General features: G+C 40.4%; 1 protein-coding gene and 2 long non-coding RNA genes across 4 annotated transcripts; 2 read left to right on the top strand and 1 right to left on the bottom strand.

Annotated features, from left to right (window-relative positions):
• Positions 1-16,431: 16,431 nt before the first annotated feature.
• LOC116790081 lies at positions 16,432-19,509 on the bottom strand. Its single transcript, XR_004358251.1, has 3 exons — positions 19,278-19,509; positions 17,643-17,741; positions 16,432-16,515 (listed from the first exon to the last, which is right to left on the bottom strand). It is a non-coding gene; the product is annotated as an uncharacterized LOC116790081 (long non-coding RNA).
• FAM160B1 (family with sequence similarity 160 member B1) lies at positions 19,149-52,928 on the top strand. Of its 2 annotated transcripts, XM_032694705.1 has the most exons (18): positions 19,149-19,398; positions 26,923-27,001; positions 28,921-29,090; positions 31,223-31,327; positions 31,671-31,793; positions 32,870-32,908; positions 34,690-34,974; positions 35,818-36,014; positions 37,213-37,327; positions 37,433-37,509; positions 37,608-37,800; positions 39,017-39,186; positions 39,996-40,139; positions 41,858-41,948; positions 43,666-43,809; positions 47,410-47,550; positions 48,577-48,680; positions 48,771-52,928. In XM_032694705.1, the coding sequence occupies exons 1-18, from the start codon at positions 19,354-19,356 to the stop codon at positions 48,874-48,876; spliced, it is 2,328 nt and encodes a 775-aa protein (XP_032550596.1). In that variant the 5' UTR covers positions 19,149-19,353; the 3' UTR covers positions 48,877-52,928. The 2 variants fall into 2 exon arrangements, with proteins under 2 accessions (XP_032550596.1, XP_032550597.1); XM_032694706.1 differs by lacking the exon at positions 32,870-32,908.
• On the top strand, positions 22,052-26,074 carry LOC116790082. Its single transcript, XR_004358252.1, has 3 exons — positions 22,052-22,304; positions 23,975-23,981; positions 26,064-26,074. It is a non-coding gene; the product is annotated as an uncharacterized LOC116790082 (long non-coding RNA).
• Positions 52,929-72,089: the final 19,161 nt, after the last annotated feature.

Here is a 72,089-nt window from a genome sequence, read left to right as displayed (position 1 = left end):
AGGACTAATTTTCATTAATCACAAAGGCTAAACAGCCAGATGAAGCTTTGTTGAGGGGACTGGGGGGGGAAAGATAAGACAAAGCACCAAAACTTAAAAAGGAGCAGCTTAAAAGAGATACTGCTGTTTAACTCAGGTACCTCTGTAAAATATTCTTTTTCCTGAATGAAACAAAAGCTCTGCTTGGCCTAAAGATTCGGGTGCAGCTACTGACTCTCATGTACAGACAAGTACTGCTTGCAGTGATGATCCAGGTACTGATTCTGAGCTACTTAAGCCATTAAATCAAGGTTCAAGCTCTAAAATGAGTAACTACTGAAAAAAACATAAGTCCTTACATATATTTGGAAGAACTGAAGAGAAAGTACAGACAGGATTAAATAACAGTATGAAATCAGCACAAATGAAATTCAGGGCAAAAGCTGGGAAGAGAAAAAGCATCAGAGCCAGTTCCAAAGCCTGCACTGCATAGGTATTCCGAGTGGGAAACAGCTGTGTCGGCATGACTGCTCACACAGCCCTGCCTCAGGTAGTGCTGCAGAGCAGCAAACCCTGCCAAGAACGCATTCCTTTGGGCTATGGAGCGTTGTACCAAGGAAAATGGTGAAAATCACTGGGACTGGAAGCACTGAAGCTACAATAATTAACTACTCTAAACACGCCAAAATTCTCCACTTCTAAAATTAAGGAGATGTCCAGGCAGCTCACACTGCCCCACTCTCCAGGTCACTCAGCCTGACAGCATTAAGTGATAGCCACAAACCAGTCATATCACAAATTAGGGACATTATTAAATGCCTGAAAGAAATACCTCTGGCAATAAGCAGAAAAACACAGCACCAGATTTCAGAAAGGATACAGCAGACAATATTGTCACCTCTAAAGTGGCTGGTTCCTTTAGATATGAGCCACATTACTGTGAAAATCACAGACCATAATAAACTGTTGAACAGAAGCTCCCAGCAGCAAGTTTTTAAACCAGTCAGCACAGACCTCAATCAAAAATCATGGTAACAGCAGCCATGTCTACAGCTATCTGAGGAGGATGAGAAAATTTGGAAAAGTAAAGGTTATTAACAGTAGGAACTCAAGATTTAGTATGTAAATTTCTCATTGAAAAATCCATGATTTCTTCACACAGAAGTTCACATTTGTGAGAGAGATCAGCCAATCAATGAGCATGAAGAAAGAACTGTTACCAGAGCAAAACATAATGAGCTGAAATTTATCATCTGCTGCTAGAAATCTATTATCAACTTGTGTAAGAACAAATGAGGAGCCTGAGAAGAGGTCCAGAAGGCAGAAATTCCCCTGTTCTGACCTGGCTCTCAGACTCAGGGAAAAGGAAAAAAAATGTCATCCCAGTTCTTGTTTCACCTGTAAAGTGAGGACAAAACCTCCCTCACACAGCGATTATGGTGGTTTATTTGGCTGAAATAAGAAGCATTTGATCTACATTTGTTAAAAAAATCAAATAGGGAAAAACAAGGATTGTAGTATAAAATAAATTCTTAAGCTAAACAACTCTACTACTTTGACTATTGAGCAGGCTAAAAAATGCAACTACCTTCTTTACAATAACCACATGTGCAGCATCAGAGTGGCAGAGTACAACCTGTAAGTATTAGACAGCAATAATATTTCTTTAACACTGGCTTCTGCCAGTGATTTTTGTTATGAAAAAGAACACACCACTGTTGATAAACCTCCTATTTCACATGCCTTCATTTTCCTGAAGTAGTTGCCTACTGGACTAAATACAGCTCACGATACTTTTTTTTAACATTTAAGAAAAAAAATTAGCAAAGATCTTTGTATTTGACCACATTAAACACTCCTATTTGTGCCTGCTTGCTCTAGCCTAACTGAAGATTATAATAGTTAAAAATAGCCATTTTCCATTAACTTAGACCTTCACGATAACAAGTCGTTTTGACAGTTTTTAAGCAGTGTGAGATAACATGCACAAGTAGGTCACAGTTATCCTTGGCTTTAGAAAAATGTCTTTCATCCAGGGAATTTACGGCTCTTTGCAAACAAGCCCTTAGGTAAGCAACAATCTATAAGGCTTACTCCAACACCCAAATTCACTCATGTATGAGTCCTAATAGCAACTACTTAACTACAGCTGAAAGTAGAATATGAAGTCTTTTGCAAACTGCAAAAGTGAAAAGCCTGACTGAAGTCAACAGCAGATCTCCACTGATCCCCACAGGCTGCAGAGCAGGATGTGAGAGTGCCCTGGGAAGGACTCCAACTTGATAAGGAAAAGTCATTTTTCAAAGTTTGTTTCAGCTCTCAGTTCAGTCTCCACATTTCTAAAATGATTATTTGTTCAAGCTTCTGAGAATACTCATCTGTGCTGCTTCATCTGGCATTTGGTCAACACATCTGCTTGAACCGTACTATAAGGAAAGCGGCAGAAGGATGCTAGAGACCTTACATTTACATAACAGCAAGAGCTGAGGGACAGGTGTGAAGTACTGCAACAACCTAGTCTGTGAAGAGTGGAAGGAAAAAAAGGGAAAATTTCAGAAAACTCATCTTAAGGCACAGGTGAGCAGGTCCTCACAGCAGGCCCTCTGAAAAAGTTAGCTACCATTATTTCCATTGTACAAGTAGGGGAGCATAAAACATTTATTCAGAGTTCCATTTAAGGCAAAATTACATGAATTTGTGTTATTAGTTATACTTTATGTATTGACTTATAATCTGTCATAATGTCAGTGACTATATGAGCAGTTTTGGTCAAATAACACCAGGGAACTAGAGCAGGAGAGTTGAAAGGAACAGTCCAAAAGGGTACTGCTGGATTTCAGGAGTTTTTTCTGTCATCTGGTGCAGTCAGTTCACTCAGTTCAGGCACATGCTGCCTCCTGGAGCAAAAGAGATGAATAGTGATCTGCACAGATTGAACACCAATAATACTGTGATTCTTTTACTGTCTCTTGAATATCTTCTGCAGTTTAGTAAGAAAAATGGCCCAGGTGAATGTTTAACTCTTTTGCTATTCTAGCTATGCTTGGTATATAATCAACAAGCAGACAGTTTCAAAGTGTCTGATGCATTCAGAATAATAATCACCTTTCGGGCAGCTAACACCACATAAAATATTAACAATCAATATTTGCTGAGCTTGCAGACCATAATGATACAGTGTTTTTAATGAGACCGCATATGCATGAGGTAATCTGCCTTCATGAAGCAAAGGGCTTCTATCTGGCAGTTGAACAAAGCCCTAATCCCTTAAAGACTCACTTCTTACTTGAGCTACATTCTCATGAGTAACCTCATTAAGACTCATCATACCACTTAAGTGTATAAAAATAAGTTCATATGTAATATTTTAATAGCAGTAGTGTTTCGAACTATTTATAGTAACAATGGTCTATAGTGTTTTACACAAAAATTGGTCAGCACTGAATAAATCTATCTACCTCCACAAACTCACATATTTTCAAACTAAATCAATTTGTTAAAATTTAAAATGAGATATCAATAGAAATTAAAATCTTAATCTCTTTCATGAATCTTATTCACTACATCCCTAAAGTCCTATAGGCTGTCTCTCTCTCTCCAATTAATTACTCTGAAAAAACTAGATGGCACAGGAGAGACTGAGAAAGAATTCACTCTTCTTCTCCAGGCAGCTCTCCAGCAGAATCAAGCAGGCATCAAACATCATGTGTTGTGCAGATGAACAGCAAAGAGGGACAGTGGGGGGAGGAAAGGGGAATATGGTCAGTGGAAATTTTCCCTGGCTTCCCATTCTGTACAGTTCAGTTTTAGAGAGCCATCTGCAAAGCTGAAATTATAAAGTTTTTATGTCGCTTTCTCAAATCCAGGTACCCTTCTGATGACAACAAATCTAATCCATGTCATAAAGCTTTGCTGGGTTTTCCCCACAGGTACTAATGCAGCTTTAGCACAGCACTGATACTCATATACTTAATGTTCTTCCAGAAATGGATTCTTTGGAGACCAATACAGTCCATTTCTTCCTAAAGCAAGAAATCTACTGTTCCATGAAGAATTATGCTGCTCTAACACCATTTATTATTTATATCTAAAATGGGTGTGATGCTTTAGGAACATGGTCATAACCACAAAATGCCGACAACCTTTTAGCAGTCACAGGATATCTTCTATGTGCACGCAGCTCCTTTGGATGTCAACAGGAATCCAAGCAGGTGAAAGAGCTGGTCCATGCAGAGCAGTATTTAACACACGAAGATGCAGAAAAGTCAAGGGACGCACAAATAAGATGCCTCCTTACATTCAGGGTTTTGTTAATATGTAATATGTAATTTTTATAAAATATTTTTTCAATTCAGAGATAACCAGGGAGTGTTTTCACTTGTCATGATTGTGAAGATAATTTTCTCTCTTCAGGAGATGCTTGCAAGTATTTCTGCTTTGTTATGACAATATTCAGAAAATGCTTAACTTTATGTTTCCAGTCCTTTAATTTGTACTAACTATAATAAAAAAACTTAAAGCATCAATCTTTCCACCACACCTGCATCAGTTTCTCATACTGGAAGCAGAACTTTGGGACAAGATGGGATCTGCAGTCAATGAGGCTATCTGTTCATTTCCAGCCCAGAATGAGCAAACACAGAGCCAGAGCCTACACATGAACGCATGCAAAGGACAAAGGCTGTTCAAGTTTAGGCCATTATTAAACCAAATACAAATCTGAAGTAAAACTCAAAACGTTAATTTCAAGCCAGATGCAAATGTCCATCAGAGGTACAATCTGACGATTGGATTTACCACCACACCCTACAAGGAGCACTTGCGTTACCAATGACAGGACAAGCCACATGCCTCACCGTGCTCATCAGACCCCCAGTACCAATCCATTTCCATTCCCTGAGCAGCAACTATGGCCGAGGTCTGACCCTACGCCCACCTTCAGCACCATGTTCGTTTCTCTGCATGCATGTATACGCTCCCACCTTCGTTTAACGCGCACGGAGCCGCCGCACCTTCCCGCACTCCCACTGCCGCCCCCCGGGCACTGGGAAAGGCTGAGCGGGATCCCCCGCCTGGCCAGGCAGGTGCGGCGGGTGCCCGGCCCCGGAGGATGCTCTGCGGCGCTCAGCCCCGCTGCTGCCCGCGCCGGAGCCCCCTGCATGGCCCAGCTGCAAAACAGCACCGGGCGGGCGACGGTCGGGGGGGGCACATCCCCTGGCCCCCCTGCCCCGAAATCGCCGGCGCATCCTCGGGGTGCGGGCACCGCAGCGCGGCCGGGCACCAAGGTCAGCGTGGCTCCGGCCGCCCGCAGGGACGCGGCGCTGCCCCGGCGCGGCGGAGACCCACCTCTGGCAGACATGGCTCAGGCTCGGCAGCCGCGGAGCTGCTCCTGCTGCTCCTGCTGCTGCGGCGGCGGCGGCGACAACGCTCGGCCCGCACCGCCCTGCGCCCTCCGCGCCGCGGGGCCGATGCGGGGGGCGGCGGCCGATGCTGGGCCGGGCCGGGGCGGGCGGGTCCGCTCCGTCCCTGCCCTGTCCTTTCCTGCCCTGCCCGCCGCGGTGCGGGGCGGCGCCGAGGCGTCCCCGCGGGGCGGGAGCGCGCCTGTGTGCGCGGGTGTGTGCGGGTGTGTGCGTGCGAGTGTGTGTGTGCCGGTGCCGGTGCCGGCGCGGAGCGGGGCGGCTGCGGGGCGGGGCAGCGCCAGTGGAGACACCGCGGCCGCAGCCGCTCCTGGACGCGGTGCCTGCGCGGGGAGCGGCCCCGGCGGCGCTCGGGTGCGGCGGTGTCACCGCACGGACGGCGTGCGGGGCGCGGTGCCGCACATGGGGACAGTCGCACCGGCGGCAAAAGCCACGGACGCCGGGGAAAGCAGTGAGGCGGATCTCCAGCTCCTTGGAGCGCTGGATGGGCGGGTCTGCTCCCAGAGCCACAGCGCCTTGCGAAAGCAGCTGTGCGCGTTCGGGATCTGGCGCCGAAATCTGTGGCACAACTTGAAGTTCACCCACCGAACAGCAAAGATACATCTGCATATCTGTATGCAAATTGTATATAAACGTAGAATTTCTTGCATTCTTGTCTAGCAAAGCAGTCTTGGCGTTACCACACAGGAAAGAGCACCCGGCTTCCTCCTGGCACCTTAATAAAAGTAGCAAGCGACTGACTGCAACGCACCAGAAGAACAAGATCGGTATCTGGTGGACACCCCTCCCCATGGTGGCCCAGCCTCCAGCCTAATAAAGCCAAATAATCCCAAGCCACACTAAAAAGAAAACCCCTACGCCACTAGATTATTAGATGCTGGCAAGAGTTAAGGAAAGCAACGATCTAGTTTATCAAGAATGACAGGTTAGAAGACCACATCAGAATAGTGCAATTAAAACACTACAGCAGACTTTTATCAATTTCAGAATGGGCAACTATGAACTAAGAAACAGAAAACACAATCTGTGATGTTCAGTGAGAAGCTAACATGCAAACTAAATGACAGGAGAGACTGAATCACACTCCTCCACTTTGCTCTACCATACACTGTACATCTTCATTCTAGCAAAGAAGCCTACACAATTTCTCCATCAAAAAAACCCAACAATTACCAAATCATCATATCTAAGAGAAGTGGTGAAGATTACATCAGTGTGTCCACAGAGCAGGAATGGGTGCTAGTAACAGATGTGCCACATGTTCCCACTGCTGTTTGCAGGTGCAGCCCAGCCAGTGTATCGGCTCTGTCAGATCAACCCTCTGGCACTGCTGCTACACTAATCACCTTCCCTATCACACCGAGTAGGGAGTGCATATGTGTAAGCAAGTATGGAAGCAGCAGCAGGATGGACAGCACTCACATACCTTCTTATTGGGTGATACATGCACAGAAAATGAATCGGCACATCTGTTTGTCTGAATTTGTGCTCATGCTCACACATGGCAAAGACTTTTAGTTATATCCAGCTCTATTTGCCATGGATTACCCCAGTGTCCCCCCAACACTTCAATCATATTCCTTATGTCATTGTTTTCTTGCCCCTTACAAATGTTTCTAAATCCTGCAGCGGGAATAAAATAAATCTGAAGTTGTTCTTCTCCTCCCAAACTCCTATGGCATTATCCTTAGTTGGTGAACTGACATCCACTTGAAAAACAGTTCCTTTCCCAGTCTTCTTTTCTGAAATCATTGAAGTTTTCCACTTGCAAACAACTCAAATTTTCCTTCTGGTCCAAAAGAGCCAAGGTTTTCCTCAATGTAGTGTGACAGGATTTTGTATTTTCAATTGAGTCATTTCCTGTGCACTTCCTTCAGTGAGTTTCTGACTAGCACTATGACAGGTTCTCCTGTGTGGTACTTAATAGATGGCTTTAAAAAGAAGGTTCAGGAACATGCAGAAATTAGCTTTTTAATGAAGAACTTCCTTTCTTTATAGTGCTAGGAAGCAGGAAGAGAAAAGCATTTGTAACTTGGGTTTCTGTGGAACACAAAGAGTTTAATCCATTCATTGTGTAAACTCTCTATGGCAGAGAAGTTCAACAGACATTTTGGTCAGAGAATTCTAAAATGGATAAGATACAGCACTCATTTATTAAAAAGAGCTTTTTAGCTGGATTTCTGGAGCAATTAAGGCTGATAGTGTTTTATTTTCCTGTCTGTCCCCTCCATCAAGTCCCCTCCAAGAATTTTCAGGTTTGGATGTAGGGAATTTCAATTCAAGTTGACTAAAAGGTATAATTCAGAACGAGTTCTACATCCTTACAAGTTTTGTAGCAATTAGCACTTACAAAGAGAAATTAAAACGAAGAAGAAAAGCTGCAGTGGGAACAGTTACCAGTTCTGGAGGCCACATCTTCATTAGCCACAAGTACCCATCAGGCAATCTGCATGTGGGCAGCTGAATCAGCTCCTGTAGTTGCTGTTTGAGATCCTGTAAATATCTAGGGAATGTGGAAGGAAGCTGAAGAGGGTGGAAAGGGAAGGTACAGACAAGAAATGAGAAACCATTATTACTATTTTACAGATGAAGACCTCAGATAGATAGGAGATGTTGAGTCAGAGAAGGCTTGCTCACACACTCTCCTATGCACTCCTTCTCTTCTTACTCCAACTGCTGTGCTCCTGATTCCCTCACTGCAGCACTGGTCTGATCCTCACAGAACTACTTTAGCTCATTAATTAGCAAAGAGTTGCTCACTTTCTGTATCCAAATTCACTACATTCACTCTCTGAACCAAAGGCTGAGACAAACCCTAGGACATGACAGAAGGCAAGTGCAGAACCACACAGCCAGGAAGGGTGAGCGGGAACCATTAGAGGGAACAGAAATGGTCCTTTTTAGCAGCAGCAAGCCGTTGAGCTGTTTGATTGAACCATTTCCTGACTACTCTAGAAGTCCATTAGGGAGCAGTGATTGACATTGTTTTATTTCAGGCCTGAGGCTTCTGAATTAGTCAGCTGGGAAGTAGGATCCTACTTCCTGCATTCTCCTATTGACTGTGCAGACAGCCAAGGCTTCTAACTCACAGTGTGAAAAGATCCATTATGATCAACATTTTTTAAAGGTATTCAGGCTTTAAGAGATCCAAACAGGCACCTCATGATTTTTTAGAGATGTCCAAATATTAATATATTTTACCAAGCAATCATGGCTAGGCTTCGTGAACGAAGATCTGGGAACCAAGCAATAGGTGTTTTCAAATCCCCTATTGGTATTCTCAGATTTCTAAGTGCCCTTGAGGAGCTAAGTATATTGTCCAAGGTCACAGAGAAAATCTATGTCAAAGCAAAGAATAGAACCTGCATCTTCAAAGAAAAGTATCCTAAATAGTGGACTGTATTCTCTGTACAGCATACCTTGCTGTCCCTTAGCCATTGTGTGAATATATAAAAGAAAGTTTTCCTTTCATCACTTTTGAACCAGTTTGTCACATTTAAAGTAGGATAGTAGTTTTAAAAATAATTAAGGTCTAATCAGTTGTATGTAAATGTGTTTTTTTCCCCTGAAAATCAGTGGAGGATGACTTAGCATGGACAAAAAAAGCAGGTAAAAGTCAATATTACATCTTTGTCTGATGCAGATAACTCATCAGTCAGAATACACCAATCTTTGCACAATGGAGGGTGTTTCCTCTTGTAAGACATTGTGAGAAAAGTTTTTCGGAACAAAGACAAATTCTTACAGAAGTAGGCTTTATTAAACAACTTCTATAGGCAAGGCAAATGGCAAGGATGGCCAGGATTGGCCTGAATTATCTGTTTAACTTATTTTGCTGAACTGATATTGGAATGCTGAAGAATGATGGAAACCAGAGGAATTTTCTACAAATTTTTGCAACATGTTTCACTATAACTCCACTGGCTCATTTCTTAGGGAAATCAGACCTGTAGCAGTCATACTAGAAAGAAACAAAATCTACAGCGTTACTAAGCCTGATAATTTAATCAGAATTTTAATAAGCTCAGAATAAATCACTCTCTGTGACATGAATGACAAGAAAGCAAGACAGTTCTCTTACTTTCAATGTAAGACTCTTACTGGAATCTGCAATTATTCAGTAATGGGCAGCATATTCACATAAATACATGGCCTTTCACTGATTGCAATGAGCTTCCAGGGCAGTTCCCACTAATCTCTTTTGAGAAATGTTCCCATTTATATATTTCAAAGGAGAACTGAGCCTCAAATTACTCACACCAAATATTAATAGAAATCTTCACTGAAGTTTTTTTCCCCAAATATCCCACTTACATATATAAAGAGACTTAACCATCATAAGAAAAAGAGGAAACAAAATCAAAAAGATAGAAAATTCCCGAGTAAAACAAATCCTGAAGTCATCTTCCTTGTTTCTTCTTTTTCCTTTGTCTTAATCCTCTGCATGTTATTCAGCTCTTCATATTGTCTGTGATATATGCACTTTAATGGCAAAAATTATAATATTGAACCTCTGTTATCCCAAGTCAGTACAGACTACTGGACTTGAATAACCCAAAAACTTCTACACAGATTATGTAAGATCATGCCATCACATAAATGATATAGGTTTTATACAACCAAGAAATATTGGCAATCCTAGAAAACTAAGGAAAAGCCCGCAGATAAGCCTATTTATATATACTCTAGATTGCTTTTCCATCAAAATGACTACTGTGCCTGCGGGAACTTAGGACAGAAAGGCCAAAATGACAATTCACTTCTGAGAGTCAAGTCTGGAAAGATCATCACTGGGCAGCTTACTGCTGAAGAAGTTCAACATCACCTCTATGTGTTTATCCTTATCAGGAAGACCCCAAGAAAGAGTTCAGAGTCAGAAACTTAATCAGGTTTTGAATCAGGTTCTCACAGGTTCACACATGAAACATGTACTGCAAGTAAGAGCTGTGAATAGAAGTCTATGGGATTTTGATGAGATGCATCCTAGAATCCTGAGGGAATTGCCTGATGCAGTTCCCAAGCCACTCTCCATGATATTTGAAAACTCAAGTGAAGTCCCTGGTGACTGGAAAAAGGAAAACATCACTCCTATTTTTAAAAAGGGTGGAAAGTAGGACTCTGGGAACTACCGACCCATCAGCCTCACCTCTGTGCCCAGGAAGACCATGGAACAGATTATCCTAGAAGCTATGGTAAGGCACATGGAGAACAGGGAGGTGATTGGAGACAGGCAGCAGGGCTTCACCAAGGGCAGGTCCTGCCTGACCAACCTTCTACAATGGAGTAACTGCATCAGTGGTTGCCTCAGAAGATTTAGAGACAACCCCATAAACTGCCTTTGTTGGTTATTATACATTATAGTTTTTAGATCTGCATCAAGTAAGGGCATTAATTCACTGTTTGCCCTACTTTACTGTTTACCCTAAAGAATTTGCTGTGGCAAAATTGGTTAAATGTGCAAGTGTTTTTACATAGAGTAACTTTTACACCACATAAAATGTGGCAGGCACTAGCTTGGTCAAAGTTCACTTTAGCAAAGATCTTAATGAACAGCATCGCAAGAATAGCAAAGAATATTCTGAATAAACTAGAGCCAAAATCTCTCAGCGCTCCTACACATGGGAAAAGTTTTGGGAATGAGAAGCGAAAATTCACCTGCAGTTGTAATTACAATGAGCCAAACTCTGAGAAGAGTATAAACTACATTCTACTGTGAACAGCCAGGCTTGTGTGGGGTTACAAGTCTGGAGTCAAAAAAATTAATTATCTAAATAGTTGTGAAAGTTCATCAGTGTGTAATTTGGTATCTGATCGTAAGAGATACTTATGTTTCTCCCTGTACTCCTGGAATTCACACATTGCTGAGGCTGTCTTAATTTCTCAATGCTACTTTCTTTATACATATTTTCTGTTCTGAATACTGTGTTGCAGGGCCCTCTGGCTGAAGTACAGAACTGGACAGGCTTCCCTTCAGAGCATTTCAAGATCATTCCTTAATTAGCTGGTAGATGCAATTTGATTTGAGAGACACAAAGTACTGGCTCTTTTTCAGGAGCCGTATGCCTTGTTCCTTTTCATAATAAGTCAAGATACCAAGCCCTGGCACCCCACCTGCCACTGATCAGTTTTATAGCTCAGGCACATGTCTGCATGTAAACACAATCTCTTACACAAAATCTCCTGGAAATTGTGATGGCTGTTTCACAAGGACTTAGGACACACTTGGGAAAGAACATGGGCCAACCAGCCAAAGGAGCAGTCTTATGACTGTAACAGTAACAGTAACTGGTAACAATAACCTGAATCCTGAAAGATTCCTGAAGAGATTTGGAAAAAGAGAAAAGCACTTTTCTTCTATTAGTCTTGCCCAGTACATGCAGGTACACAAATTCTGGGTATTTTCTCTCTCTTGCCTTTTAACCAATAAATTTATCTGTTGTACGTGCAAGATATTCAAAACTGAGCTTTCTTATGTAATATTTTTCTTTCGGTATGATTTTAAAAAAATAGTACCAGGTGGTTTAATTTAGCCATGCAATTTTTTTTTAAATCCACTTTTGAATCTGTTTGAGCTTAGGGCTGATGCTAATTCTCCACAACATTCAGTTGTTTATTCCCCAGCAAGTCATGCTGATAGAGATGCCAGCAGATGACTGAATTCCCAAGTTGAGCACATCGCTGGAGTAAAACACGGGGTCGGGCTGCCCTCTGTGGGCCGGGACTGGGCTCTGGGAAGAGTTGTTTTGCAACAGCTCATGGAGACCGATTGTCAGTCCAAGATTTCTACATCTGAACACAGAATTTTGACTTATGCTGTACATGCAATGCCAGCATCACAACTGGGTCTCTGCTGCTGAAGAGGAAGCAGGAAATGCAGACTGCTGCAGACTGCAGTGCCTGATGCAACAGTCAGGCTAATCACAGCTCAATATACAGCACCTGGGAATTCCTGAGAGACCCAGACACTGGGGGTAACAGCTCCTGAACATAAAACCAGAGAAACTAAATCGCTGGAAATACTTCACTTGGCACATGAGCTGCCAGGCAGGAATCAAGTACAGCATATTACAGCACTACTCCAAGATCTAATCAGGAACAGGTTCCATTATATTAGGCATATTACAAACACAGGTCTGCTTACTTCAGCATTGCACAACATGAGGACTTAGTGTCAAACTAGTCCAAATCAGCCTGAGGCGAAAGAACAGGGATGAGCAACAGAAATATTCCTGCATGACACTGGGTCTACTGCAGATTTCATTTTCTTTGCTCAATCAGTAGTGCCTCCAGCTCAGTACCTTAAAGGCTTTATCCAAGTACAGACACTTGCTCCTACAGGGCTGATGACTCAGAAAAAATTACAAAGGATCAAGCTGTACATACTTTTTCTGGAAATGCAGTTTGGCTCAGAGTATAGCTTCTGAACACGAAATTCTATGAAAAAGCGGAGAGGTAGAGGTGGCTCCCTCTACCCTCACCTGCAGGTAAAATAATGCAATGGAGATGTACATGGTCACTCTCACCTCTGTGGAAACCACATGAGAATTCAATTAGTTGTCAAGAAGGGCCAGTCTCTGAATACAAGACTCTTCCTAAATTCATTGGGGTTTAGTTGTTGCAAAGATGCAAATATCATGTGGCATGTGACAGCCACAGGGGGACGTCAATGTCTTTATAAACTCAAACCAGTCCCGTAGCTTCAAATAACATAATTTGAGAACCAAGCAGGACAAGTGAACTGCTAATGATGGGCTGTCATGTGTAGCAACCAAAGCTCTTACAAACCAAGTAATACACAGCAGTTAAGCCCAGAGGCAATATTACTAGTTGGCATACTAGTTCATTCTACACGGGATACACGGGGTTATTTTTTTACCTAAAAACATTCTATGAGGAAATCTCTCTCAGTCCTGCTGCTTTGTGTCCCAGAGGTTAAGCCGGGTCAGCTGCGCTCTCTGCTGGTGAGAGCTGGAACTCTCGGGATTCAGTGGCCACCTTCCCGATAAACAACAGATTGGAGAACATCGCTGGAATTTTGTCACTCAGCTTTATGGGTAGTGAACGCTGGAGAGCGTTGTGACACTAGTATTTGGGCCCTTCTAGATAACTGTGCTATCAATAATTTAAAATTAATCATGAAGCCACTATCGAGTGCCTTGCAACATAAATATTTTACACACTTGCTTCAAAATTAAGACATTTTACAATGCTAAAATTTCACATCAGACTCCATAACAGATTTCAATTATGCCTCAGGACAGAGATATGTGAATTGAAACTCTAACAAAATCTTACTTTTAATTGTGGACTAATGAGAGAGAGAACTCTGCTGAAAGCTTCTATACTTGCATGGTACTAGTGTGCCTGAATTAATTTGCATAACTCATACAGACTATCAAGATCAGCTTTTGCTTATGATTAAACAGATTATCTGATGACATTTTAGGGATCAACAGATTATAGCCCTTAATCTAAAGATGTAAGTAACAATGAAATCTTATTATGCATTAGAAAACAAACAATGCAGTCAGAGCCTATCTAAACATTACTTGGAAATCTCTCAGTAGGGTCAAGGCTAAGCATCTGAATTCTCCCCAGAAATACAAACAGATTCTGGTTGCCAGACTTCTCTCTCTGCAAACGCTCAGATGAAATTTTGAGGGAACCAATTTATAGCAGACAGACAGTCAATTATTTTGTTTCCAGTATTTCAGGGCAACATCCAGTTTTACGTCTATAACATAGACTTTTGCAGTCATTAGTGTTGCAATACAGCATAAACTCAGTCTATCTTTAATCTCTTTGCTTCAGCTTCCACTACCACAAGAACAAGTAAACTTGTGCTCCTGCTAACCTGCAGACTTCGGTGACATTGGCTAAGCTCTAACTGGTCACATTCGAGTGTATTTTATTTGGTTTCAGTAATCTATTATATGGTAGCATTTGCAGATACCCTGTTGCAGAACATTCATATATTTACTTATGGAGGAAAACCTGGATTATAATGCTTCCAGTGGAATAGAAACATTTCAGGAAAACATGATGTGTTTGGAAAATAAATGTCTCATTTCACTGATAACACGTACTTCTGACCTCCTCGTGGTCTCCTTTACAAGCCATTATATAAGATAAATCGGGGTACAGACAGTGTAACTGAAGCACAAACATAAGCAATAGCTACTGGGCAGGTAATATTTGCCCAGTGTTGAGTCTTCCACAGTATCAGTGAATGCTGGTGTCAGAAGACACTTGCAGATGTGACAGGTAAGCAATAAGACAAAAGATTAATCACTAAGAAGTTTGTAACCTATCAGAAGGCAAATGAATATCTGCACAGAAGGAGCAGATGTGCAGATGTGGAGCAGGATACACAGGCCAGGAAATGCCTGAAAATGGGATTTACGAAATACTGCATGAGCTGATTACATGGTGCTGCCAGCAAATCAGCAAGGAGGAAGCTGATGCACACAGATGAGAGCACAGCAACCAGAAATTCATGGCAGAAAATGACTTGAGTTCCACTGTTTGCTCTTCAGTATGTAATGCACAACATGCTTGCTTTCTGTAATAAAGTCCAGAATCAGACAGGTATGAAGATGAAGTTAACAATCCCTTTAGCCCTCCTAAAAAGCAGAGATCGTGCTGAGCCACTAAAACTTCATTCTTTATTTCATCCAAGTAGTCACTGAAAACATAGATGTCAATCTGATCATTATAAACACAATAAAATCCAGAATATCAACAGATACTGGGCACAACTCTACTTGCAGGTTTTCATCCTAGGATACAAAAATGCACCTTCCGAATTTTCAGCCTCTCCGAAGTGAAAGTCCAGACTGCAGGAAGTTCTTCTGTAATGTAGACAAATGCATCCATTAGACACTGGCTTGATGCCATCAATCCAAATAGCAGAGAAATTTTCAGATAGAAAGGCTAGCCAATTACCTCACTCTTTCACTCCATCTAAATTGATTTAATCTAGACAATTTCATTAATTTGTAAGAAGGAGAAAAGTTTCCAAAAGCTCTATCAATTACAATAGCCTCACTTTCACAGTGTCTTCTCACATTCAAGCAAAACACTAACTCACTGCATGTATTGCCCCCAAAAAAGAACTACCTTGCCAAAAAAACCCCAACACCCCCAAACCATCAGAACTCTGCTCTCAAGGGTACTGAAATAGGGAGTAATACTTGTGTTTATTTCGGTGGAAACATTATAAAGCATGAGCAGGTGAAGACGTACTATTGCATGTGATATGACACTGGTAGCTCATCCATAACTGCATCATCTCCAATTAAATCATCTCCAGTGAGAGCAAGAAGTATCCAAACAAAATGTAACCTTAGCTAAGTTCTTCTGCACTGACACTGGTGAAATAATTTTTCCCTTAGTTTCCAGTGATTTGCATTATTACTGGTCTGTGAATATTTATCCAATACTCCCAGCAGTGAGAAATACATACATATACTTGAGAAACTAAGAGACTACTTTAAAAAAACATTCAAAAAGTATATCTAGAATTTGCAACAGATATAAGCACTACAGGCTGGATTCTGCATGTATGGCTACACATTCAAGCTCAATCTATTGGTAAATAAATGCAGGCTTATGTGCAGAGACTCAATTTGTTTAATAAGCTTAGGAATAATCATTTAACTGTGGTATTTTCTTTGTTTCCTCTACTGGAAGGCATTTCACATTGAGAAGTCCTAATAAGAAGTCACTTTTACAATCAAAATCTTAATTTCAACAGCTATGAAATGTTCTGTTTAAATAATAATGAATTTATATACATAAGGCACTCTTAGAAAAGCTTTACCTCACCATCTGTAATTCTGTGACTTATGATTTCATAAATTGTTAAGCATGCTTAGGAATACTCTCAGAGTTATAAAACTGTCTCTTTTTATATCTTCATGATATCTTACTGTTTCTTTATTCATTCTGCTGCTCAGAAATGGGAAGGCCCGGGCACATTCAAAAGACATTTTTTCAGAAACAAACAGATTGCAAAGAGCATCTTAAATTGTTCTCTTAGACACCCTAATCAAGTACGTGTGCTTATATCCTTATATCCATATTTTCTTCTGAAATGATGCAGGCTCCAAAACGGTATCTATGGTGAGAAAATGGGAAGGTGCTCATTAACATGGTAAATGGCATCACATTGATGGGAGGAAAGTTGTACCACTACTGTGGTTGTGCTGACAAAATTTGCATTAAAAACCACAACTCATCTTTAACTTTTTAATGAAAGCAATAAGAATTTTAAATAAAAACCATACAAGCAGGCTGAAAGTAACACTTGAACTCTACTTATACAAAAATAATAATATAAATAAAATAAATAGCTAAGTATTACATATTAAAATATACATAAACATTAATAATAATCTGGATGTATTGCAAAACTATAGTCGATGACACTTAAATTCATCTGAAGACAGGTTTGCCTCCTAGAGCACACTTAAAAAGTCTAACAGAACTTTTAATGTTAAATGATAGAAGATAGGCACCTTCCAAATGCAGCATCTGCCCAGTTAATAATTACCTAAACAAAGAGATGGTACATGTGTTTCATCATGTGACTACCCACACAGAAAATTTACATTTCTATATGAACATCTATAGAATAGAACTTGACAAACCATGAGTAAGCAGATTTTAAAAACCCAAGAATTAATACCTTTTAAATTCTTGTTATTTTATATATATGGATTTTGAGAAGGAAATAGCTAGCCCTGCAGCAGAGGTGTCCACATACAACTACTATTTACTTCCATAGAGTACCTGGACTGTAGCTCTCTGTGCCTGCAAAGCACAGAGGTAGTAACAGCAATCAGTATAGCAGAATCATGGTAAGACTTTATCACAGGGTCAACAGTCATAGTCTGACTTCCCAGGTGATACAATTTAAAGAACAGAAGTTAAATAGTAGTTTTGTCATGTCTTTGGATTCATCTCTCTCTGCTTTCTCTTAGCATATGAGGAAGTTGGTGTTCATTCATCTCAAAAAATTAATGAGGCAGCTTTTCTTCATTTGGTACCACAGGTTCTCTTCCTTTTCCCCCTACTAGTCTTTCACTTTCCCAACATTTCACTCTTCTCTGCCATGCCAAAGCAATCCTGTTTTCCTACCTCCATTTGCCCAGTGCCCAAATATTATCCCATGAATTGCAGCTGTACCCAAAACATCAAACCACTTGCTAGCTATATTCGTAACCTCTGCTCACCCCACCTTACCTCTGCTTTTTGCATGGCACTGGAAAATGGCAGGGATGATCTTTTTCTTTGAAGTATCTGGTTTGGAGGTGAAATAAACCCATCTTTGTCTCTTTCTCTCTGGAAAACAAATAAACAAACAAACAAACAAACTAAACAAAAAACCCCCAGTGAAATGGGTAATGTGCTCATTGCCACAAGCCCTCTTAGCTGTGGTTCTCTGCAAGCCCCAGGCTAACCACAGTCAGACAGGACCATGCCACCCACTCCACCTGCCTTTCACCCAGCAGCAACAAGATTGAATCATTAAGGTTGGAAAAGACCTCCAAGATCCTCAGGTCCAACGTTTGACCTCACACCACCATGAGCACTAAACCATATGGCAAAGTGCCACATCCACTCATTTGGTGGTGACTCCACCGCTTGTCACTGACTTTCTGAGCTTATCACCCTTGTGCTGCTTTGTGGACAGCTGGGCATGTCATCGTATCCTTGAGGATCTCACCATCCCTGTGGACAGTGACAGACCCAAAATGTTCCAGCAGACGGCAATCTGGGCCACCCATGCCAGGGCTGTTCCACATCTGTACCATGCTGGCAGGCGGGTGGAGGTGGCAGTCTCCCCATTCTCATGATTCTGAGGGGCACATGTAGCCCCAGAGACCTTTGTGGGAGCCTGATGGCAGCGTCTGGGCACAGGGACAGCAGAGGTGGGTGCCCCTTCCCCTCACCTGAGCCAGTGTGTACCCAGGCGGCCAAGAAGACAATGGCATCCTGGCTGGGATCAGGAACAGTGTGGCCAGCAGGACTAGGGAAAGGCTTATCCCTCTGTATTTGGCACTGGGGAGGCCACACCTCAGCTCTGGGCCCCTCAATTCAGGAAAGCCATTGAGGTACTGGAGTTTGTCCAGAGAAGGCAATGGAGCCGAGGAAGGGACTCAAGCGCAAGTCCTATGAGGAGTGGCTTAGGGAGCTGGGGGTATTGAGTCTTAAGAAAAGGAGGCTCAAGGGTGACCTTATCACTCTCTACAACTACCTGAAAGGAGGTTGTGGTGGGTTGAGTAGCAGTGTCTTCTCCCAAGCAACTAGCAACAGGACAAGGGAATATAGTTTTAAGCTGCGTCAGGGGAGATTTAGGTTGGACATTAGGAAGAACTTCTTCAGAGAAAGGAGTATTAGATATTGGAATGGGCTGCCCAGGGAAGCAGTGGAGTCACCTTCCCTGGAGGTTTCAAGGAAAGACTGGACATGGCACGTGGTGCCATGGTCTGGTTGACCTGGTGGTGTTCGGTCATAGGCTGGACTCGATGATCTCAGAGGTCTTTTCCAATCTAATCGATTCTGTGATTCACCTCCCTGCCCGGGAATTGCCCGCAGAGGCGGGGGCTGGCTCGGGGCTCCCGGGGCTCGGTGCCCGGTCCCAGCCCGGGACAGGCGGCCCAGGCGGAACGCGGCGCTCCGGGCGGAGCGGAGCGGGGCGGGCAGGGCCGGGCGGCGTGCGGGGGGTGGCGGCCCCTGCAGGGCACCCGGAGCCTCGGCAGCCGCCGCCGCCGCGCCCGGCGGTGTCAGTGCCACGGTGTCCGCCGGGGAGCGAGAGGTAGCGCCGGCGCCCGCCCGCCCGATCCCCGCGGCCAGGCCCCCGCATGCAGCCCTCACCCTGGAGCGGCGGCGGCGGCGCATCGAGGAGCTCTCGCGGTCCTCCCGGCAGCGGCTGCTGCAGTCGCGGGACAGGATGTTCTCCAAGTTCACCTCCATCCTGCAGCACGCCGTGGAGGCGGTAAGGCCGCCGGCGGGCCCGGCCACGCCGCGCCGGGGCTGCGAGCCGGGCCTAGCGCTGAGCGCGGGGCAGGGGCTCGGACGGGCCCGGAGCCCCTTCCCCGCCGCCCCGCGGGGCTGCCGCCGGCCGGGACACCACGGGGCGCGGGTCCGGACCCGGCTCGGCCCTGCCGCGGGCCGGGGAAGGTGGAGGCCGAGGGGGAGGCTCCGCGGGGAGCGCGGGGACAGAGCGAATCGCCCCAGCGCGGCCGTGCAGAGCCGGGGGTGCCGGGGGAGGACGGAGCGGCCGCTGCCCGGGCGACCCTGGCTCCGTTTCCGCTGTCACCGCCGGGTACTGCCGGGCCCTAGGGCAGCCCAGGCCCGGCCCTCACTCGGCCCGTGCCTTTCGGCAAGACAAACAATAAAGGAGGTGAATCAGGAAGCTCCTCAGGATTTTCATATTGTAGCGGCCAGCAGACAATAGCCGCCGTCTCCGGTGCTTCTGCGGGACGGTGTCACTTTCCCAGTGACGTTTTTCACCTCTGGTTTATTGTGCCGCTGGCCGGGGCACCCGGGGCTGTGTGTGTGCTGGGCAGTGGAAGCGGGTCCTGTGTGTGAGCTGCCATTGCTGCAGGCCGCGTTCGGCTCTGCCTGTCCACACCGCTTATTTTTGTTTGCTTTTTGCTGAGGCGGGGTCCTGGTGGTGATTCCCTGCCTTTCAGCACCTCTCCCAGTAAGCCAACACACCTGCGAGACTTGAATGTGAAGAGATGCTGAAAGCTGGCGGTGAAATACTGCTGGAAGTGAAGGTGGAAAGTGTTGGAGGAAAATTGTTGAAATGGTTGCAAGAAGAGCTTGCAGGCTAAATCCTAATGGTTGTAAAAAGAGCCTGCATGCCAAATGCTGCCTCATGTGAGGGGCAGCCTTTGTGCATTAATGTATGCTTTGTGCATTAATGTATACTTCGATACTGTACTGGAGCACATCCTTGGCTTTATGTGTGCCTGTGGTTCTGTAGGAATATTCAGTTTTAAAAGTTAGGCATGTATTAATTAATTACAGTTTGCTCTTTTAGTGGTAAAGTGGCATTTGGAAGGAAATGTTTTAAATAATGACAAAATATCTTATTTGAAAACACTCTGACCACATGAGAATGCCTTCAATAGACAGTGCTTTCTTTGAAGGGGAAACAGAAATTTGTGCCTGCCTGACTAAAGAAAGCTTGTTATGGTGAGCTATGCCACATTTTGAGTGAGACCGGATGACTGAGAGATGCAGGAGTGAAGGAGAAGTTACTGTTCAGGACTACCAATTCAAGAGATCTAATAGAAGTTATTCCTAGAGGAATGTTTACATTATTGATGTGTGCAAAAATTAACAAAAAGAACTGCATTTATTTGAGATCCATAAGAAGAAAAATAGGAAAAACGAATGAGCTAAATGGAAAAGGAGAAAAGAGAAATGGTAGGGACTAGACAATCTTTTGATAAAAAAAAGAAAAACAAAATACAGAAACAGATTGATACCATCATTTTGCAAGTGAGTGCAGTCGAACAACATACTATTTGTCCTTGCTCGACTCTGGTGTCCCTTTTGGAATTGCCTCATTCTGCTACTACCAACGTGATGGATCTCCTGATAACAAATACTGCACTAAATTGCATTTACAGAGTTGTGACAAATACTGAGCACCACACACTGGGAATGAGACATGGGCTCACAAAAGCAAGAGGGTATTAAGAATGTTTCTTACTGGATCTAGAAAGTTTAACTCACCAATTCAAGACTGAACTGAGAAATAGAAATTTTTCACCAGTTTGGGGGCTGTATGTGACTTAAAGTGGTTGTTTCATTCTGTCTGTAATGAAAGTATGTGGGCTGCTTGGCTTTGCTATGCTGAAAATGAAAACTGGTGAATCCCAAATATTAGATAAGTCCACTTTGATGCTGCCTGCTGTTTTCAGAACCCAGAGAATTGCTGTTATTGCTGTGGAGCAAATGTAGCTTGTACAGCCCCAAGTGGACTCTGAACCCTGAATATCAGCAATGGAACTCATTACTAAGATATCAATTCTCGAAGGTTTTGGGTGCCTGCCTCCCATAGGAATTCAGTTGCAGCTGAACAATTTTCAGCTGAGCTGGACACTTAAATACACTTGAAGGGCTTAGATTTCATGGGTGGGACTACTTTAAATCAAAATGGTGGGTGAAGCCCTTCTCCCCTGTCCTTTCTCCTGCACATCACTTACATAATGCTCCTGCCCTGCCTCAGGGCCCACAGGCCTACAGACTTTAGGGAGATGCATTTAAACAGTACATTACTATGCTGTTAGATAATCATTGCTATCTTACCCTCAGTATGCCATCCCTCTGAACTCTTGACAAGGAGTTCCAAAGGTTGGCAGTCTGATAGACATGGCAGTATTTGCCTTTTATTTGTTGTGAATGTATCACTCTTCAATTGACTGCCTTTGTGACAGGACTGTGCTGAGGCAAACAGAAGGGATCAGCTGCTTTTTATTAAGACTTTTTCATACCAGGACTTTTTCCCGGAATGGTTATGGTGGTGTTCAAGGCCGGTCTGAATGGGGCTTTAAACAACCTGGTGTAGTGGAAGGTTCCCTGCCCATGGCAGAGGGATTTGAACTAGATGGTCTTTAAGGTCCCTTCCAACCCAAACCAGTCTATAATTCTATGATTCTACATTGAATAACCCAAAACTTTCATTTTTTTTCTGCCTAAATTGCCCAAGTGTTTGAAATCATATTCACGATTTTCATTACAATTGAATTCTAGTTTTTGTCACCTCTTATGTCAACCCTGCCAGTATTTTAGGTATTTTTTTGCTTTCTGGATTTCTCTGCAGCATCCAGATGAGCAAGCACTACTGTGTTACTGTGCTGACAGAGCACCCTTAAATTGGGTTGGGTGAGTTGGTAAGAATGGTGGACAGGACTGCAGTCCTTGTTCTGTTACCTTACTTCAGGGCAAAACAGAAATACTGTTGCTTCATGGGGTTAATATTATTGAATCTATGACAGTTTATGTATGGCTTGTCCTTGAGATGTTTTGTTTGCTATGCATTTCTGATATACTTTTATCCCAAAGGGCTATCCATGAGTGCTACATTCTCAGTAACAACAGAATGTAGTGTACAGTAACAAAGCAGCAAGTTAGACTTCTTTTTCTCTTATCTTGTGCTCTTCACTTATCTTTCCCTGGACAAAATATTTTGTCTACTGTAAAGTGGCCCGTCACTGTTCAAAGGGCTTTTGTTTGTATTTGATTTTGGCTTTTAGGTGTTTCATCTTAATAGTCAACTCAAAGGGAGGTTTTTGAGCTGTGTACCTTGAGCAGGAAAAATATAATTTTGGTTGTTTTGAATTTTGCAATTTGCTGTCAGACAAATATATTTGCATCTCTCTGTTGGTACCAGGGAGTGAATTAAGATTTTGGTGTCTGCTGCACATTCTTGAGACCCCCTTTCTACCAGTCTGTTATTCCACTGTATCTCTTACACTGGGAGCTTAACATACTTTTAAGTAGCTTCTTTTCATATTTTTGAGGTGGAACTAAGGTTTGAAAGAAACCGAGTCACTTGGTGTAGGCATTGCTCCAAAATCATGAGCTACATAACTGATCAGAACAGAATTTATTCTTCTTGAACCCACTTTATTTAATGTAATGACCTCACATTACTCATTGTTTTAATGTTGTGCTGCTTTAACAAATTATGATGACAAAATTTAATGCATGGCTTGCAAGCATCTGCAGCCTTAATTTTATATGTGAAAGCAGTGGCCATTATAAACTCTGTGCATCCATCAGCTGAAGATCAAATAAACCTTCAAGCATTAGTCCTTTTACGCATTTTCTGTTAGCCCAGACATTCACACTAGTGCAGTGGTAAGACTGAAGAAAAACATCAAGTGACTGCTGTAGTTTTCCTCGTTTCACTCAGGGCAGTGTGTGCACTTCCCCTTCCTTTCTCTTTGACCCAGTTTCTGCTTTCTTTTTTACTGTGACATCTGACCAGAAAGTACCTGTTATTTTTTTATACAGTGTTCTCTTTAGTTTCTGTCCAAAAGATACTGATACTGAGCTTGTCCAAAAGATATCACTAGCTTCTGATGTTTCTGTTCTTTTCGGTATTGAACTGCCCTTCTGAAAAGCTTACATGAAAAATACATGCACAAAAGAATTTCTGTTAAATACTGAGTATTTCTAAATGTCTTTGCCCTTGATGTTACTTTTTTCCCTGCCTAAACACAAATTTTATATACTTTTCAAAACTACATGGAATTGTATTTTGGACAGGTTTTGTAATGAGCAGACTATAGTTCTGGTCAAAGATCTCTAGTTCTCCTGAGAATAACACTTTTCCTACAAGGAGTGGGGTTTGATCTTTACATATTGTCACCAGAATGATAAGGCACCATGTGTTAAGTTTAGCTTGCTCACTCCTAGGAAGCCAAACTGCTGGAGTTGGGCACCAGATGGAAGAGCTAATCAATATCTGCTCCAATGGGCTGGTTTTTAGTAGTGTTCACTGAGTTTTGGCTATTTGATATACCAACACCTGCACTGCAGTCTTGAAGATGTTGGGTTTTTTCCCCAAAGGAAGAGAACTTCAGTTTGAGAGTTGGAGTCAATAGCTCAAAATTAGTAAGAACATAGTTAATTACATCAAGATTAATAAAATGGTGAGAAATAACTGTACTTTTAAGGTAATTCCTTCAAATTAGACAAATAGCAGGAATTAATGGCCTTCACAATGAATTTTGGTTTGCTTCAGAATCTCTAGACAAGTCTGAGTACTTATACAATAGAATTGTTATTCATGCTGGTGACTGTGACATGTATTTCATCTCAGCTGCTAGCTAATAATTCATCCTAAAATAGAAACTACAACTTCATCCTAGAATTACCTGTCCTGGTAGGGTTAAAGCATGTCAACCAAGTGTTTAGGAGCTGACATTTTTCTAATGCCTTCCAGTGCTTGGCTTTGTTTACATGTAAGGTGGTGTCTTGGTCTTGGTCTTTACCTTGATTTTGTGTCTGTGGGGGTTTTTGGGTTTGGTTTTGGGTGTGTCCTTTGGGTTTTTTTTAATTGGTAAAACACTTATTTCAGAATAATGCTGCTGGAGTTACATTTCGGTGGCAAGGCTGATCATGTGTTCCCAGTAGGATACCTGTACACGTGTACAGGTGCACACACCTGCTAATGGTATATCCATTTGGTATGTCTGGCTTGCAGTCCTCAGTTAGAGGAGACTGTGGAATCACTGAGTGTTTTAATTTAAAAGGGCAGGACCTGTCCCTGAATTACTTTTTCACCACTGAGAAGAATCCCTGGAGGCATTTGTTGGGAGGGAGAGTGTCTGTATCCCCTGTTCTCTCCCATGGTAGATAAATTATTGACAGTGCTGAGAAGTGAAATCCTTTTCCTGGCACTGCTCAGAAGCACTTAATTCATCTTGAGGCAGATGAGGCTAGAAGAAGTGGAGAGGAAAATCACATCAGCCAAGGATAAATCTTTAACGTTATCTATCATGTGTTACTTTGGAAATAGAGTGGTCTGAAAGGCCTGTATTCCTCAAAAGTTGTCTCTGCTATTTGTCAGCCAGCATTGAGGTTTTGGTATATTTTTTTTACAGAAAGATGCTAAATGATCATTACATTGCTTGAAATACACATTGACAGCAGCAAGTGCAACATATGAAGTATGATACAAAATAATCATATGCTCAGTCTTCAGTTTGTTCAGTTATTCTTCTGAATGTCAATAACCTCATAAACATCATAGTAAAATAAACTAGTTTTGTCCAGTGTGTGCTGCCCTGATATTTCTTCTGTGGTAGATGGTGTGCTAAAGTGCTGGTCCCAGTGCCCAGCCATGGAAATGTGGAAGACTTAGTGGGTGCAGACTGTCAGGGAGAGGATAAGCACTGTCAGTTTGATTTCCTAGTTGCCATTTTTGAGGGCACATTTCCACCCAGTATGCAGGCGGAGATAGTTGCCAAGCACCACTACTTTTGCAGTCTTGCATGTCAAAGTCCTGTATGCAAAGGGCCATTAACAATTAGCATTCCACTTATCTCACATGGCATGCTGTTCATATACTGGGCTCTACAGCTTTACTAAGATAAATTTAAATGTCATTAAATTCAAGGCAAAGAAGAGACTGACGTGGAAAATATCCAGAGGTTTTGCAAAGAGACCAGCACTACCTAGTGAAGACTATACAGATGCCTGGGCCTTGTGCTTATGTTTGCCCAAGAACAGAGACAACTCAGCACTTTTTAGACCCTACAAGGAGTCACCAGAGGAATTCAGAGTTACTAGTCTCAAATGTGGTATCTGTAGTTTTTTGGGGGAGAAAACTTTCCCACTGTGAGGTTGACTGAACCTTGGCACAGATTCCTGGAGTTGTCGTCGAATCTCCATTCTTTGATATATTCAAAAGGCATCTGGACATAGTCCTGGGCAGTTGGCTCTAGGTGACCATGCTGGAGCAGGGGGACTCCAGAGATATCTCCAGAGACCCCTTCCAACCTCAGCCCTTCTGTGATTCTGTACGGTGGTAGGGGCTTTCCCTATAGAATTGCTGATTTTACCAGCTCAGAACATTTTAGATTGTGGTCACAAATTCAGTGTTTGCCTCAACTCTTTCTTTGGAGAACAGAGAGGGGAAATGGTTGTGGTCCTCCTTTTTTCACATGCTGCCTATGGTGTAATGGGCCACAGGGCACCAGGTCTCCAGCTCAGTTGGGAAGGAGCCGATGGTGACTAAGTGGGAGGCTGTGTTTTATTCTTGCAGCATGTTATTCCTGGATACTGGTCACACCCAACCAGCCATCCCAAATTCCTCCAGAAAAGAAGAAACTTTCTTTTCTCTCAGAAATGAAATAAGAAATGTGCTTGTTTAAAAAAAACAAACAACCTGCCAAGTTCTGTGGTTGGGCCTGCTGTGAGGGAAAAAAAAACAAAACAAAAAACAAATCCCAAAAAACACAAAACCAAAAACCCATCACCAAAAACTGAACAAAGATCTTTTGAAAGAACTTGTAGTTAACAGGAAGAAATGCACAGCAAAAACTGTATGAAGCAACTAATTGGTATTTTTAAGGGAATAGAGGAGGAGAGGAGAACAGAGTGTACAAAAAAGGAAAATGGCATGAAGAGCAGATGTAAAAGAACATGATTTTTTTCTACAGGACAAAACTGTGATCTAGAGTAGAAACATAGGTTTCTAGTGTTGCTTTGCTGTATGAGCAATTGCTTTTGTTGCTTCAAATAGATTGTCTGGTCATAGAGACATCACAGAGATTATTACTGATGTTCACAAGCCAGGCAGTGTGACATGGGGCTCAGCCATGAATAATGTATGTAGGCCTTGTTAAAGGTAAAAGACCAGAGACTTAATTGTAGCACTAGTCTGCAGCAGCTCAGTTCCAAGTATAAGATAAAATTCAGTTTAATCTCTGAGGAAACATGTTAATTTCATTTGTAAATGGTTTTTGTTTGTTGTTTTTTTTCCCCATAGCTCGCACCTTCCCTTCCATTACAAGAAGATTTTGTTTACCACTGGAAAGCCATCACCCACTACTACATAGAGACCTCAGGTAAAAGAAAAAAGCACTTTGGGTTTGTCTCTTTTGTGAAAACTAAAATTATCAATTTCTGTGTTTTTAAAAAGAAAAGATTAAGAAATACTAAAATTAGTCATGTCTCTTATCAAAATGCCAACAATAGTAGTTAGTAATCAAAAGTGTTGTGTACCTCCACCCCTTAAAAAGTAGGCATGAAAAAGGATTCAAGGAGAGTTCCTAAGTACCACGTAGAGAACTGTACCTTTTCATGTCTGACCCAATTTCTGTCTTTGCAGATTTTGTTTAAATCTAAACAGACAGCTACAGAAATTTAGTCCCTGCTGTTTACCTGTTTATTGGTTTGCATCAGGGATTTTCTTTTCTTACCAAGATTTTAATAGAAGTAATTTTGTGGTCATAGATTTTATCAGACATATATGAATTCCATGTGCTCCCTATTAGTTTTTTTTGCTTTAGTGTCTTGTGTCAGTGAAAGGTGTTTTGATAAAATAGCTCTGAAAAGTGAATTTGTGAGCAGATTAGAACACGTTTTGTTAAACCTTATCCAGGTGTTATTTTGCTCTTCTAAAAAATGCATATTCTGATGAAATATGGCTGTAGTTGCTTTTTCTTAAACTTTTTCATGGGTTTTCTTTTTTTTTTTTTGCAAAATATGCAACTTGTAAATTTTTTATTTTGTTATTAAACTACTGTGTTTTAAAAATGAATGTTGCCACGCTTTCCTCAAGTGTATTAGTTCTGCATTTCTGCTGGAAGAGCTGTTGAATCTGTGTTTGTGTCTGGACTGATGATCTTGTTTATATCAACATTTACTCGTGCAAGCTACAACTTGACCCTTGGTTCTAAATACCTGTCTTTTGGAACACTGTGTGATGTTTCCTAAGGTGGAAAGGACAGGGTGGTGGGGGAAAAGTGATACCTGCAATGACGTGGTGCAGAGTAAAAGCTGACCTCTCTCCCAGACTTTCACAAGTCATTTGAAAAACAAGTTTCCACTGAGTGAATATATTTCTGTCCTCTGCAGCAGGAGCAGAATTATGCCTAGGAAATTCAAGCAAAACACTCCAGGCTACTGGAGGTTGTGGCAGAGACCAAAATCACTTTGACATGGCAGTTTTCCTGTGTGCTCTCATTGCCATGTGCATGCAAGTGACAGTTATTTTTAGGTTATTGCGTAAGAGGTAGTAACCATTTCCCTAGCTAGTGGGATAGCTGTTCAAGTAGAATTTTGCTGAAAAAAATAAAAGAGGAAAATCTTCATGTTGTGGATATGCTCTACAACATGTTAATACCAACTCCCACTGCCAGTGGCATAAATCCACTGCAGTTTCATGATTTTAGTATAATGAAATCAGTTGTACCCTTTCCTTCTTAAAGTTTGACATAAATCTATCTCAATGCAGAAAGCATAAAAGAGAAATTTAAAAACTTGTGAAGAATAAACAGCATGGAGTTTGGGTTTTCTTTGTCGTTATCATTAGAAAAAAAAACATTTGGTTTTCAAATTTGTAGAAGAATGATCAGGTGCAAATTAAGCTGATGTTAAAGGCCATTTAGAGCTTTGAAAATGCTACATGGAGAGTTAAAGAGGAAGTTATCAAGACAGAGTGGATACTAACCAGCAGATTGAGAGTTGAACCTTTCCCTCCCAAAACTTGGTTTCTGGCTGTAGAATTTTTCCTTTTTGACCATGTTTTGAATTTTGGCATTTCCCCTTTTCCCCATTGCAAGGTTAAATATCTGCCCAATGCATAATCCAGTTTACATTTCCAGATATGGTTCTGAAAATTTGATTCAGGACATGGTAAAAACTTACTGTATAAAAGATTCTTGAAATGAGTGGTCATGTTTTTAAATCTTAAATTTGGAACTGAACTTAAAAGTGAGGACAATATTTTAATAATTCTTAATTGCCCATCTCTTCTGTTCAGATGACAAAGCTCCTGTGACTGATACCAACATTCCTTCTCACCTGGAACAGATGTTGGATATTCTAGTTCAAGAAGAAAATGAGAGGGAATCAGGCGAAACAGGACCATGTATGGAATATTTGCTACATCACAAGATTTTGGAGACACTCTACACACTAGGAAAAGCTGACGTATGTACTTCTCAGCAGAGCAGATTATCTTTTGTGTGAGCTCCTAATTGTAATAGGAACTATTATTAATAGAAAAGTTCTACAGTAGGTGGTAGTGTGGGACACTGAACTCCAGCAAAAAGCTGTTTGCTTATGGTTCCAACATATTACAAATAACAGTCTTTTACAAGTGTGATCAAAGTAAGAAAACCAGAGAGATGCTAAGACAGAACCCTGAGATTTGTTACTCGCCACTCTGATAATATGGACTGTGAAACTAAGGGAAACATTTTTGTTCAGTCTAGAGTTTTTCTGGCTTCTGCAAGACAATATTATCCCTCTCTGTCCTTTGTTGGGAGATTCTTGGGTGAAAAGTGCTGTATTAGATACAAATTTTTGATAAATTTTTCTGAGTGTGGTGCATTATTGCTCAGAAAGACTTCCATGTCAGAAAGCATTAGTTTAATCTGATCTCCAGACAGTTTTCACATCTGAGTCTTTGGTATGAATGTAGTCCCTGGCACACGTGTGGCACACATGAAGTTCCCTTCATGGTCTTGGTGCATTCTTGTTTCTGTCTTTCTTGAAAGACTTCTGAGCTAAAGTGTACGGGGTTGGATGGGTCATGGGGTGAATTAGCTTGGCAGTCCTTGTGCTAGAACTTTCTGTATCACGATGCAGATGCAGTTAGGGAAGCGTGGTGTATCTTATACCAAGGACAAATGGAGCTCTCCAGGGTGTCATTCTCAGTCTTTTACACATTGTCATGAGTTTTTAATCCACTCGATTTTTTTTATAAATAGACAACACAGGATACGAGCAGTCTGAGCCTGGGATGTTCTGTGTTCTGAAAGGACCAGAGATCTGCAATTCCTGTTACTATACCACCTGTCCTACAATCAGGCTAAGATACCTGCTGTATTGAAAATACTTGCTCAGAAATACAGCTCATTCAGTAAATTATAAACTTTGTCAAGAAACCAAGATGAAATGGTGACATATGTGAAGTGGGTAATTAGTGGTGTGTTTCTAAGAGTTGAGAGAAGTCATTTTGTACTCATGCAAATACTCCTGTACAAGCAATTCTTGTAAAGCCTGTCTTTACACTTTGCCACTTTTGAGTTGATATATCTGAAGTAAACACACAGTTCAGTGCTTGCAAGATGTTGCAAAGATCTAGTGCAAAAAGAGTAATTTCCTTTCGCAGCAGTCAGTTAGACTTACTACATTACTGTATATGTGCCCTGATGGTAGATATTTTGCCATTCTATTCAACATGGATTAAAAATCTAGGAGTAGTTACTTTGAGAGGAAAGTCAGGTTGGGCAGTTGTCATTCCTAGCTGTTGCTACCCCTGCTCCATTCAGCTGTGCAGTGAACCAGAGGAGGGAAATTATGTCGGTTAAAATTAACTTATGGAGTAACAGCATGTATTAACATGGTAGAACACATGAGTTTTGGGGGATTTAGCAAGAAACAAAGGTACATAAAGGACCACAAACCATCAGATCTCATGGAGGTAGGAAAGTACTTTCATGTGATGAGGTGCATGGGGGACAGTAGAACAAGGGTCTGCCTGTTCCACAGATATTTGTGATTTATTTTATTTGCTTGTGATTTATATTCTGCTCAGGAAAAACAACAGCTTTCTCTTGTCCTGGAACATCTGTGCATTTATAAATGCTTTATCTGTCTAAGGTTGATTGCTTGTGATTTTAAAAAAACCTTTTGTAGATATTAAAATGTTTATAGTTTATAATTCTTTATTTGTATGTACTGACTCAGTGAGTGGCTGGATTTTGTGGTACAGTACCCTAAAGGAGAGCTGACCTGTAGCAAAATAATTCCAAGTTAATTTCCCCTTATTACTGTAATGATCTGGAATGTTTTCTGGAAAGATTGGTAGAAGTCTGCCCTAGAGCAATTAACTAAAAGTATGAATAATTTGAAAAGGAAAACAGCAATGAGATGCAACATTTTTTGTTGATCTCTGTTATTATCAATAAAAGTAATGTGTTAACAGATGATGATTTTTAAAATACTTTTGGGTATATTACTGCTGTTTAATTAGCCATTCTGAGTGAAAAATTTGCATCTCTGTTTTTCTCCACATTTGTTATATTTTTGTTATTGTTCATCTGGTTTTATTTCAGTGTCCTCCAGGAATGAAACAGCAAGTTCTGGCTTTTTACACAAAGCTTCTTGGAAGAATACGGCAACCTCTTCTCCCCCACATAAATGTGCACAGACCAGTGCAGGTACTGTTCAGATCTGAAGTAAACTATATTTTTGCATGACAAGTTTCTTTTATTCTGCTGTACCTAATGGTATCTTTAATTCTTCCATTGTCAAGTGAATTAAAGAAACTGCTCAAGTGCAGTATTGCTTTTAATGTATTGATGATCGAGCCATGAACTGCCACTGCAATGTAAGTCATAAATAATAAAGAAGACTTGTTTATGGCAATCTGAATCTAGAGCAAGTGTTCAAGCCAATAATCATACATAATTGTAGTATGTGTATAGAAAAATAATCCTGTCCACTATTCCTAGGAAAACCTATAGCTTACTCTCTGTCTTCATTGTTTGCTTTATGTGACAGAAATTAATCCGGTTGTGTGGTGAAGTTCTGGCAACACCAACAGAAAATGAAGAAATTCAGTTTCTCTGTATAGTATGTGCAAAGCTGAAACAAGATCCATACCTGGTCAACTTCTTCCTTGAGGTGAGTAAATCTATTCAGAATTTCTTGAGACATTGTTAGTGTTCTTCCCCAAAATAGCAGGATTCCAATATTAAAAAACAGACATGGAAATCCAGATGATTCCAAATTTAAAAGGGATCTCTAGTTGCAAACAGTACTGGCTGTGGAGTTCAGGCAAGCTGATGAACATTTCTTGTAGCTCCTGTTTCCTTCACAGCATTAGTGTAAATGTTGTAGCCTAAGGCATTTGTCTTCACAACTTGGGATGGTTGTTTCCCCATAAGGTACACGTGGTGCAGAATTGTCCTTTAATAGGAAAGAATATTCTTGTTGTTCACATCTAGGCCTCTTAGAGGTGCTGTTGTTGTGACTTGGTCACTGTTTCTGACCTTCAAGTGCATGAAAGGGTAAATTTACACAATTTTTTGTGGCAAGTTATGTCTCTTGTGGAAATAAGAACTGGAAGAACTTCATTCTGCTTACTTAAAGCTTTAAAAACCCTCTACTAATTTTATTTTGGTATTATTGTGCTCTTTTCTTTAGACTGAGTTTTCCTAGCTCTTCTGTAGAGGTAAAGAATATACATTGTAATGTTTGGCTTATTAGCTCTACCTCGGTCATATTTTATGCTAAACTTGCCCCATCTCATCCCATTTTAGGTGAAATACTCCTTGTAACTGATTGTTCCATACAAAGGGACACTTGATTCTCTGTGTTTCAACTTCTGCTCATGAGACCTTAAAAAAGTTCTAATATAGTGTCTGCTAGAAAGTTGTACCTTCATTTTATAAAATGAACAATAGTTTCTCTATTCACTTCTATTTTCAATACTACAAATTATCAGCTTTACATTTCTCACCACAAATCAAGTAGAGATTCTCATCAGCTGTGATATCAGTCGATTTTTTCACAGAATTATTTTTAAATCTGAACTTAGACATGGCATCATCCACCACAGATTTTGAAACTCTGACGGTTACATGTCACGAAAATATAAAAGTATATTTTTATATTGTCAACTCTCTGTTGATGCTGAATTCATGAGCACTTTGTATAGAAAGCATTGAATATGTGTTTTATGTAACCTTTTCTATTAGGTCATTCAGGACCCTGTTTTGCACCTTTGCAGGAGGCAGGTGAGCAGCTGAGCTGCAGAATTGCATGATTAGACAATAGCAAGTTTAAATACACACAAAAATTCTGTCTGTGTGTTGTTCAATGTACAAACTGCTTTGTGTTGCCTGCCAATATAAGAGGAATGAGCTATGGACACATTTCTAGGGGCATTCATACATTTATATATGTTAGGTCTTCTCATCAATGCCTCAGCTAAATAAACAATGGCTTTTCAAATGGCAGAAGAGTCCAGACATGAAGTAATAAGATCAAATAAGTATTTTACAAAATATTACCCAGTTTTGGAGAAAAGTAGCTTTTCCCTTTGACAGCCCTGCCTGCTACCTGAGTGGTAACAGTGTGTAACAGCAACAGTGTGTAATCCAGGAATGAAAGGCTGTTCCAGCCTTTAGTTCTGCTTTATGTGCAAGGGTCATTGTTGTGATCAGATACTTCTGTGTGTTGATAAAATAGATGAGATGATACTGGAGGACTCCGGCAACTTTAGGGATAGATAAACACGGTTCAGACAGACACGTTTTTGCTGCTTTGCCACCTTATGCTTTTACAGTGTTGAAAAAAGAATATACATATGTTGAAGGACTGATTTTTCTACTGTAGTAAAAAATCGTACTTATTTTATAGCATGCAGTTTGCTGCTTTTACCACTGTTTGCCTCTCCAGAGAATTAGTTCTGTGAGTGTATCACAATGCTCAGTGCAAATTCCCCACAATGAATGCACAGCGATCAAGCAAACGTTCACAGCAGTTCTGGTTTGCTGCCTGAGACTGTCATGTAGTCAGTCCCTGCTGGCTTGTATGTACTAAATGTATTAACCCCAAATGGTTAGTCTTTTAAATAATTAATGCTTGAGATATATTTGTAATAATTTTGGTGTTATCATAGAGAAGGGAAGCATTTGGATTAATAACTTCACTGTTATACTCGCTTGGAAAAAAATGCCTTGTGCTGCAGTCTAATTTATGATTCCAATAAAGTATTATTCACCTGCACATATGCCAGAGGAACACTGACTTTTTGCCTTGCTCTGAGTTTCTTCTTGATATCACAAAGCACAAATTTAAATATCTTTTTATGGGCTGGAGACAGATTTATGGGAAGACAGATGAGTTACTTTTTTTCAGGCTAAGTAGAGATACTGTGGAGCTTGCAAGAAGGTTCTCTGTGACCTGTTACAGTATCCAGTGCCCAATGCTAACTTCTAGTATCTTCTGTCCCTTCAATCTACTCAGCTTTTTTCTTCATGAGAAAACACAATTTGAGAGTACCCTGCTGTCATAAAAGGTGGTTTTTCCTCTTTCCTGTGGAAGATAAAATCTCAAGAAACTTAGAATTATTTTACTTGTGTGACTCCAACTGGAAACAGTGTTTCAGATGTTGGATGAATTTGAGGCCTTGGCCTAGAAAGGAATGTTTTATGGTATGTGCTAAGGTCTAAAGGTGCACCAATAAGGTAAATCAAAAACTTCTATCAAATTGTAGGCAATCGAGTGAATATGTGCCTTCAGTAGTGAACGAAAAAAGTTGCCATCTCTTTGTAAATGACATATTCAGCCTTGAAGCAAAATGACGCAGGGCTTAAGAGAACTTTAAGCAGATTTAAAAATGACCTAGGTTTAAAAAACATGCACGCTCCCACAGCCCATTACCTTCTACGTGGTTACTGTATCCAGCCTTGACTACTTCAAATGCTGATGTAAAAAAAAATTGCTTTTAGTAAATTTCTGCTTCAGGATGAACAGTGATTTCAACTGTGTAATTCCAAAAAATGCTTTGCAGAGTAAGTTAAAAGCAATGGCTTCCAAAGAATCAGCAAGTGTAATCACAGAAGACATGATAAAAGACCAAGACTCTGTGACAACAGACACGGGACAACCTGAAGAAATGCCCAGTGCAGCCGGAGTGGAGCACATGGAGGGGGAAGATGAGCTCCCACAACAGGCGGATGATCTCTCCTTCAGTCTGGATGAACTAAATGTCACATCATCACCCGAGTCCTCCACTGTTTGTCCAAATCAAGACTATAATTTAGTGAATTCTCTACTAAACCTCACTAAAAGTCCTGTGAGTTGTTTTTTGGTTTGGGGTTTTTTTTCTGTTTAATGTAATAAAATGAAATAGTTGGATGCTGTGTGAAATGGAGAGAGAGAGTGAATATACACAAATATACACACTGTATTTTAGCTACAAAAGCTAAAATGAGGGTTGTTTTGCAGGCAGCTTTTGTAAATTGACAATTTTTTTTGTCAATTCAGATTAAAAATATTATTTTAGAAAATTAATACTAGATTTGCTGGTAATGGAAGTGAGGTGTTTAAAGAAATATATATAGGATGCTGTATGTTTCACAGACAAGCTACATAGGATAATCAGAAGGTTAAATATATCACAAGAGAATATTTTTAAACCTGCTTTTAATTGTTCTGACTTAACCAAACACATTCTCTTTGTGAGGGCACTGGGCTATCTCTAGAAGTTTGTGTTCTGTAGAAAAACCTGCTGTATGTCTTACCCAGCTCCATCCTCAAATGCAGACCCTTTCAGAAAATGTAGAGGGTTGGATAAGCCTGTAATTGGTACAGCAGTGTCGGGAGCAGAAAACTGACTCTACCACTGCACTTCGTCATTGTTACACGATTAGTTTACAGGATATAATATCTTGATCTCAGGGTGACCTACAGCACTAGTTCTGTCAGCCTGAAGGTTGCAGTTGCATTCTTAGTATTTGACAGAGAATCAGGTGAGATTCTTTACATCCTAATTCCTTAATGACTGAAAAGTCAACAAAAATAAATGCATTCACTCACTGTGGGAAAATGGAGAGGTTTTATTTGGGAGATGTTTGCTTCTTGATTTCAAGTGAGCTTCATTCACCCTCTGATTAATTCTTCCATGCCCTTCTGCCAGGACGGCCGGATAGCAGTGAAGGCCTGTGAAGGCCTCATGCTTTTGGTGAGTTTGCCAGAACCAGCAGCTGCCAAGTGCCTGACCCAAAGCACTTGTTTATGTGAATTGTTGACAGACAGGCTGGCCACCCTCTACAAAGCCCTGCCTCAGTCACTGGATCCCTTAGACATTGAAACAGTGGAGGCAATTAACTGGGGGTAAGAATTTTATTTTTGTATTTAATACCCAAAGTGACTTTACATCCCTCCCTGAAACTAATTTTATAGGTAGATAAGGTATATAAAATATCCACCCCCCCCATGCTAAAGCCTCAAGGGCAGAGCTGACCCACAGCTGCAGCAGAGTAGTACACTTTGGGTGTCCAGTGTACACCTGATTTCTGACATGGGGCCAGGTTTGCCTGCCGATCCTCTGCAGACATTCCTCAGGGGGCAAATTTTTCCACTGAGTTATGTTAGCAGTTTGTAGTGGTGTCACTGGAGTATCAGGTATGGATTATGTTCTCGTGCAGATGTCCAGGATTTAGGAAACACAAACTTTTCACTGTACACAGCAGGCACTGTCAGCTGCTGTGGGGGGCAGGAAGAGTGCATTTGATAATAGCCTGCTGTTGCAAAATTTTTGCAGCGAAAAAGAAGAAGGAAAGAGATATTGCATGATTCATAAGCATGAAGCAGAAGATACATGCCTGTCATCCTAAATGCTTGCATGTTAGATTCCCAAAACATTTCTCTTCCCCGTTCACCTTACTATGAATTACTCATGACCTGTTAGTACTGAGACAAATAGTAGGTATTTGCAAAATGTCTACCAAAATTTATGGTGGTTGGAGTTTGAAATTAGAAGGGGAAAACCCACAACTTTGAATTGTGGGATAAATAACTCTTGGAGTGCTTTACCAAAGAAAATGGTGTATATGTTATTCTTAGAGCCCTTAAATTGAAATAACATGCTTTTTTGTGAAAGATACAATCTGGTTTCAGGTATACACTGCGTGGTTTTGCTGGACTTGAGGTTACTTACTGAGGTTGCTTACTGACTAGAGAAGAACAATTGCCTTCATTTTATGGTTCTGTGACTACAGGAGTAATTGATTCAGTTTCTGTGGTCTGTGTTTCCTGGGAGACCAGACTTGGTGATCAGTTTTCCCTTCTGACTGCAGAAATACTTAACCAGAGTTCTTCTGCTGTACATACTGTGCATCCTTCAGGATGTCTCTGAACACCTGTGTAATGATGGCACTGCCAGATTAGTATAGATTGGCAGAAAAGCCTTTTTAATGTTCCCTTCGCTACAAGTAGGTCATTGATTATTCTGTTAGGTTCAATAAGAATGAAGTCCAAGATTCTTCACTTACTTGTAGACTAAATAAATATTTTTCTCTGTGTTCTCTAGTTTGGATTCCTATAGCCACAAAGAAGATGCATCTGCTTTTCCAGGGAAAAGAGCGTTGATTTCATTTCTTTCTTGGTTTGACTACTGTGATCAGCTCATCAAAGAAGCACAAAAGGTTTGAACTATGTTCAAATGATACAAATATATTCAGCAAATAAGTAGTTCCAGTTGTTTCTTAGCTTTTGAGTTTGAGACACACCATTTTGTACTTCTGTTTCAGATGACTGCTGTTGCTATGGCAAAAGCTGTGCGGGAACGATTTTTCATTGATGTTATGGAACCTCAGCTGATGCAAACGTGAGTAGCATCCTACGAGACACAGAACAGAATCTGAATCAAGCTGATTTTTTTCAGCTGAAATCCATTACGTGTCTGATGTGAAATGCTTTGTTCAGTTCAGAGATCGGAATCCTCACATCAACTGCACTGTTGCACCGCATTGTTCGTCAGGTCACTTCAGATGTCCTGCTGCAGGAACTTGTGTATTTTATACTTGGAGAACACAGAGACCCGGAAACCTTGGCAGACATCAACAGGCATCCATTGAGACACAGGTTAATCGAGCACTGTGATCATATTTCTGACGAGGTGAGAAGTGACACACAGTAATGTCTGCTGGCCAGTCCTGGCTTGTGGAGAGTCTGTAAAGACACCATTGTGAGGACTTTTCATATTGGTGTCAACTAACTTTTTTTGCCAAGAAAAAGAGTTCTGACTGCCAGCCTCACAAATTCCCTTTAGAAAATGAAAGTCAAGCTGTTTTCTCCACCTAGCATATTGTAACCTTTACTAAAGATTCTTTTCTAAATTTGCTTGCCCACTATACATATCTAGTTAGATTTGCTCACCTGTAAGACAGGGCAAGCTCACCATCTGTAATTGCATTTTAATTTGTGCTTTGTTAAATGTTGTGTCACTGTTATTTTCCATGGTGTGTCAATTCTGTGTTGTTATCATATAAGATATAGATTTGGGTTTTAGATGAAGTGTGATCAGAGAATATACACAATACCAATTAAATGATATAATAACTTCAAACTCTTTACATGCTATAAACATTGTTAAAATAATTTACTTCAGTAAAATCCCTCCTCAGAAGCTGCTTGTTTCATTTTCTCCATGAAACAACCTCCACTCTGTTTTTTCAAATAAAAACCAAGCTTGCCTGAAATACAGACCGATGCCTTCCCATATCAATTTTTCAGTATGCCTACCTGCTCACCCTGTCAGAATGAGTTATCTGTATAAATTAGTTGATCTTGGCAAAGCTAAGCACTCTAAAGCTGTCTTTTAAAATTATCTCTGTATTGCTTAAAGTCAGTCTCCTTTTAAAAGCCTACATCTCCATGTAAAAATCATAGCCTATAGTTCTAGTCACAATATCCCAGTATTACTTTGTTTTATTCTGGGTATTTGTTACTAACTTTAAGTCCTGTTCTGTGTCTCATTTGCACAATGATAACCATCTTCGAGCATGGATTTGATTGTAATATGGAAAGCTAAATTGTGAGTTCTCTGTATGTTCTTTGCATTATGTATATGTTATTTTGACAGATTTCAGAACAGTTTTTGTTTTACAGAAAAAAAATACATTCCCATATTGATTTTCAGATGTGTGTGAACTCTTCATCCATGTTTATACCACATTCAGCGTCACAATTGCCTAATTTTTCGTATGATTTTTGCTTCCTTCTGTAATGTCAATAAGTAATTGCAATGTTCTAGGATGTACAAACCAGATATAAGACCAAAACCATAGGGCAACAGTGCATCAGTTTATCCAAGTCAACTTTTTATGTTGCAGATCAGCATAATGACTTTACGAATGTTTGAGCACCTATTGCAAAAACCCAATGAGCACATTCTTTATAATTTGGTTCTGAGAAATTTGGAAGAAAGAAACTATATGGAATACAAGCCCCTCTGTCAAGAAGATAAAGATGTGGTAGAGAATGGACAGATTGCTGGAGCAGTGTAAGTTTCATTGTTAAGGGAAGTTTTCACAACAGCTAAGTTGGATCCTTATTTTTAGAACAAAACGGGGTTTTTTTCAGTAATTGAAAGAAAAGTGAGCCTGGATAGCACTTGAGTGCTCTTGTGTATTAATCCATATCTGTAAAGTGATGCAGAAATTATTACATCAGCAACTTATGTAAATTCTTAGAACAGGAATAGAAAAACTAAAATTGCCACAAGCCTTTGTGCAGAGCAATAGGCACTCAAAGGTCTTTGTGTATCAATTTATTTATGCATCTACCCAGGTTAAGTCTATGCATATTTGTATTGTAATCAGTGAGATTATTCTTGAAGTCAGCCACTTAGGTGCTTTGTTTATATTTATGTTCTTGAATCATTTCTTGATGGAACAACTTTTCTAGGACCCTACATAAAATCCTTTTAAATATCCTGTGTAACTCTTCTAACTAATTTTTTTACCAGTGGAAAGGTAAGGACTTGCCACACCAGCTATTTTAGTCATCTAAAATAATTGAAATATTTCCTGAGTATAACTCTCTCTCATGTGAAAACTGTGGCTACAGAGTTTAATGCAGTGATTTTGTATGAGTCAAAAATGTCTCCTCTGTTGTTCAGAATGTTGGGTATTATACAGGCTGGTGTTTCTGTGTATTAACTAGGTAATAAGAGGGATATGGTAGTGTTCTGGAAAACATCCTAGTTGTTCAGAGAAGAAAAACACAGAGCATGCCTTGTGACACTGAGATATCCCTGCCTTCCATAATGTTCTGTCAGTGATTATGTTTTTGTCTGATATAATCTCACAGAGACCTGGAGGAAGATCCATTATTTACTGATCTGTCTCCAGATAACACATTGTCAGCACAGGAGTGGCTCAGTGCTTCTCCACCTGTCAGTCCAGAACATCCAAAAAATGATGGGAAGACTGAAGTTCATAAAATTGTAAATAGGTAAGTTGAAACAAACACTTAAAGAAATGTCTGAATGTGTGGGTGTCTGCACACACTGTGCAAATTAAATGTACTCTGTAATGGATGTTATTCTGTGCCAGCTGGGAAAATGACTCTGCAGAAGGAAATTATGTGGCATTTTATCAGAAAACTACTTCTGAAAGATTAGAGCTTGCATAAGTAAAAATAATTCAGCATAAATGAGAAAAATCGAAGAACTTTGCAGCTAATAGTCTAGTTGAATAGCTGAAATTCACTGTGAAAGCCTCGTTGATTATCAAACTTGCTTTTCGCAGAAATAATTGCTGTTCCAGGACTTCACCGTCCTGGACAAGCATGGGGAGTCTTGCCATAAACGTTTTAGGGAAAAAACCCAAAACTCAAAACTTCCTAAAGTTCCTTAAACACATACATAAAAGTAAATAATTGCCATGCTGGAGATAACCTTCTGTTCCCTGAAAATTAGGGGGCACCTCTGTCACCTGTAACACACCTCAGTGCCTGTCAGTCGTACTGCAAATTGGATATCACAAGGAGGGCAAGCTCTGCTCTAAGCAACTTAGGGATGGTAATTCTCTTAGGAATTAATATTAGGACAAAGGCTGTTTGCCCTGTTAATACATGGTAGCAAGGCAGCACTGGTGTATCAGAGCTGACCTATCTGCTTACCCAGAAATAATCAGAGGTGTTGGCCAAAGGAAACAAACAGCCTGGGGACAGTCAGGACACAAAGACATTGTCACTTCTTGCCCTCTTTCCTCCAGTATTGCTATATATAGTTTATGGTGGACATGGTTTGGAGCAAAGACACAAGGAATATTCTCCTAAATTCATCTCGTGTAATCTCCATCAGTGAATACAATTTTTTTCAGGATTTGCAGTGTTTTGCAAATTTATATTTTTTTGGATAAGATGTCCCTGTGAAAAGTCAGCTGCTACATATTTCTGCATAAAAATCTTCCAGGAGCATCCAGGAGTTCTTGGGGTGTGGAGAAAGCTGAAATTTGGAATCAGGGTCCAAAGACTGAGGGGTTTTTTGTTTTCCAGAAATTTCAGTGGTTCTAATTTTTATTCTTTTTTTCAAGACAGTTACTAATATGATTCAAAATTTAATTATGCATTTTAGGTCAGATATTGGTGAAGTAATAAGGACATACGGTATTTACACTACATATCTGGTAAAGGCAATTCAGTTATATTTGTAACTGGGGCATTTATATGCAAATACTCCTGTATGTCTTAGATGTTAATTTTTTACCACAGGAAACTATGGTAAATAAAGCTACCTATGAAGTAGGTTTAGAAAAATTTTACCTGTAATTCTTGTTCTCTTTTGGCTTGTTTATTCCCAAGTATATTTTTTTTACTTCTAGTAAGATGAAGTCTGGCCTTTAGCAAATACTTGACTGGTTATGAATATTCCTTTTCATCTCCATTCTATCTGCTGATTCTGAGAAAATGCTTCCACTGAGGATTTTACCTCCAGTGTTAGATACAAAAGTTCTGAAGTATATATCTTGTTATTACAAACAGTAGTTGGAATAGACATGCTTAAATAGATTTTGTAGTCTCTGTTCCTAACATAGAGTTGTGGTAGAGTCTGTGGATTAATTGGCCAGACAATTCAGCATTGTGTACACTGGTACAGATGATGAAAAAGTATTGATCAATGCTCTGTGGAATATAGATACTCATTAATGTACTTTTTTTCTCTTTAGTTTTCTCTGTCTTGTACCTGATGAAGCAAAGTCATCATACCATGTGGAGGGTACAGGTTATGATACTTACCTCAGAGATGCCCACAGACAAGTAAGTCAGTGAAGTCTTCCTTGGTCCTTGAAATTTGAAATGCTTATGAGAATATACAAATGGTTCTCTAAATAGTCCTAATAAATGCATCTTTTGGTAATGAAAGATGGGAAAATTCAGTTTTCATTTTCTAATGAAAACTTACCTTTGGAGATCTTTTGATGATGAATTCACCTTGTATAGCTCTAGGGGGAATAAGGGATGACATTAAATGCATTAATATTCATATAACAAATACAGTGAGAGAAAATCTGAACCTTGGATAGATTCTTAATTTGCTTTTGCATTTATCTGCATTCTCTTGGAGAATTGCCTGCCAAGCTGTTTGAAAGAACTAAAGAGAAATTAAAATGCTGCATAGGAGTTATGCAATCTGGGACTTTGAAAATAAAAGCTCATCACGGGAAATGCGCAGCCTAAGGCATTCAGGTTGGAAGTTGGGAGGTTGGGGAGCTAGGGAAAGCTTTATGATATACTGCTTTGAAATAAATGCAAGTTTTGTTTTTACAAATATAATATAAAGTTTCCTTGGTCAGAGGACAATGCCTGTTTGCAGCTTTCATATTGAAGTTCTGTGAATCTTCTAAAGTAGAAAAATTTATGCAAAGGAGCACAGTAATTGAGAGCTATATTTGATAGGTAATTCAAAGATTCCATAACCTTGGAATTGTGTTATCAGCAGTTTAAGATGGGAAGCTTGGATTTCTCTATTTATTATATTGCTTTATCTCCTGAAGTAGTCTCTCCTGAAAAGAAAGGGAATCGAAAATAGAGAATAAGGAAACAAGGGTTGATGTAAAATTCCCCTATCTTCTATTCTTGGATGCCAGAAATCACTTATCATCTTTGTCTTTCTTTCATGCCTTGGGAAAAAGAGTATTCTGGGAGTTATTAGAGAGCAGAATTGGTTTCTGTCACTTCCTGACAATGATATGGCTACTGTTAAAATATTTCCCCCCTAAGAATAGCCCTACCTATTGCTGTTATTACATCCAAATAGCTGTTCTGCTTCCTGGAAGGAAGGTAGGTAGGTAAGCTACATGCAGTGCAGAATTTCTGTTTTCTCTCTCTTTTGCTTCTGTTTATTCCTGTGTTCCTTATTTTTTCTGTGATAAATTGTGCTCCTTTCAAGGTATAATTCCTTGAAAGTGAGACATCAGGCAGCCCAGAGCAAATGAGGGACAGAGGTTGAGAAAGACTGTTAGGAGTGATAGGAAACAAAAAGAGGCAAGAGGAAACCCTGGAATTCTTTTCAATTGTGTGAAAATAGATATATATATATATATTTGCATATACACAAGCCTTTCCTGTCTTGGGAATTAAAGAGCAACACAGTTTGAATAGCAAGACAAGCTACACATCCTATAGTGGAAATGTGGTATTGTATTGACAGGAAGAATGTGTAAGAATGCAATTCCTGCTTTAGAAGAACCCTGATCAGGATGTGTATTGTTGGCTTTGCTTTGTGCTTTGGCCCCAGCTGCTTTTTGGGAGCTCTGTTCTCCACTGGTTGTTTCTCAAGCCACCCTAGTAGCAGGAATGTCAAGAAGAAAATGAGGTGCCTGCTGATAGTGTTTACTTTACAAGGACTGTTCTTTTTGAGCTTAGAGTTTTCATTTAGCTACAGATTATAATTTTAAGGTGTATGTACTATTGAAAAGAAATTAAATTGTTTCCATGGAGATTTAAGTCTGTTTTCCTAACTACTTTTTTCTAGTTCCGGGATTATTGTGTCATTTGCTTACGGTGGGAGTGGCCTGGATCTCCCAGATCTTTGGAAAAGTGCAATTTAGAAGCGTCATTTTTTGAAGGACACTTCTTGAAAGTCCTGTTTGAAAGAATGGGAAGGATTCTTGATCAGGTAAGAAAAAACAGGTTAGGAATTCCATTTCTGATACTTTCATCACTGCTAAAGGGCTGATAAGGTCCTGTGGATTCCCATCAGTCAGTTTTCTATTATAGTTTCGTATTACTGTGTAATGTCCCATGTCCTTGGTGCAGGTCCCTGTAGATTGCAGGATGTTGCAGTGATCAGTATTATCAGTTTAACAAAAGTAAGAACAAAAACTCTCCTATCTTTGTTAGCCACCTTTTTGTGTACCGAATGTTTTATTGACCAGAAATATAATTTAAATTGAGTAAGGAAAGTATATCTTAAGATAAAAGATGAAGATAAGATAGTATCTTAAGAATTCCTAAGATATATGTCAGTCTTTCAGTCTTAGCATTTTTCTGTTCTGTGTTCATTTTACAGTGATTGTTGTAAAACGGTTCTGTTTTCATTTTACAGCATTTACACTTAAAAAGCATGTACATATTCCAGTAAATAAAATATGGTACATCATCCTTCTGCCACATTTCGGTGAACTTCAATCTGAAATCTTGTTCAGGAAGCAGTTTATGTCACTGTGTAAGGTGAAAAGAACTTACTGCATCACTGTTAATACTTTCCCCATTTTTTCAGTTTTTAAAAAACTTTCCAGTGAAAGTTTCTATACGGCATTCTTTTCTACCTGTAATGTGAAGTACATATTTTCCTGTTTGATTATCTTCAAATAATAAAAATATATCTGCTAAAGGCAAACAAATGACATAAAACCTGACAGGCTCCTTGTTCTGAAAAGGTGGTGTGACATGTCAGATCCAGATTAGTACAAAAGAATTAAAAGAAAGTGACTTTTTCTGATGCCCGTTTGTTTCTGTGTTCAGCCAGTTCGCAGAACCTCGACTTTCTGGAGAGAAAGTGAGGGGTCAGGGAGGTGAGAAGGAGTTTCCCTTTGTGGAAACTTAGTGTTTCTTTGCCTTCTCTAAACTCTGGGCTTATGTTCCTCAAGTCAATATTACTGCTTTAGATCAAGAAGATAATTTTTCTTTCCAGTGAAAAGGAGCCCTGAAAATCTTGATTACCTTCCCTGTAATACCAGCTGGAGTGGCTACAAATGTGGTTGTACCAGTTTCAGAAGCTTGTACAATTCTTTCCTGTTTTGCATATGGAGCTGTCTACAGAATAAACAATTAGCTGTGGTAGTGCCAGATTTCCTGGTCATAAGCAGACGAGAGCCATTTGAACCTATAAATGCACAGGGAACATGTCAGGAAGCCAGTAGCAGCTTTTAGGTCAGCTCTGTGAGTATTCAGGGGAACACTCTGATGTGATACGATACCAGAAAACTTTGCAGAGGTGACGGGTACCACTAACATAGTTTCTGGCAGAAGATAGCTGAGGCACAAGTTAAGTAAATTCTTTGAAGTACCTCATCTACTAGACACTACCTTCTTCCTCCTGATAATACTGTAAATTTCTATGGAACTGACTGTTTGCTAAGAATTTTTTTTAACCTTCCTGAACTTCAAATTTTGCTGCATTGTATCTTTTCAGTTACAGGGAATGTTTTTAGGATGTTATCTGAAATGGGGCCGTCTTAGTTAGTCTGCTGACATATGGACAGAAATAAAAGCTCTGTGTGAAGAAGCAGCTTTCCTTAATGTTCTCAATTAGTTCAAATCACAACAGCAATCTGTCTGAACAATGCAGCACGTGTTACTACTTTGTTTCCTTCTCTTCTTGTGAACATCAGATAAATGCTCATTGCTTCAAAGCTTCCTAATAAATTGGCTGATTCAGACAGCTCTAAAGACCTTCTACAGATCAGCTAGATAGGCGGTGAATGGATTTATGGAAGGAATTTGTGTCCCTCTCTGCAGAGTAGCTCTGCCATAATAACTCAAAGTGTAGTGATCTCTTCTACCTATAACATCTCTGGTCCAGGGTCTTAAAGCTTCATTTGTTAGGAGTTTGGGATGAATTTATTGCTGGAGTATCACGTACCAAAATAACTGTCACTGACCAAAAGAAATATGTGCTTTCACTTCAGAAGATCTGTAAGGGAACTTTGCTATGCAACAGTGTGTGGTAACAAATTCAAGAATAAGGTACCTAAATATTAGTTAGGTATCCATGTCTAGTCAGTGGAAATTTTGTGAAAACAGCTCTGGTAGTCTCTGGAGCTCTTATGCTGAAAAGCAGGTAGGTCTCTTTTAGTGCAAAGTGGATCACCATCTCAGCTTCTGCAACTGTATGGACTGAAAGCTGCTCTCAGGTGCCTGAACTGAGGTATCTGTTGCCCAAGATATTCCTACAAGCTTGTGGTTACAACAGAGATCTTGCAGGATTCACCATCTGTGGAACCATCAAGAGACCAGCAGATACTCTGGAGCATCTAAGATGGCAGGAGATGTTTGTGTGTTGTCAAGTGTATCAAGTGTCAGATCTCTGCTGAGTAGGCTAATGCAAGCTTAGACATGTAGACATAGCTAATGTCTTAATAGCTAACTGTCTTAGTCTGAGGGTGAATTCTTCCAAATCTGATAGAGGCAAGAGTCTGTTCTCTGATTGTTCAGTGGGATGTTAACTTGAGAGCATAGAGATGATAATTGGAGGTCATTAAATCATCCTATTCTAGATGTGATTATGCCATTGAGGATGTTACTACCAATATGCAGATATAGAGATGGAATGAGGGCCCTGTAATCCACTTAAATCGACAAGGTTGATTGACAGAGGTGTGTGTACCAAAGGAATGTTTGTCCATCTCTTGTCAATGTAGTCTGTTCTACCATTGAATAGATAGAAGGAAACTCCATTAGTTTGCAAATTTGGGGCTGAATTAAAGTGTCAGCTTGTTTTCACTGTGATGAGAAAATCAAAGATGGGGAAAAAAGTATTTGGAACATTTAGAAACTGTGGTGAAAATACTTGCTTTTATGGAAATGAGTTTCTTACTAGGATGGTAAAATCCTTTATACTAGGCCCTAATTTTTTCCTAGAAAATTAGGTACTATTTTTTTCCTTATGACTTATGAGCATCTTCCAGCATCTGACAGTGTTGCATCTCCCATTTGGCTGATTTGCAGAAAGGAGGTAGAGAAGCAGCTCAGAATTTCATGCTGCTTTCCCAGCCCAGGACTGTCTCATCTCCCATAGCGTGCTGCCACAAGATGACCAGGCCTTCTACAATGCTTCTTACCTAGAAAAAGTGAAGTAGAAGAGAAATAACATATTAGCCCTAAACATGGATTTGTCTCTGCCAATTTCCTTAGCTCATATGCTTCACAGTTTCCCATCAGAAGCAAGCAGATGTTTAATCTAAGCTGATTCCATGCTATTTGTTTAGCTGAAGAAATGTTTTGTGGGAAGAGGACTTACCCTGCAATAAACAAGTGTGCAAAAGCTTCAAGTGGTTCTAGCAGTTATACAGATAATAATATCTAATACTCATGTGTCATATTCACATCACTGCTATTGTGAAAAGCAGAGATTGGGCCCATCTTCTAATCTAACTTTTTATCTTTCTTTATTCATAACCCTGTATATAAGGTTCTGGTAGTTAAATAAACACAAGCTGGATGGAGAGAAGCCAGCATGAAAATAACTGAGCACTGTGTTTTCCGTTTTTTGCAGCCCTATGATGTAAATTTACAAGTTACGTCAGTGTTGTCCAAACTGTCCCTGTTTCCCCATCCTCATATACATGAATACCTTTTGGATCCCTATGTAAACCTTGCCTCTGGCTGCAAGTCTCTCTTCTCTGTGATTGTCAGGGTGAGTAAACACACAGGTAATACATATGGCTATACAGCAGAAATATATTTAATAACTTTGTAGTTAGTGGTAGTAGTTGCTGGGTAGTTGAAGTTGGCAAATGGTTTCTCTCTGAAAGCAGATACTTACAGTCTTGATTTGAGTCAAGATTTTGGATTTTCTACCAAAAATACTGAAAATTTATTTCACGTCTTCAGAATTTTTTGTTGTTTAGTTTCATTGTGTAGATGCAAGATATCCCCTCTGGCAATGCTGGTGCTTTAAACTGGACTAGGTCACATTGCTGTCACTTGCAGGCAAAGTCAGGTAGTGCCATGGGAACAGGCCAGGTTCGCACCTGGATGGGAAAGAGATGGTTTTGATACACACACAAGAACACTCCTTAATGCCCAGTGCCTGGCTGAGTGTCTCTGCTCAGGCTCCTTTTTTTTTCTGATTAAGGCTGTTCTTGATGATATAGTCCTGGATTTATCTAAAGTCCCCTTCTCCTCCTCTCTGATTCCATCTCTTCCTGCCAGACCTGCATCCTAGAAGTGCTGGCTGGGTGCCTGTCACACTGCAATCTTCCTAGTCAGAATCCCTCGCTTACCCCACGCACCAGCTGTTATTAAGCTGGTCAGCAGCTTGTTAATTCTGCCTGCCCAGTACTGACAGAGGGCTTGGCTCCCTTCTTCCCAGCAGCCCTCCCCGTTCCAAAATACAAATCTTCACTCTCTCCCCTTGTGCTTTCTCTAAACCCATAAATTTACTGGTCAATTGCCTGCGTCAACATTTACTTAGACAAATTAATCATCTACATAATTAAAACAAGTAATGCTATTTGTGACAACGGCAAGTAAGACATTTGTATCTCTTTACTTCCTGCTCCTCTTTTGGGGCAGAGCAGCTACTCCACATGTTGTTCTGTGACCCTGTGAGGAGGCTGAAGTGGGTCTGTGTCCTGGGCACTGCAGCTGTCATTAACCTTGCTGCCAGGCGCTCTGCACAGGTGGTAACTTTGTGTGTCCGTGGCATTGGGCTTTACAGGTCGTCGGGGACCTCATGGTAAGAATCCAACGCATCCCAGATTTCACTCCCAAACTTCTGCTGGTCAGAAAACGCCTACTGGGCTTGGAGCCCGAAGGGCCCATGTGAGTAAATAACGCTGCACGTTGTCCAAGACCCATGGCTGGTTTTGTGTGTGCCAGTCCTGACTCCCTGCAATTTTCTCTCTGTCCCAGCATTGACCACATGACGTTACTAGAGGGCGTGATTGTGCTGGAAGAGTTCTGCAAAGAGCTGGCAGCGATCGCCTTTGTGAAGTACCACACCTCGGCCACGCCGTGAGCAGCCCTGGGGGGTCAGGCTGGGAAGCCACCGGGCTCCCTTCAGCCACAAGTCCATTGACAACACCCAAAGAGAAGAGGTGGTGCCTCCTGGAAAAATGTAAGGGGACGTTTGGCAGAACTGGAAAACAGCTTCCTTTCACCAGATGTTCAGATTGCGAGAGAGGAGGATTCAAGTGGACCTCGAATATGAGCGAAGGCATTTTGGGAGAAACCAATACATAGCATTTCTAGCCACTGTGTGAAGAGCTGCAAAAGCTGCATGAAGAACCACAGACATCAGACCTTGGTTATTCTAATGACAGTGTTTAGAGAGTTTGATCTTATGTTCTGGGGCTCACATGTACTTTGTGACCATATTAGTTTTAAAAAGCAAATTAATTTTATAACAATTTTATGTCTTAATTCTTCTTCTTTCTGTTGGAGATATGAAAGGAAATCATAGTTGCAATGTATGTTATTAAAAACGATGAGGTTCAAAAAATCCACCAATCCGTATACAGTAGGATATGTTAATGAGGGGTCATGTTTGTTTTGGTGGATCTTAAAGACAACTCTGAGCTTGATTCCTCAATGGATTACTTCAAGAGATATATCAGTATAAAATCAATACTGATGAAATTAATCCTGACTCGGCATCACATCCATAACAAATATATCTGAAGTGTACATGTTTGTAGCATGCTTGTCTCTGTCATTCCAAGCTATTGATCTCAGGTCATCTGCATAACTAGATTTGCTTTAGGTTTTTTCATGAGAATTGCAGATGTTTGACCCATGTCACCTTTACAGAGAGGTTAATTCTAGGTCATGAGTAGTTGTTGCTGAAACAGTATTTTTAATTTCTTTTAAATTGGTATATAACCTGAATTGCTTTAAGAATCTTCTGTGCCTTGAAAATTGGCAGCATTCTGTTATTTTTTGAGATGTTTCTGTTGCTTACCTAGCCATCACAGTGATGCCAACTCAGTTAAACACTGATAACTTATACAGGACCAAAATTTGCACCTGCTTTTCATAATGCTGGGATGCAGGAATGCCTTTCAGTGAATCCTTTTCAGTATGAATGCCATCAGCCAGGGCAGGTGTTGGCACTGCAAGTGGAGGCCACGTCAGTGTGCTTTGCTTCTGTTGGTGGCAGCCTGCACTTGGCAGAGTTCTTACTGAACGCTGGCAGGTGTGGGGGGCTGTGCTTGAACCTTCCAGTCACACTGGATGTCTGGGGTGAGAGACCTATCCTGACCTCACACACGTGTGCAGGACCCCTCCTATGAACGTACAATGTAGAGCTTCACTCCTTCTGTTTACATTGTGTTTCTTCATTTGTCTTTCCTTCTGCCCTGTTTGCACAGTTAAAGCCCATTTCAGATCTCACTGCTCACATGCAGTGATGGAGTAATTTACCCAGTCACTAGTTTTTTTCTGGATTTACACGACCGTAGCAGAGAATCAGATTTTGCTCTGAATCCATGCCTTTGAGGTCTTGTTTTTTAATATTTATGGAGCCTGGATGTTGAGAGGCCTTTTAAGTCAGCAGGTTAATTAGAGCAGTGTCACAGTTAATGGGCTAAATTTATTGTTGTCAGCAGTGAAGAGGGTCCTGCTGTAAAAGCTTCCAGTACAGGTTCAGCTGGAGAAAGTAGCTGTGGAACTGGGGAAACATTTTGGCAGGTAAAACCTGTATGCAATGGATTCCTGTACTGGGACACTTTTAAAAAGTATGGCATTTCTCTGGCAAACAAAAGCGTGTTTTACTTCCTCATCTGTTTGCGTGAGGATTCTTTTTCCTATGAATTTAACCCCAAATTGTTTTCATGTCCAAGTAGCACAGCAGGATATGGTTAATAAAATGACACTTTTTTCATTTTTGTTCTTTAGAAACATACCTTGAAAACAGCAAATCATTTTTAGTGATCTGTATTGCAGTTGATCTGATTAGAAGCTTCATTGATACCTGACACATGATTTAGAACACATTGATGTCTTTGCAGAGAGATGTTTAATACATATATTTGTTATAAATAAAGTCCCAATTCAGCAAAACAGTTAAACATAAGCTTAATTTCAAGAATTTTGTCCTTAAATTGCAATTTTTTACATAAACAAAGTTAAGCTATTGAGCACAAATAGTGATGCTTTACTGAATTTGGGTCTTTTTTGATTTTGCTTGAGCTTAATTACTTTTTCCTCAAATTTTCTATTTTCATTATTTTTTTTTTAAGTGTATGCTCCAGAGTACTTCTGATGTCCCAGTTTCAGTGGAAACTGGAAGCAGTAATGCTACTATAAATGAAAATGAGAGACATGTTAAAATTTCCAAGAACATTCCAAGTAATGTAAGAATTTATAAAGCCATTCAAGAGATGCCTGATCTCAATTGAAAGCATTAACATCAACCTCTTTTGTTGTCATTGCTGTTTTCACTGATACCTGAGCTCATTACACTGTAATGCCTCTGTGGCATTTTAATGCAAAACAGTTTGCCAAGCTGCAAACACAGTTCCTTAAGCTTGTCCATGAGAAAAATAAGTAGATATAACTATAATCAGTCTGAAATTCAGGCTATAATTGTACAGTCTCCAGTGACATTGGTGATGTTCTTGTAAATCAAATGTTATTTAGTTGATAAATTTATAAGACATGGATCCATCCTGATAGAAGTGAAGCAATCCTTAAAGTTGCTTTAGCCTAAACTGTTCTTGTGAGTGCTGCCTCCAAACCCTTAATTACCATACCTGATGACAATGACCTTTATTTTTGTAAAAGTGATTTAATCTTCCATAAGAGACGGAACTCGTTTAATTATTTTTGTGGTGATATTTTTCATGCACTTTTTTTTTTTAAAAAAAAAGATTAGAAGTTAGTTGAGGTCCATGTTTTCACCTTTTCAATCTATGCATGTCATTGAGGTGCCCATTTTGTTTGTGTGTGTGTGTCTGTATGTGGTTATTTATTACCCAGAGAGGGCCACCTGAGAAAATATAAGGCCTGAAGAGTTCATGGCATATGCAGATCCTTCAGATGTCAGTGGGAAATGTGAGTGCTTACCCCTTAGAAAATAGGGCCACCAGTATTAGATTGGAATACTTGAGAGGTAATACTAGAATAATTTTTTATTTCAAAAGGCAGACCCCACCCACATTTTAATCCTGATGCACACGTGTGTAAATAGAAGCATTTTTTACATTTTTTTTCATTTATAGTATGTATTTGATTTAGAGTCTGATTTAGAAAATTTTGTAATAAGCCATGTGCTAGCTCTGGTAGAACAAGTTTGTCCTTAGTTTCTCATATGACTGTAATATTCCTGGTATTCAGATCCTGTCTGTGTAATGTTCTTACTATATATTATCTGTGCAATATAAAAGCTGTGACTTGATACACAGCTTGAGTCTGGCTGTATATCACCTATGTATATATATATATATATATATACATATATATATAAAAGGACCAGAATCCCGAGCTTGCTTACACTATGATTAGTGTAAAGATTGCCACACTTGATTTTACAGGGCACAAGTAATCATGGAATGGCTTTGTAATGCATGGTAATTTCTACCATAACCTGCTGTGTAATCTCACAGATGACATTCTCTTAGTGCTCTTTGTCTTGCTAAAAGAAATACTAACCCAAAGTGCTTGGTAAAATCGAAGGGTCCTGTAGTAGACCTGGGGCTACATGGAAAATCCATACCTGATATTGCATATCATACAGGGTTTTCAAAACATGTCCTTCATGCTTACTGTGCCCTGTAAAATAATGTAACTATATAAAATATATACTCCTTGTTTTGCCTCCTGCCTTGTTTACATTAAACAGAGGATATTCAGTAAAAATTTTCTATTAAACTTTGTGTAGGTCACTTACTAACAGTGTTGCCAAGGTTTCACAGGTGTGGGATTTCCAGTGAGGAATTGTTGAAACAGCCACATTACCAGACATACAATATTAAGTTTTATGAAGGAGGTTGTGGTAAATTCAACTTTTTGTGCTAAAAAATGCATGGAGGATTAAAAGGGATATTCTCAAAATAAATTAATTTCAACGAAGCGACTGCTTCTGTTATTACAGAACCCATAATACTTCTTGTCTGGATGACCTTGTGACAGAAAATGTTTTAGGATTTTACATCATGCCTTTGATCCTGAAGTCCTCATTTATTTTGAGTCTGTCACTGCAATGTCTTCTGGGATAAACCTGTACTATCCTGTGCAGGGCTTGGAGTGAATCAGCATGCTCTTGCCAATGAAAATTGGAAGCTGAGGGAAATGGCCAGGTTGGAGCCACCCTGAGCACAGATTAACATCTGCTCTTTCCTGAGAGCCCTGATATCTTTCCAGAAAGGCAGCAGCAGGTCAAGACCTTGTTTTTCTATTGCATTTGAGCGCAGAGTGCGTCAGTTACAACATTAGTTTATTGAATTGGGGACAAATGTCTGTCATATATATGAATAAGCATAATTTCTTCCTTTGGGGCCTTCAAGGAAAGCTTTTATACATAGGGGGTTATATATGTTTTTATATATTTTTAAATTGCATTTATTGGGGGGGTTTTTTTCAGTTTTGGTGTCCTTCAAGTTTTCATCAGCCTTTGAAAAATCTTGTCTCTCTGTAGGATCCCCTCTGAGGGCTACACTCGGATGTTAAGCTGTTTCTCCTCAGTATTTAACAGCTGCAAGTGCTCTTGCATCCTTACAAGAACAGTGCTACAGCAAGATGATGCACTTGACAGCTTTTTTTATAGCTCTCTGCATCTTTCCTCCATCCTCTTGGGTCTTGGAGATTGTCATCTACCCCAGATTGTTTATTTGCAGTGCCTGCATGAGGCATTTAGAGATTTAGAAACACTTTGCTTTCCCAATCAATGAGGAAGTTGTAATAGATTTGAACATTTGGCATCTTCTTTTATTTTTCTCTCACTTTGATATCCTTGAAATAACTGAGTCATTGAAGCATGATAAGCTTATGGCACTTGCATTCTGATAGAAGATTTTGGGGCTCTACATCCTGTTGGAGAAAAAAATGAAAAACAAACCTAAGAGAGTGTTATTAGTGTGTGGTCTCTACTTCATATTCATTAACTTATTTTACAAATTCTCAGCTGAAGTTCTCAATATAGATACAAATAGAACAGGATCTACTGACTTTGTTAACCTTTAAATATTAACAGAACTGATGCTGTGAAAGCCTCAAGGATTTTGCTAGTTTGGTATGTGATCCAATTGGATTAAAGTGGATTAATGCTCAGTGAAGTGAATCTGTCACAACTTGTATGAGCCTTTTCAGCCTCAACCCATGTGTTCCTGGTGCATCCTTTATCAGCCAGGGTTCCCTTTGAACAGTGAGAAAAAGAACTGAGGAGCAATTTAGGAATCAAGTGAAGCATATGGTGGATTAAAGTTTTCAGGTGTCATAAGCTTCTTGAGAATGCAAAAAAAAAAGAATGTGAAACACTACATTTTACACATTAGGGCTGGTTGCTGACACTGCCTTTTGGAGTCACATCTGTGAGGATAAAAAGATGCATCTTGGAATGTGGTACCTCACTGGGCCACTTAAATTGCCCTTGCTAGGATGTTATATATATTCTGAACTATGTTTCATTAAACTGGTGGTGTAGAATAAATGCTGCTGGTGGTATAGAATCTGCTAGAACAGTGCTGTGGAATGATAACTTTGTAAGTATTTTGTAACTTTGACAAAGCAGATGCATCTTGCTGGCTTTGCCTCTCTCTCCACGGCATCATGTAAAACATGGTGGTAAAAAACATATTACATAATGAAAAATAAGGAAATGTGAAAGGAAGAACCCCATTTCTCTAGTAGGAACATATTCTCCTAATCACCTTAATTTTCAAAAAGGTGAAACTCATATTCTAAAGTGAACAATTTTCTGAAATAACTTCTGAAACAAGGGTGGGTGTCCACAGGGAGCCCTAGATGGTGAGTGTAAACCTGCTTTAGTAATTTGCACTGAGGTTGGCAGAAACGAGACATTGGTGTTACATATTTCAAGGTGTATAGTATCCTGTTTCCAGTCTTGAGAGATGAAGCAGACAAGAACATAAGTGTTTGTGCTGAGTAATACATATAACAAGAGACAGGAAGTTCTGCAGAAAACAGCAAAAGATATTTAACTGATTTTAGAGAGGAACGCAACAGAGGTAACTAAATTTAGCATAGTTAAATTATGGCTTAGGGTTAGAGGAACATTACTTCCAAATAAAAAGATCTGGAAGACTTAAGCACCAAGACTGAAAGAATTATGAAGCCTTAATTTATTGGAATGCAATTAAGAATGAAGTAATGTCACCGAGGAAAACTGATACTCATTATCAGTGAGAACTCCCCAACTGTGAATGCTGCTGAACCAGAAGAGGAAGGAGCCTGTACCCTTATGCTTTTAAAACCAGACTGGACAAAACATTGGATGTTTCCAGAGGGAACCAGCCTGTGTCATTGAGAAAATGAAGTAAATACACATTTACATCCTCAGACTCCCAGCTAATGAATGGTTCCAGAATGACTTGGATTTGTTCTGCTGGGAAGAAGGGAGATGGACTGATCCACTTCTCCTGTGGAGCATCTCCTGTAAATGAAGGAAGTTGCTGCAATCTGAGAAAAGCAATTTTCAGCTTTCTAAAATGCAACTCCCTTACATAACAACCTCTCAGCAGAAGCAGCACCCATTACACCCAGCGGGCGGCACGGCTTGATTGGCAGGGCCAGGATCCCTCCCTCCCCCCCCCTCTCCCGCCCGTGCTGAGCTCCTTGGAGAGGAGGAACAAATTACCTGTTCTCTGAATCGTCATTATCCTTTACTTGAGGAGCCCACTTCTGCTTCCCTCATCTCCACATCCACAGGAAGCACCTGTCAAGTTCATATTTCTTAATTTGGGTCATGAATTTTTATTTCCTAAGGCTTTCAGAGACTCCCGTTTTCGCTGTTAGCAGGCTGTCCATCAACACTGCACATTTACAGACAATTTTCCTTTCAGTTTCCTGGAAGGGGAAAAAAATCCTTGTATTGTTTATCCTGGCTTTTAGACTCACGTTCTCCTGCCTTGTTAATTCCATCCTTTCAAATCCCTGAAAATGTTTTTTGTCTTGTCCTTCACCTGGAGGATTCAGCAGTCAGCAGTTTTTGCAGCTCAGCATATACAGACAACAGAGAGAAAATCAGAGCTGCTTCTGCCCACCCAGGTCCAACTGCAGGATCTATAGGGGAAATCCCATCTGTATGGCAAACTTGGTGGGCTGGTCAGAAGGAAAACCTGAACACACTGAAATCTGTGGAAATTTTGCTGTCAGTTGAAATGCATAGTCTCTACTCTCTGCTTCCCAAACTCAGTATGTCCGCTAATATTTTTTTTAGAAGGAAAAACAGGAATGAAAAGAAAAAAGTGGATTACTGAAGAAAACTGGATAGCTTGGTCATGTTTAAAAGAAAGACACCTGAGCAGATGTCCAGCATTACCACAGAAGTAACGTATTAACAAATGAGAGGAGAAGCTTATTTCATATATATTTATATGTCATTTATGTCATATATATGAAATATGTATTTCATATCTTTTATATTCCTGATTGCTGAAAAGTTTGTTATTTTGGTAGTGTTTCTTTGTTCAAATAATCAAACACAAAAGAACTAAAGAACCAAAGCCTGAAGAGTTTGGGATCAAAATGTAGTCACCTGAATGTCATGGCCTTGCTTACGTTGGCAAAAAATTGTCAGGATAATATAAGATACATATTTAAGCCAGTGATAACTGAAGTATTACTCTCTCAGAGGATACACCAGAAGGCTGCTTCTCTGTTGGTAAATAAGACCTTGCATTAACAGCTTAGATTTCTGCTGTTCCCTGATTTTTTGCTGAAATTTGGGAGAAGTAATAATAATACTGGCCAAATCATGCATCAAAATTGTGCAAGGACTTTCATGCTATATATATTAAATGTCTGCTTCTCTGGATCTCAGCTCAGATCATTAAATAAGGAGTTGGTTTATTATAAGCCAATAAATCAAAATAAATCTTGATGTTTCTAGGATGGCAAATATGCTTATCAGACCTTATTTTTACATTCTAAAAGATCAAGAGTGAGCACAAACCCTTTTCCCCCTCTTTTATAATTAATTCCAAATGTCAGTTGGATCTGCTAATATAATTCTAATTGCCAAATTTCTAAAATAGTGTTGCCTTTTTGTTTCTAAATATCAACCAAACGGAATAATGAAAAAATAGATGCCTTAATATGATTAAATATTATCTGATCAACCAGTGGGACAGGCCCACAGCTTCCAAACCTCTCTCTCTAGTTTATGTCTCAAGTGAGATGCTGACAAGGAGCATTTTGGCTGGTTTTGTCTGAGAGGGGAAAGGTACAACATGAAAAGTTTCTACCTTTTACTTCTGGGGTAGAAGGTAGAAGTACATTATGATGTGTACTTTTGGATTATGGCATATAAACTTATCCTGGAAACCATTATTTGTGTATTTTATTTTATTTCAGAAAGAAGCAAAGGTGTGGGAACTGTAAATAATGCTATGCTAGTAATTCCAGCCAGCATATGCAGCAGTTGTTACCATTTCAAGGCAAATACTAGTTTTTACCCCGATCACTATGTCTTGTTCTGCCAATTGTTTAGTTATTTTTAAGCAGTTTGCTTGCTCACCACGCACTGAGGTGATGCTGAGTAATCTGAGCAGTTTTGTTGGGTTTGTGGTTTTGAGTGGCAAATATCTTTTTTTTCTTCCTGTGACAGATGGATGACTTATTCTGTTAATAGAGGAAGCTGTCACAGAGGAATTACACATATAGACTTAATTTACATTTTTAAAGTACAAGCTATATAGGTGCAATTTATCTTTTCAGCTCTTGGAAGGGGCTTGACTTCTTAGTCTTGACTCAGTTTTCTGCAGAAACTTTTTATGCTCAGCAGCTAAATGAACAATTATCAGAAGCCCCTAAGAAATTGCTCCAGCATTGGCCTCGTTGTTTATTACTTTACTGGAAAAGTGTGGACTGCAAGAGCAAGCTGATCCAAGATGCCAGATAAAGATCATCTCCAGGTTGAAACTAAAATTTGATAACAAAAACTTGCACCATCATGAGCCAAGGTCAGTATAATTGTGTAACTCTACTGTTTTAGCAGCTGAAGATTCCACCTGATTAACCTATTTATAGCTTTGTATTAATTCAGTAGCACTTATTCCAGCGGCTCCATGGAGTTTCATAAACACAGCCAAGGAGACACCAATCCCAAGTGCATTACAGAATGAGTTGGCTTTCATTAAGTTAACTCCTGATGTTGGGCTGATCTGTGTACCTGCAGCTCCCTACCTTGGGCAATGTATTAGCGGGGTCTGAGTTGGATGGGAAACAAATGGGAAACTTCAGAATAGCACAGTAATGCAACCATGTAACCCTTTTGTGTTATATTGCCATTGCTACTAACAGGCCACAGATTTTGTGGTGAATATGCAAGCCCTCAGGGCTGAGCTGTGACAGCCCTGCTTGGTCTGAACTTTATTGACCTGCCTGCAGCTTTGTTTTAATTTGAATTATCTGCAACAGCATTTTTTCTTCTGACCAGGTGGTTAGGGCTAAATTCGTTTACTTTGCTTGTCATTGTAATTGTGCTGCTGTAGTTCTACAGTTTAATGACACATCTGGGGCTGGTAGGATGGCTGAGGGCTGGAGAGCATCACAGCAGAGGAATACTGGCATGGGGAAAAGAGATGGGGTGCAGGCTTCACACCCACACTTGAGTTCAGGAAGCAGACCTGGAGCTGGACAAAGCTGAGTTTAGGGGTAAGACAACAAAGAAATAGTATCTAACAGATTTAAAAGGTGTTGTACGTAGAAAATGCAGATAGGATGTGGAGGTGCAAAACAATGAAGGAGGAGGAAAGGTATAAATGTGTTAGCAACCATATCAAAATGAGTAAGACAAAACTATCAACATGAACAACCATAATCTTCCTGGGGAAAGACTCCAGAAACCAATGACCTGCTGCATCACAACCACCACCACCAGAATGACAGCATGGACTACAGACCCTGAGGAGCAGGGGAAGGGACCATCAGGAAACAGAGCAGGACATAGGAAGAGCACTTTTAACAGATTTATTATTAGCATTGAATGTTTTTGTGCCTAGACAAAGCTGCTTTATGTGATAATTACGTCTTGGCTGATGGTGACTGTTGGAACAGACTGCAAGTATAGGAAGTAAGAGGATCAAACACACCAGAAGTTCAGTCTCCTGCTGCCAGGGAGAAGACTGACCAAGCAGGGACAGATACTTCTATATTCTGATGGAAAATGTCATGTGTTGTGCTGTTGGGTTTGATCCTGATGCCCTCCATGCTGTGGAAAAGCTGCTTGTGGGCTTTTCCTGTATAAGAACAGTGACATTTGATCTGAAATCTGTCTGGAACCGAGACTGGGGATATGCATAAGGCTGTTGGTAAATACCATTCTTCAGCATTTAAATGGTGCTGTAGCTCCAATTTGGAGACTTTAGCCGAGTGCAGCCACACCACCCTTATTAAAGAAACAATGGAACACCTGAGTCCTGCCTCCAACCAAGCATCTTATAACAAAAGCTCTTTTTCTTTCGTTTGAATCTGGACATATCTACTCAAGTCATATTCAACTATGCTACTGCCTCCAGGTTTAACCAGAATAAAAAATGACTACTGTGACAGTCAGTATGACCAGACTGCTAAAATAGAAACACAGAATTTCCTTCGGATGCTCATCATTATTTAATCCAGCAAATATTAAAATTTCATTTTACCAGAACATATTTTGCTTTGGATTGGGTCCCAAATAATTTCATTCTCTGGTTATTGCATTGTTTCAGTGACAACATAACCACAATTATTCTTAGGGGGATCAATGTGCATATGGGAAACAAAGCACTCATCAGTGGGTACCATTCTTAGTATCCATTTGTCTCTTGGTTCCCTGAATCACTGTTATGAAGCATTTCCAGGGAGCTGATACTTATGTTTTAAACCATTATGTTTTCTACCATCTATAAGCATGTCTGAGCCAGAAATCATTCCATGGCTGTTGCTGCTGCATCCTTCAGGGACAAAATGTTCTAAAGAGCTAATGTTGGTCTTTCATTAAGAAACCTATTCAGAACCACAGAGAGTGATTTTGACAGTGCAATTGGTAGTTGCTCTAGGGCAGGAGCTTGACAGGAGTCCTATTTTAAGCTAAATGAATGTATTCTGTTTATTTAAAGAAGCAGAGTCAGTTATAGATTTTGGTGTGCATGCACAAAAAATGTGCATGTGTATCTTGTGCACTCTGCCTCTCCAGATTGCACAAAATAATTCTGCCTTGATACATAAAAAAAATAAATTGTTGTTTCTGGACAGCCCTGGCATGGAGAGTAAGAAAGAAATAGGAAAGGAAAAAGGAAAAGAAAATGGAAAAGAGAAAGATGAAAAGAGAAGAGGAGAAAAAGATAAAAATAAAAACTAAAAAGAAAATAAAAGAGAGATTCCTACAAACCTCAGATCAGTCATTTTACTCTGTCTTGCGCTTTTCAAGCATAAACATATTTTGCTTTTTCATACAAAATCGTAGAATCATTTAGGTTGCAAAGTACCTCTAAGATCATTGAGTCCAACCATTAACCCAAGCCCATCACTAAACCATGTCCCCAGGTCGCACATCTCCATGTCTTTTAAATCCCTTCGGGGATGGTGACTCCAGCACTACCCTGGGCAACCTGTTTCAGTGCCAGACCACCCTCTTGGTGAGGAAATTTTTCCTAATATCCAATCTTGAGGCCATTTCCTCTTGTCACCTGGAGAAGTGACCAACCCCCACCCATATGTTTTGTTGGGTTTAAGTGTGGGTGCAGACAGAAGGACATTTAGTGAATAAGGGAAGTTAAAGTGACGTGCGTTAAGGTTCAAAGTGACAGAAGAGATTAACTGCTTGCAAAAATGAACAAGGCTATAGTTTCACGTCAGGGTTCTTTCTGGTGGCAGAGCTGGTTTTAAAAAATTCCTATCAGCTGCTGGGCATTGTGTTATATAAACAACATTACACTGATCATTGCACCACAGCCCAAAAAGTTCAACCAGCACAGCCAAAGGTTATAAACTGCTGCATGAAGGCGGAAACATGAATCGGGGGGCGAACAAGCAGCACATTTCTATTTGTCTTCTTGAAGCAGAACTGGAAAGAGCAGCAGTCTCTGAGAAGGAAGGATGCTTGTGTGGCTGAACCGAGGTCTGGGGAGCTGGAAGAAGCTGGTGTCTGTTCCTGACCCTGCTGCATGACCCATCACCTCTGTCACTATAGCATGGGAGAAATACTACTGGAAGTATTTTCAGAAGGATGTAGTCCTGTCTCATTAATGCAAGTGTAATGGAAGATGGCATAAAAACACAGCATTGTTATCAGTCCCTCTCATCTTTATAAGTGTCACTGCACAGGTAATTGCAGCCTTTCAAAATTTGATCTCCTGGTAGTGCTACCACGCACTGACACTTGTGTCTTAGCAAAATGTTCTTTGCAAGGGCTTTGGAGATCAAAGAAAGTTGGAACTTGATTGGAAACCAATTATCTACTGCTCTGTGGACCTTTGAAAACTAACAGGATTTTTATTTCCTTTATCTTTTGATCCCCAAAATGAGCAATATAAAGATAAGGAAAATCAGAACAAAAGAGCAGATGTACCAAGCAGAGAGTGGAAAGGGAAAGCAAGAATGTGTGTATAGGTTAGTTGGATAAATTTAAGAAAAATTTTTAAAAATCAGGTTTCTGGATTAGAAAACCTCGACATGCTACAGGAATAAGTAATATATCTTTCAGCTCAGTATCTTTGTAACTCAGAAAAACATCTAAACACAGAGCTGCAGTATGGATTACCCATGGATATCCATAGGAAAGACATTTTTTTGCTCCATATGCAAATTACATAATTACTTGTGCAGTTGGTGCTACTCAAAGTACCATTTCTCCAGCAGTACATTGATATACCTTGGATCTTGTTGCCTAATTTCTTTAGCCTTTCTCCTACTCTTTTCCTTGTTTGGCTTCATTTTCCAGGAAGAATCTAATGCCTAGAAGTGTGTTTTACCACTCCCGCTCTACCTTGTCATTTCCAGTGCTGTCTGCAGTCTGTGGGCCAAGGAAAGCAGATGCAGATCCATCCACTCCTGTAGCATTTCACCCACTTCTGTGGCCCTGTTACTTTAATTTTAGTTTTGCTGTCTGAGGTCAGTCCTTGTACAGAGACAATTAACACTGAGCATCTGAAATCTGATAGGGATTTAAAGCAGTGGGTGAGTGGTTGCCACCTGGTGAGCGGAGGAGGAAGGAGGGGGAGGATGAATGAGCTGGCCCTTTTCCTTTCCCATCCGGCGCACATTAGCGGATCAATGACTGAAATGGATGAGGGTGCTGCTGAAGTGTCACGGCAGTGTAATGATGTAGCTGCTATTAATGGCTAGAGCTCCAGCCCGGAAATTATAGATGAAGAAATGGAAAAAAATATTTCTGTGGGCTCTGAATTGGTGATTTGAGGACTGTAATTTAGTGCTTGCTATCATATTTCATAAAATGGCTAGTGTGCACATTTTCAGAAGTTCACTTGTTAGTTAAGGAAGGAATAAAGTCAATAAAGTGTGTTTGATCGCAATTCTTCCATTTCCCATCTAAGATACAACACACAATCAGCAATGGTGTCTTTCCTTTAAATCAAGGTTCATGCTTTTCAGCTGATCTGTTTGCAGTGGGGCAACGTACCTTCAGCCCTCTGGCTGTCTGGATTTAGAGCAGATATGCAAAATATGGTAGTTTATATAGCCTGTGAACTCAACATATTTCAAGGTCAAATTTCAAGGTCAATTTCACTAAAATCACTGACAAACCCATGGTTATCTTCAGGCAGCCTGGATCTAGACATAGTAAAAAACCCCACAACTGATCAAAGCAACCCAAAAATCCCACAGCAAAAGCACCTCATCTTGCAAAATTGTTGAAAAGGACAAATCTGCTATTCTCAGCTAAGTCTGTGACCCAAGGGAAGCTGTACCCTTCTACCAGCAGTTTGACCAATACCAGGATCCAAAAGGGTTTTATCCATATTGACTTTCTTTGGGCTGCCCTTCTCCTACAGCAATTAGACAGGTCAGAGGGGAGAGACCGTGAAGGGAGGGAGTTGAGCTCCCTCTTCGCTGGAAATGATGCAAAGAAACGTCCTCTGCTTCTGAGCCACTAAAAAGTGAATATACAGAATTCTATAAGAAAGATGTCTGTAAGAGCACTGTTTCCACCCACATCTTACAGGCTAACCTACTTTCTGCTGCTTGCTCTGAGGCTTTTCCCTTTGTCCCTGCTGCGGGTGGCTGCTGTAGTTGCTACTGAGGCTGCGGCTGCCCTTTCTGCAAGCAGGGAAGGGGAAGGCATCCAGCATGGATTGGGTGAAACAACCAACCAGATCACTTAGTGGTTAATAGCTGGGCCTGAAAAACAGTTCCTACCTAAAATCCACAGCAGTCAGACCTGCTGAGATGGGGGGGAACTCTGCCCTTCACATGCTGAGGCACCCTCTGGTCCCCACTCCCAGCCCTTTCTGCCTGACAATTAATTCTCCACAGCTCTCCTAGTGGAAGCTTTAATGTGTGTCAAAAAGGTTTTTCTCTAATTTCAGCCTCCTAACTTTTAATTTATGCTTCCTAAATAGCTAAGGCTGTCTGATAAGGCAGCCTGGGTTGAGCAAGGAGAGGGGGCCATGAGATAAACAACAACGGGTGATTGGGCATAAATATTTCAGAAAAATGTGTCGTAAAAGGCATGGCTGCAGCTATTCCTCCTCGGGGGTCAGGTTGCAAAAGCCTGTTCCTCACTCCCCCAGCATCTGCCTCCCTGGCTCCGAGGTGTGGACACATCCAAGTGCGTTATAAATTTCCAGAATGGGCGAAGCGGGAAAGCAAGCATTTACTTTGCGCTGGTAAAACAGTGATTATAATTCTGCCTTGTCGCTGGCCAGTTAAAGCTCACACCGCTAGTTCATCGCCAGTCAAGGCTGCGAGCCCTGATCATCACCAGGCGGTTCTGCCCCCGTCAGACCCATCCCGATGTGTACCCGAGTGTTTCACTGTAACTGAGCCGCTCTGTGTGCGTCGCGTCGCGCTCGGCTGCGCCGGCACCCGGCCCTGGGTGAGAATGGGAATTGGCACATCAGCGGTTTGACCCTTTTCTCACAGACTGTTTAATAGAAAACGCTTCACTGCAACTGGTATTTATCTCAAAATGCGCATTACGGAAGAAAATCTGTAGCACTCTCCCCGAAGGATCCGACACGCGGATTCAGTGCACCCTGGGGGTTTCTGCTGCGCTGCTTCAGGAGGCTGCTCTCCCCCCACTGCCCCCGGCTTATCCGTCCCCAGAGCAGGGGCAGCAGAAAGGCATGATGCATCTGCTCCTGACCTCCCCTACTTCCCAGGCCAGCTACTGCCCTAAATACATCTGGTATATCCTGCAGAACTGTAGCACAGCTGTGTTACACTGCAGGACAGCCAACCTCAGCTTTCAGCTTTGCTGAGAAGATGGGAACATCTTTGCTCTGCTTCGTTTTGGTGGGAGCTGGAATCTGAGTACTCTTAAGCAGCCTGTTAGTGCAAAATATCATGTATTAAAAATTGATGAAGAACTGGGGAAATTCCTAAAGGCTGCGGGCTGTACCATGCAGTATGTACACCCTGAAAGTCACACTGGGCCCAAATATTATGTCCACAGAAGTGTCTTTAAAAAACTCAAGTTGTGTGAATTAGAGTACATGTCAGCTTGAGAACTCCCTTTGGATGGACTCAAGCAGTGGGACTGCCCTGTAAATAAGAAGGTTGTTCACTGTCCAGCTTCATCTAACATTTATGTTTTCTAACAATCAGAATGCCTAGAGGAAAGGAAATGCAGCAGACTCTCGAGTTCTGGGTTCATCTGAGGGCTCACAGGTTCCTCTTGTGCCCTTCAGAGCTCAGCCAGCCTCGGTGCATTGTAGCCCTGCAGCCGCAAGGCAAAACATCCTTGCTGTGCTCCCAGAAAGAAAAATGCTGCCAGAGTCTCAAGGTTCAAAGGACTTGCTGGTGGGGTATGGGGCATTTTAGAAAAGCTAGGCAGTACTCCACTACTACTAATTGGTAGTAGTGTAAGACTTTGGAGATCAGGAAACATTCAGCCGTCCATTGGGTGCTGTGACCAAAATTTGAGTCAATATACAATCAACTCAGCAAACTACTGCCCTTCTCTTAAAGAGCTTGGGTTCATTGATTGACCAGTGTCTCCGAGACAGGTCTGATATTGAACACTACTAAGCCCTGTCTCAGGTTACATCATTTTTTTAACCACTGGAAAGCGCTGGTTAGATTGCCTTGCTCATTGATAATTTTTCCTCTGGTTCTCATTATGGAGAATGATACTGCTAAACAGGACATTAGAAAGTCAATCAAATATTGCAAAATATACAATAAAGGCCTATTATAAAAATATTTCTTTATTTCTAATTTTTTCCTCTGTCTATCTCTGTAAACTCACCTGACTATATTTACATTCAAGATATATAATCAACATAATTTTAAACTCCTTTGTGGGAGGGAGATAGTTACTTTATGGACTAGATGTATTTTGAGAAAATACAGCCAGAATGTGGATTTTCCTTGTCAAACCCACTGCTTGGAGATAAATGATTCATCTTTGTTTTAACATGTAATTTATTAATTTTTAATTAATAGTACAGACAACACTGGACAATTATTGTTACTTCTTTTGGCCTTTTCCACTTATCATGGAAACCAGAAAAATAAAGCCTAGCATATTCAAAAAGATTCAACAAAATGTTAGTTCTGACCCTGTGTGACTCTCAAGGTCATTTCACATAGAAAATAAAAGTAAATCTAATATGTATTATTTGAAAGTGTAAGGGCAGAAACACAGAACCAACACAATGGTCCCAGCTTCTTGTCCTCTAAAGGTCAGCTGTGAGGATGTGACACTGTTAAATTACCAGGGCAAAAGAAGCTGAAATGCAAAAGAAAGTATAGAAATACAAAAAAAGAAAAAGAAGACTTAAATAATTCCAGGTCACTCTATTGTGGTCCTCAGAGCATCCAACTGCTCTGTAAATGCTGCTTAATTAAATGAGCTTAGATTGACAGCAATATTTAATTCCAATTGCATTAGAACAGAATCACTACCTGATGATGATGATGATTATTATTATTATTAACTAATTCCAAATACTGCAGCAGAAGCAAACTAGGGGTAGATCTGAATTTACATCCTGATCAAGAATTTATGGTGCAGGTCCAAAAGCATCAAGTCAAAGGACAATATTAATTTGTTACAAGGTCATACAGACCTCCACCTCCTTGATTCATGTTCTCTGCTCCCAGCTTTACAGAAGACCTGTGTAAAGGTCAGCTGCTTAGTCTGAATGTCTTGAAGAAGAATGAAGCAAACATGGTCATGCCTTCAAGTTTTAGCTTCCTAGAGAAAATCTGGTAGTAAATCAAACAGATATTTATCTTGGATGCTGTGGGAAGTGCATGCATTTTGGTGCATGGGGCAATGGCTGAATGGGAAATCGGACATGACTACAAAAAATGAACTTATGATCTGTAGCAAATGAAGGTCTGTCAGTCAGACAAAATGTGAGACTCTGCTAAACCAAATGGGCTTGTTTATCACTGTAATTATATAGCCTTACAATGATAAGGTATTACATCTACATGTCTTACTCTGTGCCAGGAACTGTTCTGCAGCAACCCAGTAAATTTAATTACTAGAGGTAGAAAAAAATTTCTTTATTTCATGATCTATCCACCCCTTCAATGATTACTCTAGGGAAATTCTCAGTGAAGCCAAGCAGATGGTTCCTACCTTGTTGTACACCCAGCTTATTTTCTTTTAAGCTATGAAGTGGTTTACAATGCCATTTTTCTCTGGAGCTGCCTTGCATTTGGCAGAGTTCTGACTGTGCATGAATTCCTTTTTATTGTATATGTGAATAAATTGCTTGGTTTCTTTTTTAACCCAGATAACAAATCCCATTTTGGATTTATATAAATAAGGACATGAATCAGACAAGTATCTAGTCCAAACACACTTTAAACAAGATGACTCCCACTGACTTTGTTACAAGGGAGTCAGATTTAATGTCACTGTCTCTGGTGCATTTCCACAAACATCCGAATTGAGCTCTTAAACACTTGTCTGTGGACCAATATTGTGTATTTCTGCTTCTGGCCAATCCCTTGTTCCCATTTTACACAGATGTGTACATTTGCAGCAAACCTGAACAGATGTTGGTTTGGTGAGGGAGCTGCCTGCTTTCCTTGTGCTGCTGGTAACCAACATTGATCCTAAGGGCAGGATGAAATATGCCTGTGATACTCTCCAAGGTAAACTTTGTCCTTGTGTCAGAAGTCAGCTCAAGCTCTACACACTGTTCAAGGGATTTACCAAGGACAGAGGTGTGGTATTGAATTGTTCTCGGCAGAAAGGTAAAATTCTGCTATTTCTCCTTTCTTCTTATAACCATTTCAGGCTAGCAGGGCTCTCAGAAGAAATATCATACATGTTTTGGAAAAGTGATGAACACTGATGATATATCTCAGGAAACTTTTCTTTAAGTCAAATCTTTGTAAAACTAGAACTGCCCAGATTAAAGGCTAAACCCAAATTGGCAGGTGCCTGATTGAGGAATAGTATATATTTTATCTGATTTGAGACTATGTAGCTCCAAGGAATTCTTTAAAGAGAGATAAATCATTAATCCCCACAATCAGTTCAGAGCAGCCAGAATAGAAGATAAAGTTCCCATGTCTTTGTGCCACATATACCTCCAGGCATCTTCTAACAGATTTCTCTGCAGTTTGAATTCAGCTCTCTACTTCAGAGTCGGAGGCACAGAGGGAAGCTGTGTTTGAAAGCAAAGAAAATAGCTGAAAACTCTCAAGAGATATAATTTAAAATGGATGGTGGGGGGGGAAATTTATTTGCAAGCATTATGGCATATTTTTTTCTGATACCCATTAAGGGCATACACAATACCTGGATGACTTAACCTGTGACCATTATTTATTGTAACCTACTTTTTCCCCAGAGTGAATGCCTGACTTCGAATCTTCCATTAATCGCTAAGTGCACTTCTGGGAAGGGTAAATACAACAGCAAAGGCCTGGATCCTCAGGCAAGAAGCACACAGCAATCAAAACCAGAAAGTAGAAAAGTGGTTTTAAGTGTCCTCTTTGCTCCCTGAGCCTGGACAGGCTGTATAAGGCTGGCCCCAATGGAAATGAGAAGACCCTGCAGCTCGCTCATTCTTCTGAGAGTTTGCTTCAATCCTTCCCTTTTTTACTGTGGAATAAAGAACCTATTTTCAGGCTTAGGGGAGAAAAACAGTCACCCAGGAATGGCTCCAGCACAGTGATTTGTGCGGAGCAGTGATTTGCCACACAGTATCTTTGATGCAGAATTACTGTGATGATCAAAGCAAGTTTAATCAGCTCAGTGGTTTGTAAGTGTTTGCAGCCCCTTCTGCCTGCCTGTGAGTGGCCAGGATGTCTCCTTCACTTTGGACAGCAATGATGCAGGGAAAACCAGTAATAGTTCTGTGGAAAGCCTTCCCTCAGGCATGTTTTCACCCTCATCCTTCAATGGGAGGACAGATGGAAATATGAATTACGAGTGGGAGACATTGCCAACTCTACCCATTGAGGGAACAGCTTCTGAGGGAAGGTCATCCTTTCTATCTGTTCCCTGCCCCATGAAACCTCTCAAACAAGCTCAGAAGGTTTTCAGAAACGTTTGGAAGTGTGTGCCTATGAACTGAAGCTTGGCCTACCAGCATCATACACGGCTGTTGTTTCAGCTGCTGACCTCAAGCACAAAGCACAGCTAATTTTTGAGACATGATAGTGATTCTCTGACACACAAACACCTTCCTGGAGCATCTCATCTGGCTTCTCTGTCGTTTTTATGCTGGTCAGACATCATGGAGCTTCCTGGGGAAAAAGCAACTGTACTGTGTTGCTGAATCTCAGAAACCCCCTGGTTTTCAGTGTTGAAACAGTTGGACTTTGAAGCTAAATCCGGATGAATGCTTCTGAAGAGGAAAGCAGATCCTTTTAGTGTCTGAACCATTAAGCTGTACTTAAAAGAATGAGGAAAAGGTCTCAGAAGTCTTGTTTAATACAAGCTGCTATTCTAGGCTTCATTCCTCCCCCAGCTGGTATTTCCTGCTCTGCAAAACACAGGGGAGGGCTAAGGCATTATTTAATGGGATTTCTCTGAAAGAGAAATCTTTAAACTCTGCTATGGCACAAGAAACACAGGTGGCTGGGGGAGCTGCATGGCTGGTACCTGCGCAGGAGCGTGTGCTGTGCAGACAGTCCTGATGAGTGAAGAGCAGAGAGGCTGCTATTCCACAGATCTGCCTCTGCAATGTCCAAGACAAATCTAATATAAGCTTTATTTTTGAGGATTTAAGTGGGGAAAAGCCTTGTCCTTGTTTCCTACACAAGAGGTAAGCTCCCAGCAGCTGGAGCTGCTGGCCATGGAGCAGCTACAATAACTGTTCCACTGTTGCTGAAAAGTAACTTATTAATTTGACTGTCAAATCACAGATTTCTTTGAGTCCCTCTCTTCCATTGCCAGTACTGAATGGGCAGGTTCCCATATTAACTTTTTGAGTTGCTGTCATTTGCAGAAATTCATCTATTCCAACTATTTTCCCCTTAAGCTCTCTTGGACTGAAAAAACTGTAAGCTCTTTGCAGTTCATTCATGGGGGCTCTCACTTTGGCAGAGGATCAGACTGAGCCAGGACAGCCACGGCCATGGGATTTTTTTAAGGACATTTAGTTCCTGCCATCTGTCTGTTGGCTCAACTCTAAGAAATTTAGATTCTGCTGCCTTCCCAACGTTTTTTTCCCCCCTTGGCCTGCTGTCAGGATATGCAATCTGTCTCTGTGAGTCTTCCAGTGAGACAGCACTTGAGATGCGATAAAATTCCTCCAACTCTTACATGTGTTACTGTATTTCTTAAGAACAGGTGACAATAAAGACACAGGACCACACACATCACTTGAAAGGCAAAAAGAACAAAGAGGTTCCAAACTTTTAATGTGGACTTCCTGTATTTTAGGAACAGTGTAACAACACTGTCTCTGCTATTTCCTCATTTTGGCCTTTTAGAGCAGGTTGTTTGGTCAAGCTGAGGTGTGAGATGAGTGACTAGTTTTTGTGCTGCCACTAATCCAGTCTGGAAGCAGCCACAGTGGGGCCATTTCATGCAACAGTGCAGGCATTGAGGAAAAAGTGGGGCTAGGGCACTGCTCCAGGGATCCTCCTGCTTGCACATAACATAGTTACACCCCACCTTATTTTTCATATCTATTTTCCCCTGGGATGTTTTGAAGGAGATGGTATTTCACTGATGCTCTGGTACCCCTCCCCTTCGGCCTGGGTTTGCCCATGATGTCTGACAGCCCACTAGACCATAATAGCACCAAGAGACCTCAGAGCCAGTGCCCTGAGCACCTGATCCATTTTGATGCTGGGCTTATGTACATAATGCATTGAAGGTTTAAATTTTGAAGTGGTTTATGAATGATTCCCATGAGAACAGAAATTCTTTAGTAGAAGATGGGATCAGAGGACACAAGTCTCTGTAAGTGAGCTGTTCTGCTTTTGTGAAAGTTGGGATACATATTTTGCAATCGGGTTTTCATATATGACTTCTAAGAATGGGACATTCCCAGTGATAAATCTGAAGGTGTGACAGATTCTGTCTGTTTTGGTAAATACGTTATGAGCCCATCAACATTTACATTATAATTTCAGACTCTGCTTGAGGGCCCAGCTAGGCTTAGATTAGACCTTTTACCTTACAAGGTTTATTTATTTTAAAGACACTAAAAATATTACATTGATAGTATGTTTCTGGATCCAACCCATACAAAAGAGACAATTTATAGAATGAAACAATAAAAATCTAAAAATGTGGGAGTGCAGCTGGTTAATATATGTGTTCTTGTCTAATTGACAGTTTTTAAAAAATACTGTCTTAGCTAGAAAATAAAATCACTGCTTTTAACAAAACACATCTTCACAATCTTACTTGATTGCAGGGCTCACATTTTATATATATAGCTGAGGTCCAACTAAATGATCTTTGTTTTTAGCTGACTGCAGTGCTTCTGTAGAGAATGATGATAAATCTTCAAGTGACAAAAACTGGATGTTTTCAGCTTCAATAAAAATTAGTTATTTTTTTAAAGTGAGAATAACAACAAAGAGGCACAAATTAGACAATGTAGGATTTAGATAAATTTAGGGTTATGACAGCTCGCTTGCCCTCAGCCAGTATAATGAATAATTTAGAGCCAAATTTAGGGGCACTCCAGGACTAAAGTATTACATTATCTAATTTCTGTTGTTACTCTGAAGTGTAAGCAGCAAGCTTATTAAATATGAATGGAGTAATCAGACAAATTCTATGACTCTGTGTGTGAGCTTCTCATTAATGATTCACAATGAGGCATCATGAAAGACTAAACAGACTGCACTGGATTTAAAGGTAATAAACGTACTGCAGAAACAAAGTAATTTAATGACCTTCCTATGAACAACAGGGCTTAAAGCAAAAGGATACTCAAGCAGAGTATCCTTATTGAAGCACTAACTCAAGTAGATCATCTTAGATCATCTGTGGCACATCTCTGGTCACCTCTTGAATATCAGCCTTGCCATGATACGCCTGTTTAATGCCTCTTTCCATGCTACGTTTATAGCCTGGTAGTCTCAGCCACCACAGCACCAGGATTCCATCACTGCATGGAATGATTACTGGAAACTGGATTCTTAGTAGGACACAGCACGTACCTTCAAGCCAAGTTAGCAATTAGGGCATGATTTTGATCATCCTTTACCTCTCGCTGACTTCAACAGATAGCACTCCTGGGATCAAGCTCTTCAGCTGTGTAAGTGAATACTGCTTCAAAGGGAAATTCTGAGCTAAAAGAAAAAAATACTTTGGCCTTTTTTCAGCTTTCCAGGAAGCAGTTTTCAATAGTTAACAGAGAAAAAGATTCCTTAGTTTATTTTTTATGTTTAAGATTGGGTGCATTGATGTTTCTTTCAGCAGTGGAATGTGAATCAGGATATTGAATATGA

This window comes from Chiroxiphia lanceolata, chromosome 8 (assembly GCF_009829145.1).
Source record: "Chiroxiphia lanceolata isolate bChiLan1 chromosome 8, bChiLan1.pri, whole genome shotgun sequence".
Classification (NCBI taxonomy): domain Eukaryota; kingdom Metazoa; phylum Chordata; class Aves; order Passeriformes; family Pipridae; genus Chiroxiphia; species Chiroxiphia lanceolata.
This window is presented reverse-complemented; position numbering and strand designations above follow the sequence as displayed.

What these genes read in the sequence shown, in the direction of transcription:
- FAM160B1 (XM_032694705.1), top strand. Translation starts at nt 19,354, where the DNA reads ATGTTCTCCAAGTTCACCTCCATCCTGCAGCACGCCGTGGAGGCG. An exon ending in ATGTGCACAGACCAGTGCAG is followed by an intron (nt 31,328 to 31,670) that starts GTACTGTTCAGA and finishes TTTATGTGACAG; the next exon opens with AAATTAATCCGGTTGTGTGG. An exon ending in TTGGAGCCCGAAGGGCCCAT is followed by an intron (nt 48,681 to 48,770) that starts GTGAGTAAATAA and finishes TCTCTGTCCCAG; the next exon opens with CATTGACCACATGACGTTAC.